Raw genomic sequence first — 72,089 nt, 5'->3', positions numbered from 1 at the left:
CCATCACAAGACTAAAATCCTGTAAGCCAGAATGGAAAACAACTTTCAAACAACTATTAACATTATCACATGTTAACGTCTACCCAGTTTAACCCGAAGAATGCCTGGAAAGAGGAATGGTCCAAGGTATCTTCGTGTGATCTGACCATTAGTTATCCCTCTACCAAACCACCTGATTTTAACCCGACTCATTTCTCCTGGACAAAACTGAACAGAATGAAATGTTTACATTGGAACAATTAAGAATTTCCTCTGCCATGTATTAGTGGAAATGGAAAGATTCCTCTTATTGTGGCCTGTAGTGCTGATATGCAACTAGTAACATATTTTGCAAGATTTTCCCCAACGTGCATTCTCTCGTTCTCTAGGAAAAACTGCATCAAGCAATGTCAGAGGCGATAATCTGGATAGCTGAATTGGACATCCAGTTAAAGGACTACTGGTGTAGTCCATAGAAGTTTTGCATATAATCAAGTGGTCTATGTGTATATGTTTACTTGTATTTTGTAATTTGGTGTAATTTATTTATATTGTATAAGAAGCCAAATAAATAATAATGGAAAGTTTACCATTGTAGCTTCTATCACATCAGCTTGTCAGAAATTAATAGCACTTAAGAGGTCGTTTATTTTAATTTGAAATATTAATCATGGATTAATTTATTAATTTCCATTAATTTTCCATGCTGCAGCCTTAATCTCCTCAATTCCATGTGTAAATTGATTAGAAATTAAAGGATCATTTTCCAGATTTCAACTACTTACCTGTTCCCATGATAATCATAATCATCCCTAACTGTATATTTATATGAATGGATGGATGAAAGGAAAGAAGGTAAATAGAAAGTTAAATATTAATTATGGATTAATTTATTAATTTCCATTAATTTTCCACGTTGCAGCCTTAATCTCCTTAATTCCCATTTTCAATACTACAGAAAGAAAAAAGAGGAGGAGGAGGAGGAGGAAGACTATTTACAATTTGTAAAACAAGAAAGTAATTACCAGTGCCAGTGCCCATGAGGCACAATGAACTGTAGACAATTACAATGGACATGATTGTCTGTCATGGCATTAAGAATAGTACATGAAGTGGACAGTATCACTTGTGATGACAAAAAAAAAGAAAAAGAGCATCAGAAACTGTTTTCACAGAGGGATGGAAAGAGACTATTGCTATATGTTCCTGCCCTCAAAAATAATCAATGCCCTGGACTTACAGACTGCAAGGTGAACAAACAAGTCAGTCCTAGAGGAGATCAACCCTGATTGTTCTTTAGAAGGCCAGATCCTGGAAGCGTTGCTGCAAGACTGTGTGGAAAATAGCAGGCTCCGATGAGCACAGCGAAAAGCCAGCGAGACAAACCGCGCTGTTAGGGAATCTTCGGATCGAAACCATGTTGGAGGGACAGTGAAGAAGAAATTGAGTCTCGGACGACCAAGAAGAACCAGCAAGTTCCTCAGTAGGTCAGAGAAAAGCTCTCTGAATGGACAGTGGGGGTGACTGCCATATTCAATGACTGTTTTAAAGCGGGGGCACCGGACCAAGTTTTTTGAGCAGGAGCAGTGTCATAACAGAGTGTTGGAACCAAGTGAGTGAATGGCTAACTCACACCTGAAAAGAAACTTTAAATTTGGATTTTAAAAGGATCCTGGAACTGAATTAGCGGCTAATTGGCAATTTGGGAAATTCTATGAAGGAAGAAAGATAAAGTGGAAGCACAAGCCTCAGAAGATTTATATTTTTATATTTGGATTTGAAGATACTAAAAACAATAAAAATAAAGAACCTGGGGGTAAATTTCCTTTTTTTGTTATTATTTTTCTTTTTTGTGGATTATAGGTGGTTTTGAACAGTTGTTGATAACTAGCAGGTTGGAGTGTATTGCAGAGAGAGGCCATCTGTTGGCGAAAAGAGAATACTACAGTACTTAGAGATGGAAAAGGGAAAGTGCAGCTTCGAACCTGACCTTGGTTACAGAATAGATACCGTGGAGTGTTGAGAATTTTAAGAAGTGCTTGTTTTCACAACAGTGTTTGGCTTTGACCGTCTACAACTGCGGAAGAAAATGCTAGACTGGAGTAAAATTAAAATTGGACTTTGGAATTTGGAAAATAAGGAAAAAGAAAAGAAAAAGGGACCTACATGGACTTAAATCTTTAATTACATGATATAAACTTAAAACTTCAAAAAAATTGTTAAATTAGTTAAATTGGCACTATGGCACTATGGATGTATGAAGAATTATTTGAGATGCTAAAAAATTTGCATAAAACTGTAAATGGTAAGAACAAATCAGAAACGCAGACAGAGCACATAGACCAGAAAGAAGGTTGCAAATAGGAACAGGGGTAAAAGAAGCCTCAAGTGGAGAACAAGAAGAGAGCATGAAAGAAAAAGGGATTCAAAATCAAAAACAGCTAGATGATTTCACTAGGATTTACAGTGGCATAAAAGAAACAAATAGAGAGAATATCCTCCAAAAAAGAAACAATTAAAAGCAAAGAAATTCAAAATAAAAACCATCTAGATGTTTCAACTGGAATTTATAGTGGCACAAAAAAAAGGAATTCCACCCCCACCCCCCCGCCCAAAAAAAAAGAAAAATAGCAAACAAAGGGAAAGTGGGAAAAGGTGAAGGAAAACCCTGGGGAAATTATTAGAATAATAAAACCACAATTGAGAGAAAGGACTTGGAAGAAAGGAGATAAGAATTATAAAAAGAAGAAAAAGAAGAAGATAGGAGAATGGGAGAAAAGAAGAAAACAAGAAAGAAGCTTTTGAGAGGTTTAGAGAAAATGGGTAGAGGAAAAGGGAAGGAAAGAATGATGTATTAGTAGATTAAAGAGAATTGCATTCATACTGTTAATGATATGTAGTTGATTAAGTTATAAGGGAATTATAACAATATTATTAATTGTGGATAATTAATTAAGCTAAATATTTTTATGAAAAAATTGAATTAGAAGATGTATGTACCGTATTTTTCAGAGTATAAGACGTACAGGAGTATAAGGCACACCCAGGTTTTGAAAAGGCATTTTTTTTAAAAGTAGGTAGGTAAAGTGATAGGGAGGGAGAGAAAGAGAGACAAATACAGTAGTAGGTAGGGAGAGAGAGTGTGTGTGTAAATAGGTAGGTAGGAGGAGGGATAGAGAGAGAAAAATGGATAAAGAGAGAGAAATACAGTAGATAGGTAGGGAGAGAGAGTACGTAGTTTAGTAGGTAGCGGGATAGAGAAAAAAATAGAGATAAAGAAATACAGTAGGTAAGTAGGGGGAGAGAGAGAGAGTAAGTAGGTAGATAGGTAGATGTTTCCAAGTGTATTTATCCATGTGCTGGAGAAGGAAATAGCTGACATCCTGTAGCACCTAAAACTTTGTTTCTGCTGGGCCAGCATTTGATCAATGTAATTCTCATCAACCACTCTAACTAAACAGCTTTCCGAAAGATGGAGGAGTTTTTGCATTCTGCAAACCTCCCCAGAATGGCTCATTTTTTGCAAAAACAGGCACATTTTTTTTAAAAAAAGGCATGAATAGCCTTGGGGGGAGAACAAGCAAAAAAACGGCTCGTTTTTGCAAAAATTGGCTGTTTTTTGTCAAATAAATTGCATGTGTAGTCTAATGGAGGCTTATAGAGTGCTGCTGGAGGCTGGGGGAGGGGAAAACAGCCCAATTTTTGCTCATTTCAGCCTTCCCAGCCTCCAGGAGTTGTCTGAAAGCCTTCATAAGGCTATGCACAGCCATTTTGATGAAGGGGCACCTGATTTTCAGCCTCTTTTTAGAGGAAAAAAGGTACGTCTTATACTCCGAAAAATATAATAGTTTAGAGAAAAGGATAATTTGGTTTAATTTTCAAGGGCTAATTGGTAATATGGTTTATGTTATAAGAAGAAAATAAGTTTTACGATGGAAAATAACGAGAGAGAATAATAGAGTTGAAAGCGGCAACAAAATCATGACATAAAAGGGACTATTAAATGTGAAACAACTTGAAAATTTTAAATTAGTTAATTGGGAAAAGGAAATGGTATTAAAGCAGTTAATGATATATTATATTAAGAGAATTGTAACATTATCAAGTTTAGATAACTAATTACGCTTATTGTATAATAGGGTGGAAAGTGAAAATAGAATTAGGATGTAAAGGGATTATGCATATGAGAGGATTATTGTGATATAATGTAAAAATTCTTTTTTAAAATGTTAAATTAGTTAAATTGAGATCATGGATGTACAATGAATTATGCTAAAAATGTGTGTGAAACCTTAAATGGCAAGGAAAAAAAAAAGAGGGACAACTCAGACCAGGGAATAGGAGAGAAGAGAGTAATAGAGGGTTTAACAGAAGAATAAGAATAAGGCGGAAAAGGAAACAGAAAATGGAAAACAGCTACAGGTTTTCATTGGAGTAAAATAAATTAATAGATGAAACAGGGAATGATAACTTGGATTAACTTTGAAGGGGCAATGAATGATATTGTAGATGTATTAAAAAGGAAATAAGGGTAAAATGGAAAATATGGAATGAGAACAATAGAGCAGAAATTGGAACATAATTATGATGTAAATTTGATTATGTATGTACCTGGGAAGATGTAAAAAGAAAAAACACCGGACAACACTTTGTTCATAAATATGTGTAGGTAACATTTTTAAAAAAAAACAAAAAAACTCAATATTCTGTATATAAAAAAAGAAAGTCAGATCCTGAAGATGAAGCTCAAATACTGTACTTTGGTCACCTAATGAGAAGGAAGGACTCACTGGAGAGTAGCCTAATGCTAGGAACGATTGACGGCAAAAGAAGAATGAGATGACAGAGAATGAGGTGGCTGGATAGAATCACCAAAGCAATAGAATGAGCTTAAATGGACTTTGGGGGATGATAGAGGACAGGAAGGCCTGGAGGAACATTGTCCATGGGATCGTGATGGATTGGATACAACTTCTCAACTAACAACAACAACAATCAATGGATACAAACAAATCTTAAAACTGAATACATGCTATAGTTACAGGTAGAACCCTATAGACGTTTGAAGGAAAAAAAATAAAAAAAATTTTACAAGTGAAAGCAATTTATGCATGAAACAATGTATCAGGAGACACTCATCATGCCAATTCAAAGAAATACAATATATATTTTATAATGTAAAAATGCTTTTGAATCACCAGAGGGCAGACTTCCACTGCTTGATCAATTTAAAATATTTTAAAACAAAAGTATCCCTTCTTAAAGTTTAAGGATAAGTTTCTTCAGACAATCATGCTCTGCTTTTATTACACTTAAATATAGATTTTTTTTAAAAAGAATATAACTTTTTTTTAAAAAAGACTATAGATTTTTAAAAAAAAATAAAAGTGCGATATTCAAAAGTAGGTACAGAGGTTCAGAGATTTTTGAAATGGGCTTTAGGGCTTGAAAAGGTTAATAATCAGATGAAATTCCTTTAAATTTGTAACATTCTAAAAACAAAAGGCAATGTAAAACAGAAGTTATTGCCAATTGATTGATTGATACAGGTAAGCTCACCTATTCCCCTTTGTGAATTCTAAAGGGAAAGGGAAAGATTCCCCTCACACAAATGTGCTAGTCGTTCCTGACTCATCTCTGTTTCAAAGTCAAAGAGCCAGCGCTGTCCGAAGACATCTCTGTGGCCATGTGGCCAGCATGACTAAATGCCAAAGGCCCACGGAACGCTATTACCTTCCCACCAAAGGTGGTCCCTATTTCCCTTCTTGCATTTTTACATGCTTTCGAACTGCTAGGTTGGCAGAAGCTGGAGCAAGTAACAGGAGCTCACTCCATACACGGCACTAGGGATTCGAACCGCGAACTGCTGACCTTCTGATCGACACGCTCAGTCTTAACCACTGAGCCACCACATCCCTTTATAAATTCTAAGAATCACAAAATAGATGCTGATAAAGCTATAAATGGCTCCCAAAGTACTTATTTAACACCCTTGACGTAAGTAAGAATTGATACCATATAGACAGCTTCCATAAAGAAGTTTGGAATATAACAATATCTATTTGGTTTTCTCATGACCAAAAGCATATTTTAGTGGCTAGGATAGCTAGTTAAGAACTAATCAAATTAGTATTTCAATTTTTTATTTTTTTTGCAGTGCCATGTATTCCCTATAAATAAAATCTATTGGCATATTTAGGGATGGATGGATTTTTTTTTGACTCATTAAAAATATGGTGACACTATTTAGTCAAGGGAATTAAACAGTCTCTCCTAAACAGATAAATTTAAATGCACATGTTTAATGAAAATTGAACCATAAATCTGTGTGTATGCTTTTATGCATTCAGGGTGGATAAACAATGGCTGTTAAGCCACACTTTTATTACTTCTAAAGCTCTCCAAATTCATTCCAACAAAATCTAGTGGCAAATTACTGAATAATTGCTTACTTTAAAGCAAAACAAAATAAAACAAATTAGGGTAAGAAAATATTACAAAATTGCCAACTCCAACACTTCCTCCAATGGCATCATCTATTTCTAATCCCACCATTGGCCTCTCTACCACAGGAAAACAAAATAAATTAAAGTTTGCCTTCAGCTTTGTTTTAATGTCTATATAATATCCAAGGAAGGTATATACTTGAGGCTGACAAAAGCACTTAGCCTTGAGTCCTATATTGGGGACAACATTCCAAGTAATAGATAAAGCCAGAAATATAAAAAGGCTGATGCCAGAACAACTAATTTCCATTTTATTTAATAAAAATGTTTTTTAAAGATAATTTTATTGTTTATTCCTTATTTAATCATTCCTTCCTTTTTATAGTTTCATTACGTGGAACTGAAGACATGTGCCTTCTCTGTTGCGGAATTTTTCCTATATAGCAGAATGCTCATCAAGATTAACTGTAGGAGTAACTAAATAAAACTGATAAGGGGGAAAAATAGTATTTCTCAACTTTAACATCATTATTTCAGTTAGCTTAACAATAATACAAAGTTCATCACTGGCTTCATGTATGTTTGTTTGTTTTTTCACAACATAACATATCATTCAGCCTTAGGATGTTGAAATACGGACCAGGGTCCAGTACTGTTCAGTCTTTCAAGACCAGCCAAAATGAGCTAGATTCTGATGTGTGTTGTGATGTAAAAGACTGTTTTCTCTAATTATTCCAGTTTTGGCAACACAGAACTTCCCAGTGAGATGCACAGATTAAGAGACTGTGCAGTTTCAAGATGGATGTAGAAGGAAGAGAAATGTTCAGGATAACCACACCCTAGAATCCTTCAAAATATGTCTAGTAAGTTAGAAGATTATAGCTTAAGTTTGGCAAGAATCTGAACATTTAAGTGTGAACAAGTAAACTAAACTCGATTGGAATTTGCAATGTCTCTCTGGGTTGGATCTGACAGGAATTTTAGATAGAAATCACCAAGCTTATTATTTGTAGTGTCTCGTGCACATAGCTACTTCTATCAGAAGAATAATTTGAGGTCCCAACTTGAGCCAGGATTGTTAAAAACAAATTAAATGAAGTCCAGACAGCTATGAGGAAAGGAGGTGTATTTATTCCCAAAAGCAAAGAAGTTTGGCTCTTAGTCCATCGTAGATTAATGTTTAAGAGAAGGTGGAGTCAGTATAAGCACTAAATATATTTTGATATAAAACTTCCCACAATTCTCCCTTTATGTGAAACAAGAGCAGTTAATTCACATTTTGTCATCATGGAAACTGTATTTTGATTTATTTGCATTCTTATGAAGGAGATCTATTTTGGGCTAGTAGCAACTGTCACCTAGATTTTCTTATGAACGGTGCTTGGTTGGGAAAGTGGGAACTGATCCTTATATGGAAGCAAATAAAATACAGAAGAACTACACAATGGGGTTAGAAAATAATGGTGTAATATTGGCTAGCATGCTTCAAAATAGCAATCCTCTGTTCTGTGGTGTCAGAAATTCTTTAGGAATAAAATAATTTGAAGAGTACATACAATTATCCCAACAGGTTACAACTCCCTCAATCTGCCACACCCAGTTTTCCCTGTAGTTTCAGGCTTCACTTGAGGTGTTGTTTGCACATAACATGATACATGGTACATCAATAAATGTACATATTAAAGGATACCAATATTTACAAACGATGACCACACATTTTCCCATCATCCCTCTGTTCCATTAATTACTATATCAGTCCTATTATAAATTCAAACAATTATGTTATGTTCAATGATGACAATCTGGTAAGTGAAATGCAAGCTGGTCTTGTCAGCATGCAAGGGTCAGTAAAAAGATGTGCAGTTAAAAAGTCAGGCAGACAGTTTGGTTGGTGAAGACTAACCAAGTCCAATGCTATTTAGTTTTCAGTAGCTTGGAGAACTCCTCCTGAAGTGACAGCAGTTTCTCTTGATAGGTTCCTATTGAAGTCCACTAAATCAAAAGCCATTATTGTGGGGGAGCAAGGGTTCTATTAAGAGTCACCAGGGATGTGCAGTCAGGGGAGGCAGGGGAGACAGGGCCTCACCACTGTCATCATGAAAAGAAAAGGAAAATTAAAAGGAAAAAGGCTGAGGTAGTTGCTGCCAGAATCACTGTGGATGACTCTGCTTAGTGCTTAACTGTTTAAAAAAGCCTCTTAAAAAAGTGCCCTCTGCAGGAGGAGGCGAGAGAACCACGTGCCTCATTTAATCTATCTTTATGATCACTGAGCAGAGTTAAGCAAGGGTTAAAAGCTGAAAAATTCCTTATGTAGATGAGGCACGTGGTTCTCTCACCTCCTCCTGTAGACGGCACATTTTTTAGAGGCCCTTTTTTTAAACAGTTAAGCAGGGTCATCTATTGGAGGCTCTGGCAGCAGCTAATCCAGCCTGACCTCAGCAGCTCTTGCCTTTTTCTTTTACATTTTTTTACATTTTCATCATGGCAGACAGAGCAGAGTGAAATCCTCTGTGATTGTAAAACAGCTAGAAAAGGTATGTGGGTTGGAGGGAGAGGGAGGAGTTCAAAATTAATGTAATTTGTAAGTAATTTTTTATTGTAAGTAATTTGTGTGTGTGTGTGCGTGTTTGTTTCTTCACTTCACTCAAACAAACTCTCTCTCAATTTGAGAGAGAGTTTGTTTGAGAAGAGAGGGGCAGTCTTGTTTGAGAAGAGAGGGGCAGCCCGCCAGCAGAGGCAGGTCTTTACCCGCCTCTGCTGGCGGGCTGGCGCTTTCTTTCTTTTGCACACTGTGCCCCCTCCCTTTTCTCCTCTCCCCCCACAGGGAGCCCCATCCTGCTCCCCTCCTCCTTTCCTCCTCCTCCTTTCCCCTTTCTTCGCCGGCTGCAACTGAGCGAGGAGGCACTGCGGGGCCAGGCCCCTCGCACCCGCCTCCAGCCCACTGGAGCTCGCCGTGCCAGGGGAGGAATGAGGACCCCATTGTCCTGTGGAGCCTGCCGCCACTTGAGCGGGGAGGAGGAGGAGAAGAGCAGTGAGGTCTTGTGCCGGCCAGCGGGCCAGGCAGGGAGTAGGTCTGGAGGGGGGTGGGTGGGCTGGCTGGCTGGCTGGCTGGGGAGGAGGGATCATGGCCGCTCAGGTGGACCCCGCCACCGCCACCAGCAGCTTGGGTGTCCCAGCTCTATCCGAGCTGTAGAAAGTGGAGGATTGTTCATCGGAGGAAGAAGCGGGTAAGGCGGCAGCGATAAGCAGCGTCCCCGCCACTGTGTCCGACAGAGGCGTCTCGCGTCTATGTCCACCATAGATGTGAGACACTTCTGTCGGACACAGTGGCGGGGATGGATGAGGCGGGAGGTGAGGCAGTGAGTGCAGCAGCAGCAAGAAGCAGTGTCCCTCGCCACTGTGTCCGACAGAGGCATCTCACAAGAAGCCTCTGTTGGACACAGAGGCGGGGCCACTGCTTCTCACCGCCGCTGCGTCCAACAGAGGCGTCTTATGAGATGCCTCTGTCAGACACAGCGGCGAGGACGCTGCTTCTCATGGCTGCCGCGCTCCGCTGCCTCGTTTCCCGCCTCCTCCGACGAACAATCCTCCGCTTTCTTCAGCTCGGACAGATCCGGGTCACTCGAGCTGCTGGCGGCGGCGGCGGGGGCCACCTGATCAGCCATGATCCCCCTCCCTAGCCAGCCAGCCTACCCACCCCTGCCCGATCTACTCCCCCATCTCACGTCTATGGCGGACACAGCGCCGGGGCATACGAATGCCCTGCCACTGTGTCTGACATAGGGCGGCTTTTGCCCGCTTGCCTCACCAACCATAAACCTCACCACACGTCACTGACACTCACCTACTTCTATGCCCAGTAGTCATTTTTCAGGTCTGTTTCTATAGCTTATCTCCACCAGCAGGTTCTTGTTTCCACATGATGGAAATCTCTCTTTTGAGGCAAGGTTCTCTTGCTAGGCATAGATTGGGTGAGGGTCAACAAATCACTGATTGGAGTTCAGGAGTGGCTTTCACTCCTTTAATGCCGCATGGCTATACAGGAGACAGATTAGTTGTTAAAAATATTTTATAAATGATGAGTGCTATATAATCTTTCATATTCTTAATAATCACTCAGAATGAGCTCTTGCAAAGCTGAGAGGATATGAGAATGTATTTATTTATTTCTGTACAGGTAGTTCTCGACTTACAACCACAATTGAGCCCAAAATTTAGGTTGTTAAATGAGCCATTTATTAAGTGAATTTTGCTCCATTTTACAACCTTTCTTACACCAGTTGTTAAGTGAATCACTGCAGTTGTTAAGTTAGTAACCCGGCTGTTAAGTGAATCTGGTTTCCCCATTGACTTTGCTTGTCAGAAGGTCGCAAAAGGAGATGACATGACCTTGGGACATAGCAATGGTCGTAACTATGAACCAGTTGCCAAGCATCTGAATTTTGATTGAATGACCATGGGCATTCTGGAAAGATTGTAACTGTGAAAGACTATCATGTCATTTTTTCAGTGCCGGTGTTAATTTTGAATGATCACTTATCGTAACTGTTGTGAGAAAAGAACTACCTGTATTACTTCCAGAGCCAAGAGTTAGAAGCATTTTCAACTCTTGGCTTCAGATAGACAATTCCTGTCCATTAAGTGTTATCAATATTGTTTTTCTTTCCCCTTTTACCCTTATCAGATGCCATGGTAAGGGCCAAGGATGAAACCCAGTAAATGTGCTCTCATGACCATTTAGAAGCTTTAGAAGGTAAAACACATAGGTAAAAAGTAAAAAGTCACACACCTTTAGATTTTTTTCTTGCATAAAGCCAACAATGCTGGAATGTTTCTATGCAAGGAGATGATGGGATTACTGATAGAGGCTGAAATGCACATTTGTTTTGGAAGCAGCACAGCAGATTAGGCAACAGCATCTGGGAAAGCAAAAATTTGCCTTTTTTCTATGGCTGAGAGAGAATGACATGTCCAAAGTCATCCATATTTTGATATAAACTTCCCACACTTTCCTTGCACCACCTTTCTATGTTTTTCTCCCATACCCCTGCCAACAAAAGCTGTATGTACGCATTGACCCAGCACAAAATGTATTTGCATTGCTTCGATAAGGAGCTTTACATTACAGAAATGATACAATTCTCCTCAATAAGACATTTGCCAGTAGTTGAAAAGACTTCTCAGAAGAGGCAGAAATCAGAAATATTTGGGATTCATGCACCTGCTGGAAAGTATCAGAAGAAGAAACTGGACGTCTACTTGTCAGGAAATTTGACAGCTCTAATTGGGAATCACAGATTTTATGTATGACAGTTTAGTATCTTTCAAGTGAACCCTACAGAAATCTGAAGTAGCATTTTTTACTTCAGCTGACGTTTCTGAACAAAAAGTAATACTGACGAATTTCTCCATTTGTTTTCCTCGCTAAAGCTAGCCCTATCTCAGTCAGCATTAGCTGCACTAGCACCACTAACACTGCAGAGATACGGCAAGCTTTAGATTTCTTTTCCTTGCTACAGCTAGCTTTAGCTTGGCCAGAATTATTATTTTTTTGCTCAGAAAATGATGGCTGTTTGTGGGATTGTGTCATGTGGCCCAGCAACTCCAACCTCTTGAGCTGTAGATATCTATCAAGTGAATGATAGGTGATGGGGTTGGAGAATATGTTAATAGGTATATGATGGAGCACTAGAGTTTTCCTAGTTAGTACATTTTATTTTAATTAATTCTAATCTTTTTACTTAACTGATTAGTATATTGTACAAGTACAAAAATATTCCTAGCCATAGGATTATAATCTAAACATGATAAACACTAATAAAAAAACAGGTTGACTTTTGCCAATCTTTAACATTTATCTATAAGGATATATATATTCAAATGAAAACAAAATATTTTTGCCTTGCCCATTTTATGGGTGCTTCGTGAAAAGTGCAGAAATCTAGATTGGTAACATTAGCATATATCATCATATGTTCAGAAACACATGTTTTTATTCTTCCAAAATGCAATCTCTTCTCAAAAGCGAGATGAACATTGTTAACACCAAAGAGACTTGCAATTCTTAAATATATTAGTGTAGAGAAAGAAAATCTTCTGCCATGTTCAAGGACTTGTATTTTTGGTTCTGAATATTTATGTTGTTATAGATCATCCTTTTTAGAATATTGTAACAACTGAAGCTGTAAGGCAGTGGATCCCAAACTTGGCAACTTTAAGACTTGTGGACTTCAACTCCCAGAATTCTCCCAGAATTACCAGCATCAGCCCTTACAATCTTAAAGTTGCAAAGTTTGGGAACCACTGCTGTAAGGGCTGATGCTGGTAATAAGATGACATTGTCTCCTCTGATCTGGAGACTTAACAGGTGGAGAAACCCTACTGGCAAAATATTAACTTCAGGATTCAAGAACCAATTTGCCACCTCAGGCAATTGCACCAGCATTCATTAACAACAGGTGAAGAATGAGTCATCTGATAGGCTACCCAGTTCAAAAATATGCCAAGAACTTCAAACAGTTAATTAGAGATGGTCTGCTGAGCTCCTCCAGAAACAACACCATAATTGAAACACATCTATAGCAATCCAATATTAGACCAACCATTGGTGACCAATTTCTTCACTGGAAATAACTGTAGCAAACACAGCTCCACATTTTCATATTCTTGAACCTTGTTTGAACTTTGGCTCTTTGATACTGGAACAGCTGATGGTCTATAATGCTTGACACCATGGACTACTCTGGATTTCTTTTCTTGTGTTTCAACTCAACTCACTACCTAGAACCAGTGACAAATAAGCTCCAACAAATCAGTTCAGTATATATGCTTGGTCTGAAATAGGACAACAGAAACCCATGGTAGAGTGCTACTCTGAAAACTGGCATACACTTTCTAACCATCAAAACCAAAAAACAAGTATTTTAGAAGCCTAAAGTTTATACTGTAGAGCATAAACAGATGATATCTCTTCGTTGCACTTTAGTGCATATAGTGAGATATTCGGTTTAGGTTTTGATCTCGACTGCAAGAAAGATTAGCTGTACTTGAATTGAGGGTGCATTGCCAAGTATGCATTTCCTCCTAACTCGTCCCACTTATGACTGCAAGACTAACTTTGTTGCTTGTATCCTTATGATTGATATTGATTTGATTGTTTCCTGATTGCTTATTTGTACCCCATGACTATCATTAAGTGTTGTACTTTATGATTCTTGACGAATGTATCTTTGTCTTGTCTCCAAGGTCCCTTCCAACCCTGTTATTCTATTCTATTCATAGCCTGAACTATTTTAAAAGAATTCACTGAAACATTCTAACTCCCATCTTTCTACAGAGTGTTTTTGCCTGGCTTTTTTTTTTTTTTGAAAAAAGATGACAAGAGATTAAAGTTGCTATACTGATAATGTTTTGCTGACATAAAAGACCAGGACATTAAAACAGCAGGTTGGAATGCGGTCTACATTGGCTCAATTAACTCACTATTTGTTTTTCTTTAGAAATTTTTGGAACGGCCAAGAAAGGGAAGGGCCGGAAAAGTGAAATAAAATGCTATGTACATGTTATAGTTGGATGATAGAGATACCTATTATATGAGATCCTGGCTCAAAGGATGTTCTTAAAATTGGAATAATAACATTATGCACTGATCAGTGTGCTTCATCTAATTTAAAAGAAATAGTGTTCATGAGAAACAGAGTATCGCATGATACTTATATTTTACTGCACAAAGTTTTACTTTGTTCAACAATTGAAGCATTCAAAACTCATTTATAGACACTTGAGGCACATCCAATTTATACAATTATATGTTTAAAATCCTGTAATTGGTTTCTGCTTATGCTCATAAGGGGAAATAAAACTAAGTATCTAAATCAGAACTGAATGTCCTATTTAGAGGGCATGAAGGGTAGTTTTTGTTTGAAATTGTTAAGCATTTTCTTTTTAAAAGGATTAAAACACTACATGTGACACTACATATTTTATATGTTCCAATGCTTCATTAAAAAAAAATTCAGAAAGGCATCTCAGAGATTCAAAATGGATTAGAAGAAAAGCAGAGGGAATACCTTAATGTGATGTCTTGCAACATTTTCTCCCATTTTCAGTGATTGAATATTTCCTATTGACTTTCACGAATGTAGAAATCACTTTTGTCTCCTGTGCATTTGATCCCTCATGTTTCTTCAACTTAGCACCATTCAGGCATGTAGTTGAATTGGGGATTATGTAACATTTAATTCATATTCCGTCATCCTGATGCTTTAGAGCTACAAACATCTTTCCTTCCATTCCTTGAACCTGTTTCCCCACTCTTGAGCACAAAAGAATTTGTTTAATCTAGTAAAGAAATAAGGAAAGACTTTCAAACTCCTCCCAATCTAAGAACTAAAAAACTGGCCCCTAAGCATTTTGCATCTTTGCTGCATCTATCCTGGTCCTTGTCTCACTCCCAAACATATAACCATCAAAAATCTGCCCATTTCTTCTGTAATCCAGTATAACCGGATGGCATCAGATTGGACAAAACTGTCAAAACCCAACAGTGAATTTTATAATACTTGGATTTCCTTTATTTAAGCCCATTTGGGTGTTCAGCAACCATAAATGTGTATTATGGTTAAGGCACCAGCCAAAAAAACCAAGAGACTTAACTTCTACTCCCTCCTTAGCCATAAATGGTGGCTGGATGACTGATGCAAGGGAAGGATATGAATGCTATTGTGTTCTATGCATAAAATGTGGGATAGCATATACTTAGACGATTTTCCAAGTGCAAGGAACTGTTCTATTCTAGTTATTTAATTGTTTGGTATTGAATCAAATTTTGCTTAATTGTAACCACTAACAAAATAAGATACTTAGGAGTTATTGATGTATTATTTAGTGTGACACTACTTTCCTAAAGATTGCAGAAAAGATAATATCTCACTGAAAGCTGTGCTAGTGTGAAATATTGCCACTGACTATACTATAGCTATATCCAGCAATCCCAAAAGATTATTATTGAGATTCAGAGCAAGTGAAACAAGATCACGTGAAGTGCTAGTATTGCTTTATAATCCTTTTTAAGACCTCACTTGGAATACTGCATCCAGTTTTGGTCACTGCATCCAGTTTTGGTCACATTTTTTGTTGACCAAAAAATGTTGAGACTCTAGAAAGAGTGCAGAGAAGAGCAAGAAAAAGAACTTGGACACGAAAACATATGAAGAATGCTTGCAGGAACTGTCTAGTGTCTAACAAAAAGGACCAGCTGTGTGTGTGGGATGAGAACAATCTTGCTATATCTAAGGGGATATTACAAAGAAGGGGTCAACCAGAGGTGAAATTCATCTGGTTCTGACAGGTTCTGGAGACCCAGCAGCAGAAAGTTTGGGTAGTTTGGAGAACCAGCAAATACCACCTCTGACTGGTCCCAGAGTGGGGAGGGAATGGGGATTTTGCAAAATCCTTCCCCGAAGTGGAGTGGGAATGGAGATTTTGCAGTATCCTTCCCTGAAGTGGGAAGGGAATGTGGATTTTGTAGTATCCTTCCCTGGAGTGGGGAGGGAATGTGGATTTTGCAATATCCTTCCCTGGAGTGGAGTGGGAATGGAGATTTTGCAGTATCCTTCCCCTGCCTCATCCACCAAGCCATGTCCACAGATACAGTAGTAAAAAAAAATTTTTTTTGAATTTCACCACTGGGGTCAACCTATTCTCCAAAGCATGAATGTAGGGGAAGTAACAGTTGGAAACTTATTTAAGAAAGATCCAACTGAGAACTATTAAGTTTCCTGACAGTGTGAAGGCTTGCCTCCAGAAGTTGTGGTGGTCCATCACTAGAGGTTTTTAAGAAGATATTAGAGAGTGATTTGTCTGGAATGTACAGTGCCTCCTGCTTGAGCACGGATTGGACTAGAAGCCCTCCAAGATCCCTTCCAACTGTTATTGTTGTTCTGTTCAATTGATCAGGAAAAGTGCACTTTTTCCTCGACTGCCTGTGCTTTTACACCACATGGAGTATAATTCTTAGCCCAAATGTTAATGTCGCAATTTTCCAGCTTCCCCTTGATGAAACGTACGTGTCATCTGCTAACTGCCAGAGCTGCCTTTGGTTTAAAGGAAGGGGCGGGACAAGCGAGGGGAATGTTTTATAGCGCTTCTTTCCCAAGTAAGACAGCGTCGTGCTGCCTCCCAGTTTTTGGAAGTTGTAGTTTCCTCAGAACATGATCCTTAACTGCCAAGCCAGGGAGATGTTACTGAACGAAACAAAATGCATGTATCTAAAATGCATGTATTTGTGGGACAGTTGCCGTGCTTGGTCTTCAGTGCGGACGGCGGCAGTCGTGCATTACTAAGCTCCCGTAATTGGTGTTTTACAACAAGGCTCAAATAGAAAATCCAGCGACCTAGAGGCCACAAGTGGAAGAGAATTGCATTGCTGTGTCGTTGCTCAAGGTCGGGGACAGAAACGTTACCCTGCTAAAGTGAAAAAATAGAGAAGCGTTGCGCTGCAGCCTCTTCTTAAGTTTGGAGAAATCCATTTCTACTTCTGGCGACTGCCTGGGCATATTATCTATTTATGCTGGTAACAGAAGACATGGGCTTTGCCATTGCCATTTTTCAGGGTTGTTTTTTTTCATTAGTGCTATCGTAGTTGTGGGTTTTCCTCATATTCACCCGTCCGAGTAAGAACCAGGCTCGACAGTATTTAGCCACCGAGTGGGCAGTCGGTAAATTTAAACCAATAAAACAAAATATTTAACTTATACCGAGATCCGTTAAGTGCTTCCCCCAGATAAAGCAAGCCTCTTTGAAGCCTTTACCACAGGGATCCCCAAACCTGGCTTGTGCTTTGACTTTAAGACTTGTGGACTTCAACTCCCAGAATTCTCCAGCCAGCTATGCAAATCTTAAAAGTTGCCAAGTTTGAAGACCTCTGCTCTACCGCTTCGTGTGAAGCTCAATTCAACGTAAGGCAAGCGGGGGCTCGTCCTCTCTCTGAATGGGCCTCTAGTTTAGAGCGATCATTTATCCTTTTCCTAAATGAAAATTACTTCCTTGCCCAGGAGATGGCGCTCACGGGGGTTCTCCAGGCGGCGGCTGCACCTTTAAGCAATCACAGAGGAAGGAAGTGTCCAACACTATCTCCTGCCCTTCCTCTTCTCCCCCCTCCCGACCGCCGGAGAAAAGAATGAGAGAGAATGAGCTGGAAAGATACCGCGATCCATTTATTTGCTGGAGGGTAGGTGGAATTGAGGCGTCAAAGGGCACTTTGCCCTTTACCGTGCGGGCACTTAAGCCTTCTGGCCGGCTGTGATGCTGGAGAGAGAAAGGTGGAGGGCTTCCCTGGTTCGCCCAGGCTGGTCAACGGTTAAAGGGGGCGATATGGAAAACTCCTGCTGGGGTTGGAAGGTCTGCGAGAGAGACGTCTCCGGATTTTGCAGAAAGACCTTGGGTGGGAGCAGGCCTCCTGCTGCAGCTTTCGTAGAAATGGCTTCCCAAGAGTTAGAAGCATCTCCGGAGTGATTAGTGTGGGGCCTGCCCGTGGAGGCAGCCCAGATAATCGCAGGAGGCCTTTAGTATGTAGACGAATGTAAAGCTAGAATGGGGAAGAAAGGAATTGTTTGCGTATTGGACGGTAGAATTTAAAGCCAGAAAAATAAGGGTATGTAAGGAATTATCTTCTGGCTCTGACTAATGAAATTGGCTCTCTGCAAGAGTTGGGTTTTTGAGGGAGAGGATGTTTCTTCCCCCCCCCCCTGCTTTGTTGCTTCTTTTTTTCTGTTTCTTTTAATTGGAAGGCAGGAATCTCTTTTTGGAAATTGTGAATGGTTCAGTATCAATTCTGTATCGTTTTTATTTCAGTAATATTCTTAAAACCATAAATAAAATAGGAATTCTTATATAATGGTATTCAGGTGAATAATTTTTCAGTTGAACTAAAGGAATTTTGTGTGATTTCAAACTAAAAATGCAAGATCCAAGTGTCACCAAGAGGTTTGATGCTATATACCCTTGACATTATAGGGAGATTCCATTTATGGCATATCACTGCTTATTCATGAACAAATTCAAACTGAATAATATATACATAGCATAGCATAGCAATTTTGGGTGAGGTGGACACATGCACTAAGCCATGGATTGTTGAACAAATCAGTATTTATGTTGCCTTGAATTCCTGAGTGAAAGGTAGGTCATAAATCAAACAAATAGTTATGTGCGTGTACATGGATTGACTCAGAAAACAATATTGAGTTAATCCATTTTATAGTTAATCCATTTTTAGCTGAATACAGGAAACTTAAAACCACAGATTTTATAGATTTTTATGCAGCTTGATTCTTAATTGAAACAAATATGTTTAGACAAACTATGAAAACGGGATCATGTCAGTTTTTATTAATTGAATTCTTATAAAAAGATAAAGTTCCCATCACACATATGTGCTAGTCGTTCCCAACTCTTATACATATCTACATTTTTGTACTTGTTTATGACATTGCATACAAATAGGTAAGGGGTGTATTTGGTTATGTAGTGGTTATTCATCTTGGTTCACTTACCACAGATCTTGCCAAAATACAGTTTACCAGTTACACTGTGCTACTGAAAGAAGTGTTTTGTTCATTCATGGAGGATTATGGGCTGCTAAGGCTTAAAGCAATAAACAGCCAACATCTTAATATATTGTGAAAGGTTGAAATCAAGATAAATTAAGAACTGAATTTTGCAACATTGTTTTCAAGCCCTTTAAGATCAAATGATACATGATTTCAGGTGCTCCTCAGTATGTTTTACACATGTCCATTTAGCATGATCAACGCTTGGGATGTTTCCACTCTGTGGAAAATATTGATCCTAGCATTTTAGGAATAGCAGGTAAACCATCTGCATAAATCATTTAATGGCATTGGATTATTATATATCTTTACATATATGTTGCTACAAATATAATACAAACATGCCTCAACAGTCTTTTATAATAAATTCCCCATTTGGAGATGAGGACAAATGTAATCTTGCTGCAGAATTACCTGACCTATATTTATTCCTTTTACACAAGTTGGACTTTTTCCATATTTAGAGAAATGCACTTCAAATAACCAAGAAAAAGTATTAAGTCACAAGAAGTGGTTGTTGCTGCAATACAGGAAAGAGAAAGCTTTTCAGATATTTTCAATTGCAGCCTTATCTAGGTGTGCTAAGAATGCAAAGTTCTGTTGATTCATTGAGACTTTGATAATGTTTTAACACTATCCCATTTGTATCTTACACTGAAATAGTATTCAGAGTTTCTTTCTTTAAAAAGTGACAGATACCATCCATTTAACTTCTCAAGGTAGCATAAACTTTGAAAGGGAAGGTATTAGTAGTAATGCAGTTCAGTAAATTGTCAAGATGTAACTGAGAAAGTTGCAGAAAGTAGCAAACTATCATCAAATCAAGATTTTTTAATAAGGCTATTTTTATTTAAAAAAACATAGTACATAGATTTTAACTTCCTTAATAGCCAATAATATCACGTGAGTAGTTGTCATCCAGCACATCTGAAAATGCTGAACTGGAGAGATCTACTTACACAGCAGTAAAATCCCATTGGGTTTCTCTTTTCACTCCCAACAGTTCACAAAAAACTCACTATTAACAGAATAGACCCTCATGTCAAATCTATTAAGTCCCTTGGGTTTCTTACTGCTTAGGCAATCGTTTCTAAAGAATGTCTAATCCTCTTGATGGGTAGAGGGAGAGAATCTTGTAATAAACTAGAAATGTATTGTAGAACTATTGTAAGGAAAGTTTAGAAAGATCCTGCAGACAAAATACATAAACAAACTGATAATTAGTTGCAGTCTGAGATATTGAGTTCCATAGGGATGAGGAAGGATAAACACTGTGGAAAGGAGATATTTGTAAAGCTGAGAATCCTCTCTCTTCTTGTATTCTTCCAAAACTAATAATATTTATGGGAGTACAACAAGGACTAGAATTGTGAACATACATGGGAGAGATATTGATTCCATTTTATGTACTAAACTCTTTAAAAACCTAAAACAATATCCAACTATAGCTGAAACCATTGGATATTGTTTGAGCCCATCACTACCTGTTTGAACAATCTATACAATATATCCAACAATCTTTGCCTAATAGATCCAAGAAATTAGGTGAACTAAATAAATATCATGTTAACTTTAGGAAAACAGGTTGCACAAAACTCAGCTTCTGCCTACCATTCTTAACAACTTTTTTTTTTTAAAAAAAATAGACGGATATGAATCTCACGAGGGAAATGAATAGCTCCCATGTCATTTTTCCTTCTGACAGGAAAGGGGGGTAGGTAGACTCGTCTGTGAGTTCTCACCCGCGAGAAACAAACAAAGGGGGGGAGGAGTCTCTACACTCCTCTGCTCCTTGCAAGCAGGTGCATCTGTAGCCCACTCTAACACGTATTTACTCGGAAGTGGAACTCAAGGACTTCAGGGGCCTTGGTCCTAAGAAAGGAGAAAGAGACGGGAAAGCAATGCGCTTCCCAGACAAACTAGATCGTGCAGCGTCTCTTGCTCATCCTGTCTTCGCTATCCTGGCGTAATTAACTTTGGAGGTTTTGTTTTGTTGTTTAAGTTTTGTTTTGTTTTGGGGAGGGGATGCTCGTGCTTTTCGTCGCTATACAGTTCAGTACGTAGTCACGTGCACAAAGCCAGCATAACTTCAGCCGGTGATGTCACGGTCCCTCGTGAGCCAATGGCCGTGTCTGTTTATATTGGGCTTCGCTTCGCCTTGGAAGCGAGAGGCTAGGCGGCTGCGCTTTTGCCTGCTGGTTGGTGCTGCTCTTGTCTCTCCTGCTGGGATCGGAGTTTCTCTTAAGGCGTCTCCGAGGAAGCAGCGTTTAGGGCTTCCTGGCTTGTGCTCATCGCCGGGAAGCGGAGTGGGAGAAGCCTCTCCGGTCGGTCTTCCTTATATCTTAACCGGGATAAGAATGAGAATATGAACCAGAGAGACATTTGCGTTCATCTCTTTGCTGGAGGGTAGGTGAAATATTATGATAACCTCCCTTCCTTTCTGTCTTAAAATTTATTGGCTGTCTGCTCCGTAGACAAAATTTCTGTATAATATCTGGCGTACGACATTTAATTGGTGGAGCGTGTAGAAGAGTGTTATGCGTAGGACAGACAGACATTTTTTTCTCAAAATAGAATGGAAGTTCTGGGAATGATTTGAATTAAGAGTAAAAGAAATTTCTGACTGACTTTGAACCATTTTTTAGTCACCGTGCACTAATGCAGATAATACGGATTTTTACTAGTATTTCACGGGGAGATTTAAACGTGTGTGTGATACGTTCTGTAACATTCGTGTTGTGTGTTGCAGGGAAAAAAGTTAAAACTTCAGTCTGTTTGCAGAGGTTATGATCTTGAACTGGCTAGTATCTCCCTAATGCATTCTTTATTTTTCTTTATCAATTATTGTCGGGGGCTGCAGTATGTTGTTCTAACTTGAAAACAGCTACTAGGAAGTCATTTGAATGTATAAAAATACTTTTCTGGATAATATCAATTTCTTGAAATATACAGTTGATCAGAAATCCACTGCAGTTTAATAGGTGCATTTTCTTTCTGGAGTATCTTCAAGCTGATTGAGAGATAACTGATTCTAACACTGCTCTTGTGTATAGACCTTGGGTAAATAAGAAATAGATCATATACTCCAACAATTTTGGATTGTAATCTTATATGCATTTATCAGATATACACCCCATTCAGTCTAGCTGAAAGACCAAGTACTAGAGGGTAGTTTTATGTATGTATATGAAAAAATGAGACTAATGAAAAATTCTGATCATATACACTTGTTTTTGTTTTTCAAAGAAGGGCTTTGCAGATTTGGAGCAGTATTGAGCAGTTCAAGGAAACTCTTAAATGACATTGTTAACATATAGAGAAACAAGTGCTACTGACTTCAGTGAGACTACAGCTTCACTGATGATATTCCACTCATGAAATTAAATTTCCCCATTCTTCTGCAGCTTTCAAAATATTTTCAGGTCCGTGTTACATGACACATGAATTCATGATTTTGTCGAGCTGATTTTCTGAACCCTGGTGTATTTAACCAAATTTTCCAGGTTAAAAGAATGAACTGATCTATAAACTTAACAAATGTCTGGTATGTTTGTACACAACTTACAAAGCTAATATATTGCTGGCTAGTTTACTGTTCACTGTGTTGCAAAAACAGTGAAAATATGCCCTGAAATGTTGAGATGCCCAGAATATATTTTAGTTGGTCATGAGAAACGCGAAGATAAAGGAAGTGGTTTTCTTACACAAATAGGTTTACATTTGAGCAGGATTAAATTCCATGCCAAATCTATAAATATAACTTTCCCTGAAATAATTTTGTGATGCCTCGTGTTGTAATAAAATTGCTAGATTTATATAGGGATTCCTGGCATAATAGAAACATCCAGACAACTGAAAGAAAATTGGGAAGAGTTAGATTTCTATGCTGCTATTTAGTGATAAAATGGATTTTTAAAGTCCTGATATTTTAGTATTACCAGAAAAGTCTTAAAGCATAAAAATATTCTTTGGTGCAACTGATTAATGTAGCTGAACTTTTCTAGAATACTTGGTTTAGAATATCTATAGGATGCTTTTGTTTGTTTAGAGGATGATATTGTGGCGAAGAATATCAAAGCTATGATATTGTGGAATTAGTTTTCTGTGAGTCCCTCAAAAATTTGAAATGTGCTGCTAGTTGCTAAATTACCAAAATCCACATGCTATTTAATAGAGGCCTCTGAATTTCAACCTTTTGTTTCAACTTACTGTAATGTAAAATCAAACCTACATGTTAAATTTATTCTTTCATCCAGGTTTACCAATTAGTTTTCCATTTTTGAATGGTCTCTGGTTTTGTATTTGTATATTTGGGAGCGGTCTACATGGGCAGTCAATAATTCTTTTAAGAATGTGATTGTTTCATTCTGTCATGGGGGGCAAGGACATGTAAGTTATGAAGCATGTATTGCAACATGACTGTAATATTTATGCATAATATCATTATGCAAGTATAAAACAGCTTGTATTATAACATAACACTCATTTTGATATCATATGGGCTCCCATACTTACATTATTTTCCCCGGATTTTTATCCCTCTTAATTCAGTAGAGTTTTTATTGGGGAGACAGATTGTAACGATATATCATTTAGGTATATGATATCTCAAAACTTGCAATTTTCCTTTTTATTCTGGGTTGTTTCCCATGGTAAGACTTTTTTTTTCTGCTTCCAACTTCTCAGAAAGTTGGTCAAAGTTCATACTGTGCAGAAGGTATGTTACAGACCTTGACTGCCTTGTTATTAGAGTAGTTGAAGGCTTCTGCCTAATCTCTCAGTCAGCAAAACACAAAAAATATGTGTGTGATCATGTGCACAGCAGGGTGAAAGTAGTTTAGAGTTATCAGTCTGAAGTATTTTTATTACTAGCTGCCAGCAAAAGCTTTTTTGCTTTTCTCTAGTTTTATTTTGCTGTAAGATAAAGAAGTCAAAATATGCCACTTTTACTGCTTTACGAAACTATCCTAACAAAAATATATATGAAAATATCATATTATAAAGAAAGGAATTACCAAAACAAAAAAGGTATAATAACATTAATAGTATATATTTACAACAGAAGTTAATTAAGCAAGAATGATTCCCATATATCTTTGAGGGGGATTACGGCCCATGTGCCAGAGGTGGCATGCAGAGCCTTCCGTGCGCACAAGTGCCATTGCCAGCTACTCTTCTGGTTTCCAGTGCGCCAGACAGCTGGTCTTCGCAGGTGCCAGAGCACTGGAAAACGGCCCAAAACAGCCAAAATATGGCCAGAAAATGGCTGGAAAAATGACCAAAAAACAGGCATGTGCACACTAACCAGCTGATTTTGGGGTTTCCAACACGCATACATGCACACACATTACGATTTGGGCACTTGGTGCTAAGAAGTTTTGTCATCACTGCCATATATGCAGTATTGCAAATCTATATAAATTTTCACTTTGGCTTCTATGTGGACATCTGTAGTTCAACTTATCATCTAAAGTTAATGAATTTTGAAAACAAATCAATTTGATTTCAAATTCATCCTCCTATTGTATGTTAAAAAATAAATATGTGCATTGTACATTATGTTTGTTTTGAAAGGTTCCTCTACTAAACTGACTGAATGGGGATTTGAAATTGGGTGTCTCTAGTCCTAATGGGAATTTTGACCAGTTTCACCAGCCAGTCTATGCCAGAATTACAAGATTGGGTTTCAAATACACCTTAAAAAAATAAAAATAATAATATTCAAATTTGTTTATTTACAATTTAAACTTTTTTTCCATTTAAAAAATTCTCATTTCGAAAAACCATGGTAAAAAATAGAACTTAATATAAATGCAGTTGTCTTCTACTTTGCTGTAATTAACATACATACATACATACATACATACATACATACATACACGAATGATACACTAGTACTAGTGCTTATTGATTCAAATGCAGAGGTACATCAGAACCAAAAGCCTAAATGATTCCTTTTAAAAGAAAAGTTGTATTTTATTCAATATATTTTCAATGGGATCTTTATTTTCTAGTTTTAGAAACCAATTGTGCAATTTGGCTTCTTTAAATTTATTTGATATTACTCCTGCTATATATTTTCAAAGGTTCTGATACAGTAAATCTACATATTGTAGATGTATGAGTACTTAAAAAAATGATACTTATTGTATTTGCTCATTTAGAAGAAGTGATATTTTGTTAGTGGAATTAATTGTTTATAAATGCAGAAAAAGCATAAATTCTTTCTATAATGAAAGAGTTATTATATAAATTTAGTATATAATCTTTGTTTAATGATGTATTTGTAAAAAAAAAACAACCAGTCATACAGTACTTGTGATAAACACATGAGGTTATGTATTGAAATCCCCAGTTTCCATTTATGAGAAAATGAAGTTTTTTATATATATATTCCTGTTTCTCTTGCTGTGTTTCTAGAAATAGTTTAGTAAATAAACTTTTTTTTTAGAAAAAAAGAAAGCAGGTTGAACATTGATTTAAAAACCCACATTTGTCAATTTTTGTACCTGGCAGCTTGACTAAAATAACATGTTGTGTTTTCCTTAAGAACTCTGTTGATATACTATTTAGTCACTTAGACTGAGTTTTATTTAGAAATAACACACAAATGGTAATTCAGTTCTATACTGGGCATTAGAGTTTATATATATATTTTTCCATCTAATATGCTCCCATGGAGCAGCTTGCTTCCAGAAATCTGAATAGCATTCCCTCTGAAGACAAAATTGTTTCAAAATTTTTGATGGATCTGAGGTTGGTGTGGAATATAAGTTTGCATGAAATGTAATAGAATTGTTCACATGGTTTTATATTGTTCTATAATCTTCTTTAGAGTTTTGGAAGTTGGTAGGATAGAAATGATGTAAAACAAAGAAGTAACATTTTTTATAAATATAGCATCTAAATTAATAGTTCTTTAGAAGAGGCTGAGAAAATATGGTATGTTTCAGCATGACCTAGATTCCTAATGAACATTAACTAGTCTTTTTAGTGAAAATTATATTAAGAAAGCAAGATATAAAATTTATTTTTTGTGAAAGGAATAAATTTCTCAGTGGGATCATTTTTCTTTGCAGATGTGGAGGCACAGTAGCTGCCATCTTGACATGTCCATTAGAAGTTCTGAAAACACGATTGCAATCATCATCTATTACCCTCTACATTTCTGAAGTTCAGCTGAATACTGTGAATGGTGCAAGTGTTAATCGAGTTTCTCCACGGGCTTTCCATTGCTTTAAGTGAGCACCTATTTCTTCCTACTTCTGTGTATAATAAGTATTTATGTTAAATAAGGAATACTTAGTAGAGAACAAGTTAGGTGACCTGTTTTATAGAGTATGGACATGGAATTTCACTTTGAATAACATCAGATTAGTTCTTACTATTAACAGAAATTCATTTTAAGTATCTTACAAGAATAAATTCTAAAAGGCAAAATTAAAATAAAATGAACTCCTTCAAGTGAAGTTCAGCTGTCCATATAATCATCTTTATCTTGGTACCTAGTTTGCAAAGTAGAGTTTCACAAGTTTTTGGTAGTATGGTTGATATTCACTTGTTAAAATCTTGTGTAGAATGATTTCTTCAATCTTTAGAGTTACTTCTGTTTTATTCATTTACATGGTATATGTCAAAGCCAGGAGCTAAAGACCTTGGAAAGCTAGCCAGCACAACTCTTTATTTAAATCCTTTATTTAGGATAAGTGACCCAACTGAACCAGAATGTGTGCTGCCAGCCAAAAACAATGTCTATCTTGATCATGCTGAATGAATACTAAAAGGAAAGTTTTCTGATTACTATGCTATAATGTATTTATGGATAAATCAGAAGTTGCCACCTTAGTTTCCTTCACATTTCTATTTTGAATATTAAAAGTGGTATATGCTAAATAGCCTGGCTTTTGTGGATATCAGCAATTAGTTTAATAACTAGAAACAATCTGTGATATGTCTAAAATGTTCTTTTTCCTCAACTACATGTTTTATTTCTGCTGCTGAAACATGCTATTATTTTGGCTTGTTCCTAAACTCATTTGGTACACATTTTAGCTGCAGCCAATATGTCTCAACCTGGACATTTTTGCAATAGCTTTGTTAAGTATTCAGAAAACACTATCTCTGTTCTTTGAGTCCTGATTTTCCACCCTGAGTAGGGAGATTTAAAAGTATTTTGAAGGGATCTTTCACATTGGTGGAATGGTGAGTAAAAGTAGCTAAGGATTTCTTTCTGTTTGTATTCAAATGCACATAATGCAGTCTCCTTCAGAAATTTTCCTCACAATTTTAAAAAGCCAATGACTTAATGAGTGGGAATTTTGGGAAGTGGGGTTGGGTTTGCATGTATATCAATGCTACCAGTCAGTCATTACCTCAGTCTACTAAATGAGTAGTCTACTAACAAAACTAATAATGATTTACCATTTAATGCAGTGAAGTCTGCAATTCATAAATGATTGCCAACCTTCTGTAACTAGCAAAGATAGTTCAGTTAAGTTATAATGGGCATCATTTTGAAGTTTCTTAGAATTCCTCAAACTCTGCAGTTTGAATTTTTTTCCCAAAATTGAGAGCTAAATTATATTTAATTTGACAGAAATGCATGAGGAGCATATATGCATCAACTATAGTTAAATTAACAGTAGAAAATTAATATTATTGTTGATTTTTCTTGTCATGTGTACTGACACCTGATGGCTAAGATTGCAAAATCATACCACAACTCTAAATAATTAAAGGTATATGATCATTCAGGAATGCAGTTGCACAACATATTTCGGAGCTCTGAATTTTGTTCAGGTGGATTAAAAGCATTGTGGAAACCAAATTTGTTTATAAGCAATTTGTATAAGAGATACTTGATATTTTGACATTACAATTAGAGAGAAATTGGGAGGATCATTTACTTCCAATATTGTTATCAAGAATTAATACTTACATTTGAAACTACTATAATTTATTGCATAATGCTAATGGGCTGTTTGGTTTAAACAGTTCCAAGTGAGGTTTTTTTTTAAAAAAAAATACTGTTTGCAGTTTGCTCAATCTTTATGTCATCGACCTGTATTTCTATTTGTACAAGAAATACATTCTGATAATACAAGATACTATTGATAAATATGCTGCAGTATATAGCATGTTGATATTAGATAATGCTAATTTTTAGAGTTTCCTAAACTAGCTCTGAAAATATTCAGAAAATACAGTATTTTTTAACAGTTGAAACTAAATAACACTAAAGTGTTACATGGCACTGTATGGGTCACCAATAATAAGTGCACAAAGATTAAAAGATGCTCTTTACAAAGCCCACTGATACAAGTGAAGTGCCTATCCTTGAAGCATTTGACCAATTGTCTTCTGAAAATCTAAGTGAAGCTTTTCCAGGAGATTTCCTAGTTAGCAAGATAATTGATGATAAAAGTAGAATATTTCTTCTGTGGCATTTTCTGAAAAACTTCGACCACATTGCTTATATTATATGTGTGCTTGTCTGCGGTTAATGAGTAAAACAGCATGTCATTACAGAGACAAAATTAAAACTGGAGAATACATGTTTTAGCTACTACGGTATACTTGATATTTCAGTTTCAGACTTGCAGCTGATTTTTATCTAACTGGAGCTTGGCCACACTTAGAACATGGAATTCTAAGGCTCATATTTCTGAATATTACAGAAAATTGAGGTAAATATGTAGTTGCTAGAGACAAGCAAGGCTAGTTTTGTAACATCACAGCTTCTGCTTGTATCACTGCCATTCTGAAGTAACATATTCCACAAAGGAACCTCAACATTTGTATAACAGATATTCTGTAGACTGGAGTAACTGGAATCTCTCCATCTGACCTTAAATCTACTTTATAGTATCATATATGTGCTTCTTTTACAGGATGATCTTACAAAATGAGGGTCCCCGGTCATTTTTCAGAGGACTAGGTCCTAACTTGGTAGGCGTGGCTCCATCCAGGTAAACTGAAAAAAAAAATGTTTATTTGGATTATTTCATCTGATAATAGAAATTTATAATGCTTTTCATTACTTTGAAGTCACATATTCTATTTTGGGAAGCTACTTCTCTATCCTTATTATCTCTAATCAGTAACTGTTATTGAACTTTCAATATAAGTATGATTCTCCTTTTAATATTTATAGTCACCTTCTGAATCCTGGCAAAAATGCTAACCATGTAAATTTGAATCATAATTGGAAACCATATAAACAACAATATCTGCTATTGTATTTTTTTCTAATTTGGGAATTGAAATTTTCTGTAAACAAATGTAATTCAGTCTTGCAACTATAAAACTGATATAGATATATATACTGCATTTGTGCTTATAAATAAATACAGTACACACACATATATATACACACACACACACATATACATACATACATAATACATATATATATATATATATGTTATATTATATGTATGTATGTATGTATGTATGTATGTATGTATGTAAAATTTGATCCATGTAATCAGAATATCAGTTCCCTGTAATTCACATTGTGCAAAATAAGGTCAAACTTATAGAATGATAATATAGGATTTGTTTAGATATTATGTTCATTATCGTTCTATAAAAGGTGAATGTGTGAAATGAACTATGAAAAAAAAACAGTTTATAATGGCAGAGGAGAAAGTATGCCAAGAAACAACAATTCTGTGAATGAGTCATATGGCTGCGGGCCCAGTTTTGGATGCATAGTAGGGTATGCTAAAATGAATTCTCCTCTGAGTTAACTTCAATCATTGTTTGCAGGAAATAAGAGACTCGAATCATCCAGGCAGGTCCAATTTGTAACTTATCCACTTGTCTCAAAGCTTTTAGACACCAAGAGTTGATTCAATATGATTCCTTTTAGATGCTTGCAATGGAGATAAATAATATTATTTTAGTCTTGTTAGGGATATGGTTGTACTTAAGGTTCTTATAATCCTATGAAGGACAGCTTAGTTTTGTTGTATCATAAACCTCCATCACATTAATAAAAATTATATACACTTGACAGATTTAAGTTTACTATGTCTTTTCATTGTGTGTAGATTTCAGTAGAGGATTCAAGTTGTGATTTTGACTATTATCTCTGAGTGAATTTTAAAAGAAATGTAAACCTAACCCAGGAGAAAAGCAGATGGCTTATTAATTAAATTTTCTTATAAACTGATACGGTAGTTTATATAATCAATTATTTACTGCATTTGAGAAAAAGTAGGTAAAATAATCCTTTATATAATCCTTTATGCAAACATAAGGAATACAAAAAAACCTGAATAGAATATCAAAAATGGAAATCATAAGGTTGGAGAGAAATGGGAATTAGCCTGAAAAATATATTATCTAGTTTGTATGATTCTCTCACCTATGAGTAAAAATACAATTGTGGACTTTCTCCCAATTTTTGTACTATGCTTGTCCATTTGCTTATGTATTCTTGGGGTTATGAATACATTCTAATCCTTTTCAAGTCATCAACTTTGGACAAATACACTTATGTTTTGTTTAAACATTGCTGAGTAGCTTTAACAGCACTTCTCTATTTGACTAGAACATAATGAGGCCTGTTTTATAACGTATGTAGTATACAACACTGATTTCAAATGCCCCGTTGCTAACTACATCACGTAAAACAACTACTTTATCACATTTTGTGAAAGGCAACATATTTGCAAAGCTAATGGCATTAACTTAATGTTCTGATGTGTGAATCAATTTATTCAGGTCATAATGCCTGTCTATAGCATTTCCAAACCACCATTACAAAGATGTTATGGCAAAATAATAATCTGGTTTATTCTTGATTATTAAGTTCATTTTAAAAGTCTATCTGTTAAAATAGTGTCATTAAATATTCGATGTTGTTACAGTAATATACCTAACTACTGGACATAGTGGAATACTAATCCTTAGCATTCCAGTTTTAATAACTCAGTAGTATAACCATGTACTTCCTTTTTTAAATATTGAAAGCTTAGAGTAACATTTCTCAAATTTAAACATTCAGAAAATGTAAGGACCATTCAGTTACACATTGCTTACAGTTTGTCTTCATTGAAATTCATATTATAAAATAATTATTACAGCCCCACAGATATGTGCTTTCCCATATCATTGATTTCAGAAGCCTTTTAAAATTAAGCAGGTTATGTTTCATGAATTATTTTATTATAATGTCATAAATCAATATAATTTGCTAAATAATACTATTTAATAGAAATATCAATTAAGTCAAGGGATATCTGCTCAATAAATTCTCATTTTTTGTTGCTTAAATCTCTTATTACTCTTTTCTTTTTTAATTGCTTTTATCAGACATAGCTAAACAGATGTAAACCTCCAGAATGTTAACTACACTGGACACCTCTTAATTACTTGAATTTGAGTGTTCATGAACATTTATATTATCACTTGGCTGCATTGATGAACCAATTTTCTGTCACTGATATATTCTCACAAGCCAGCTGACGGGAGATAGCACTGCAGGAGGCAGGAGTAGAAGTGGGAAGCAAGCTGTCAGTGCATGTGAAGTGGTGGAAATGAGGTGGTGAGTCTCGCGAGTTCACTCACACAAGCTGAGATGGTGAGCAGGAAACTGCACCTCAGCACACTTCAGCACACTTCAGCACACTTCAGCACACTTCAGCACACTTCACCCAAGAAACCTCAGCACACTTCACCCAAGAAACAATATGGAACATAGTTTCTTACTGCAACATAACTGTTAATATTGATCTAAAACAGAGCTATGTTGTGGTTAACAGTTTTTGTTCTACTTTTAGAGCACTATATTTTGCAACTTACTCCAAGTCCAAAGAAATTATGAATAACATATTTGAGCCAGATTCTACTCAAGTACATATGACCTCAGCTGGAGTAGCAGGTAAGGATTTTGAATTCTTGCTTTAATCTATTGAAAAGCTTTTAATGGAATGTCTACAATAATAAATGAACCCTAAATAAGTAATAGAAATAGACAGTTATAATATAATGAAAATAGTGACTAAAATACTGTATATGAGAATCTACTAATTGTGTATGAATGCTTGCTACAAGCATTAATAGAAGATTGGGTTAGAAAGCATATTATTTTCTTCATAAGTCCAAGTTGGTGAATCAAGTTTGTAGGACTGTTCAATGATTTGGAGTAAGGGAAAAGGTGATTTGTAGCATGCAGGAGCATTACATTTCCGTTAACTCTTTAAAGAAACTGTACTATTTCCTGGGTTTACAAAACAGTGGCAGCATAATTGCCTGGAAATATACATATGCTTTTAAGAGATGCCAACAGATACATGTGCTCGCTTAAGTATGCTCCAGTGCACCATCTCCTTTTGAATCTTGATCAGTGAATAGTCCTGCTAAGCAAATTTTATGTGGAATAAAGGAGCTTCTCTTTTTTTTTTCTTGATTGACAGATTTTCTATTGCAAACCTATTCATCTGATAAGTCACCTGCAATATCTGCCTTGTACACCAGCTTGTATCAGATAATTCCTCAAAGCTCATTGCCTTCATAAGAAGGCAGCAAGAAATCAAGCATTTTTTTTCCTTTTGGCAGCGAGGAGGGGTAGGTTGGGGAGGTAGGATATGAGAATGAGTTTCTTAGGAAACAAAGGAAATAAAAAAATATACTCCAACATTATTTACATGTTTATTAATAATAGAATTCATGGAGTTGCAATTCTGTCACAGTTATCGGTTGGTGAGTCCCATGATCTCTGAGGCATGTGATGAGAAAATGTAAGATTGTGCTATTTTAGAATAAATGTTTCAATTTATGGCTTGTGCAATATGTTCTACATAAGAATCCTGGCATGTTTGGGAGACAAAAATGCCCATATAATTAATAAGCATAGTCAACCTTCTGTCATATTATTTTGGAGAATAGAAGTATAAATTTTAAGTAGTTATTTGTATACAGTTTTTTTAAAGAAATCCATGGAAATGGGAGGGAAGGGGCAACAGTGCAATTGAGGATTCGTTTAAAATTGTACATTGATTTAGAGACTGTTACCTGTCTTCTTTTTTTCCCAGAAGTTAAAAAGAAATTAAATTTCTCTTGACAAAGAACAGAGCAGAAGATGAAAATGGATTAGTAATCTTTTTTTTTTACAGAAAATGACCTGTGTATTACACATTAATATTTCTTTGCAATCAGATTAGATTATCTGGTTGTCGTAATGGTTGTAAATATGTATATTTGCCCAGAATATGTAGAAAACTGATTTGTTGGCAAATTTCATATCTACATGCAAATCCAGTTAGCCTATCCAGTAGTATTTTTAATATTATGATTTGAATTATTTATATAAAAATTCTGTTTTAGATCTATTTCTTTACTTAGTTTTTCATAGCTGTCACTTTGAGACAAATATGCTTTGTTCTATGTTTAATATAAAAAGCTACCTCTTTTGAATTTCTGTGATTCTGTTGTTATTACATGAAATTATCTTGTTCATGTGCTTACAAAAAGCTACCTCTTTTGAATTTCTGTGATTCTGTTGTTATTACATGAAATTATCTTGTTCATGTGCTTACAAAAAATTGACTGGAAATAACATTCAGCTTTGCAGTTATATACCTAAACTACATGGTTGGTAAAAAAGAGTCCCCTGTGCATATTGGCTTTGAAGGTAGCTACTTTCCCTTTGAACTAGCATAGTTTTAGGATGCTAGAAATCGCATAGATTGCATTTGAAATATTCTTAAATACATATAAAACTACTGACATATAATTTTGGCTGTATTGTCTCATAACTAATACAAACAGCATATGGGGAAAATGCTAACCTTGTCATTTTTGCTTTTTAAAATGCTTACTTATTGTATTAAGTTAAACAATTAACAATTCTGCCTGCAAGATACATTTTAGTTTACAGCTACTAGTACAATTAAGAATATGTGGAAGCCTTAAGGAACAAATACCATATTAGACTTTCTGCATACAAATATATTTTAAAATCTTTCACAGAGTATGAATTCTTTCTTAACTTTCTCATTCATTACATTTTTGGTAATTTTTAATTGTTTTTAAAAGAAATGTTGTTTAATGTATTAAATCATACAGGTAATAATTTTTACAAAAGCTAAATAAATTTATTAAAGCCTAAATATTACCTCTTATTTGGCTAGTACATCTTAATATTTTGTTATCCAGTAAGAAAAATTGTCATGGATATCAAATGTATTCTTGGTGAGCAAAATAGACTAATGTACATTCACTATTCAGGCAAGCGTTACAAAGAAAAATCTTGAATATTTATTCTGATCCCATTACAGAAACTAGATGAAGCACTGTAATATTGCTAAATATGACTCTTGTTGTTTTTACGTTGTTCTATGTAAGCAGCCCAACTATAACACTGCCAGATACAGATATATGCTAAGTACAGATGACATTCTGCCATTCTAGTACAGCTGTACCCCATGTTCTGTGGATGGGTAACAGGAACAGCATTATCACTTGAATACCTATTCCACTAAAAGTTTTTATATTCCTGATCAATACAATGCCTTTGCTAATTTGTTGGATATGGTATTACAAATGTGTGATGCAAATTATTTTAAAAAAAACACTGGCTTATGTTTTCCAGGTAGTATTGGCCATAAATACAAAATGTATACAAAGCTTTTGTTTTCTGAGAAGATATTCCTTTTACACCAATTCTAATAGGAAATAGAAAAATATTACATCATGAAGAACTGTCTAGTTTTGTAATTTATTGACTTTTCCCACTAATCATCTTCTTGATGTATTTTATATAGCAACAGCAGAATTTACAGTTTTCAATTTAAAAAATTCTTTCACAATAAATCTGTTTTCTGATATAAACATCTGTTTAAACATTTGTTTTGAAAAGCGATAAATATATGGACTGTGATTTTTCTCGTACACGCACACACTCCTCTTTGTTAAAGCTTTTAATAAAGCTCAAACCCAGCTTGATCTGTAGTAGCAAAGTTCAGGGATGACTTCATATTCAGAGTGATATCTCACCATTATATTAGTTCTGATGACAAGGTTAGCATTTTAAATTATTTTTAAAACAAAGCCAAAGCAATATTTTGTGTTTCTTTAAAGTTCATAGGTAAGTATTTTATGATATAAAATGGTTAAATTGCTGCAGATGACAAAAATTTCAGTACTCAGTGCATTTTACACAACCTTTTTTTAAAATATTTGTGACCTGTATTTTTTATTTTTTACTGTTCTAAACTTTTAAAAATTAGATCTCACCTTTTATTAAGTCACAAACCCTTCCAATGGGATTCAGTTTTGTCACATGTTTCTGATGAGGTCACTGCTTGTTGTTATGATACAGAAAAGCCTGTGTCTATTTTAGGCATTTACTGTACATTTCTCCCGTGAAAGAGTGAGATCGTGTCATCTCATGTTCCCCATCCGCAGGTCACTTCCTGCAGAAATATGGACTAACTTAAACCTCGTGAGTACTGAACTGAGCATCTCTTGCAGCCTGTAGCGTAAGAACCAGAGCTTGGGTTTGTAACCACTCTTAAAGAAACAGCTTAAGGGGAATCTATATTTATAAATTCCAGTTGCATATATTGTTCACTCAGCTGTTTCTTTTGTTCAGTTTGGGGAGAGGTAGAAAAATCTTTTAATCAACTGCTATAAAATTAACCTAATTTGTTTAGTAAACTCTCTTTTTTAATAATATGCAGAATTCACACAGAAATTTCTCTTTAAATTTCAAAGTAGTTATTCACAACTGCACCTAATAACATTGCAGTTAATTGAATTCAGAGCATTTTTTTCCCTTTTAAAAACAATTTAGCATTACTTGTGTTCATATTGATTTATCAATTCAGTTTGTCTCACAAAGAAAGTCAGCACAAATTATTCCTGGGATCTTGTTTTAAGTGAAACATGGGGTATTTTTCCTATAAAAACCTTCTGATGTGTGTACTTGCTGTTTGCCGTGTCAGAGTTTTCAGCCAATAGCTTTCAGAATTAAATAAGTTCACAGTACAGTCCTATGCATATCTGCTCAGAAGTAAGATTTATCTGGGAGCCTTTTTCCTAGGATTTATAGGATTTTAGTCTCAAGCCATAAATTAAAACTGTATTTTTTTATTTTATTTTAAAATGATTTAAAATCACTTTCTGCACACAAAGCATTTTGTTTGGAGTACAAACACACTATGTAAAAAAGAGTGCACCTTATAAATATTAAAAATACACAAGTAGAGAGCATAATTTCAGATATCTTTTTATTGTGAAAAAAGGTTTCAGCTTAAAGTATATTATGCTGTTTTATATTGTATTTTCCAAGATAGTAGTAATTATTGTAAAATTAGAATCTAATGTTTAAACATAATAGCAAGAAAATAATTTTGTTTGTTGTGTAGAAATATCTATGTCAGTTTAGAGCTCAAATGGGAATAAAAAATGCAGTGGAGCTTCAAACTTTTTAAAGGAAAGACTCATGAAAGAGGTAAAATAATAAACTTTTTAAAAAGTATAACATTGGGAGAATGAGTATGTTACTAAGATAACTTTATAAATATGAAAATAATTAAAATGCTTGTACTCAAATCAACCATGAAATTAAAATTTTTGGATGGTTTCTTTTAAAATAGATTAATTTCAAAATTAATAAAATTAAATTTTATTTATACTTTTTAAGGCTATAATTTTAGAAATAATATTAACACCATTGAATGGAACTTCCTTCTGAATAGACATATATAGGATTGTGCTGTTGTTTAAGTATAATTTTGTATGCTGTGAGCAACTGTAGAAATTATCTAGAAGCTCTACATGACATTAGCAAATCAAGTTTCTACATTCTCTGGTTAGGAATGTGCGGAAAATCTTTAAAAAAGATAACCTGACTACTGACTGTAAGATCCTTATATCCATTTTATTTAGGAAGAAATTAGGATTTCTGATAGCAAGAATAGTGCATTTCTTTCCAATAGAATAATAACAATTGGGTGGTCAGAATCTAGTAAAATTTATTTTCCTTTCTGTGTCACCTTATAAATGTTGCATTTTATATTAATCTTTTAACTGAACAGCTATTAAAAACTGCCCTTTCAGCCTTCTGCTTTCCGTGTTTTCGATTCTGCAGTGGGTGAGATAAACTTTTATCTAGTAGTGTCAGCAATATCATCTTATTGGAACTTTGAATAGTTATCTTGCCTGCTTAATAAGTCACAGTATATAAATATTCACATTCCTTTAACTAATAATTTGTTTTTCTGTGTATGAGAATTTCTGTGGCCCACTTTGATTGTTAAGTAATTGTCGCTCTTCTATTTTAATCAAATATTTCAAGTATTTATATAGAAGAAGGTGTCTGTTGTTTAGTTAGTCTATTTTTATGATCTGCTTTGAATTTTCAATATGTAAAGTAAATTCACAGAGAATAATTTATTGATGTGGTTTAATATTATTTGCAATTTACTTTTATGGATTATATTTAGATTTAGCTAGCCTTGTTTCAAACTGAAGGACAGGTGCAAAATGAAATGTATATGAATAGAATGGTACAAGCTGAGTTTTATATGTACCTATGGTTAATAATTTTTGAATAACAAATGTATTTTTGAAATCATACAGAGTATTATTGGCCTTGTGGACTTTTAGTAATAAAATGTTGTTAGATAATTATTTCTGAATTTTTACAATAGTACAAGTCAGTTTACATCTTCTTGCTGTGTATGTTGTAGTTTAGCATATTGTTGCCATGATGTTAGAAAAAATAATTTATTTTTTTAACTGTTTGTTTAGGTTTTACTGCAATCACAGTAACTAATCCAATTTGGTTAGTAAAGACACGATTACAACTTGATGCAAGGTAAAATCTCCAATAATCTCTTGAAAATATAAATAGATCGGAATGTATAAAATTGGTCAAAAGTTACATTGTAAAAAGTTTATGTAATGAACCAATAAAGTTCTATCATTAACTACTGTCCTACATCTGTTTTAAAATGAATCTGTTGACTTGCTTCCAATTGATACATTTATCTTTTTTTACTTCAGTATTTTAAGAAACACACATACATACATATATTGCATGTACCTGAAAACATTTGTTTTCGGTATCTACTTTAGATTTCAGAGAGATTCTACTAGTATGTACTCTGTACAGTATTTATACCTGAAGCTGTAAAATGTAACTGGGTATCATCATGCCTTTGCTACATGGACTGGAAATATTTGTAAGAGTTAAGATATTTTTAAATCTTTAACTTTTTTTTTAGATCTTGAAATGCTGTTTTAGGGAATTCTCAGTTCTTATTTTTTTATTTTGTGGTTCTATGGAACATGAATTAGAAAGAAACTTGAAGCAAATTGTTGATTGGCAATGACTTGGAGCATAGAGCCTATCAATAATATATGTTATAGTGGCATCTTTACAGTCTAAATGGCATAAAAAAAGCATAGAGAAAAGTAATCTTAAGTCTGCAATTTAAAGAAGGCTCAGAAGTAGGAACTTTTCTGCTTATGTCTTCCTGCCTTAGACATAAAGCAGTTCAGTGACTTTAGATCTCTATGTCCTAGTTCCAAAAATTTTGCTGCAAAAACTTTAAGGGCTACTCCAGGCAACCACTAGAAGCCAAGACTGACTTGAAGACACCAAACTAAAAAGTTGACTTTAAAGGAGGGTTTTTAAATGAAAGAATCTTGATCCAAAATGGATCAGTCATACAGCCTTAGCTTGTAATACTGGCAATTTGATGAATAAGGGACATATTTAAAGAAGCTTTCTTACATATTTATTTGAGCACCCAGACATATAGAACTAAGATTGAAATGCTAGTCTTGATTAATATCATATGTGTGTCTATTAGAGAATATAAAAAACTATGCGACCATGACTGAACTTTGGGCCCTTGGCAACAAAGCTGCAGTTACAACTGTTTGCAGTGTCCAGTGGTCATCTAGAGTTTTACAAAAGTTTTGCCAACAATTAGTGTTTACCGTTTTTTGCAAAATCATACCCATAGCGAACCTTTGGTTTGAAATAGATTGACTACAGAATTCACTTAACATCTGCTGCAGAAAAGTCATAAAATCAGATCAGTCATATGACCAACCCAACATCATGCCGCCCGGAGTCCTTCGGGATTGGGCGGCCTATAAATTTATTAAATACTTAAATACTTAAATATGATGTTGTAGGCTCCATTATGGTCATTAGATAAGGACTACCAGTAAACAATAATTCTGTGCTTTGAGAGACATTGAGGCATATAGTTCGAGTTGAAATTTAATCAGGATTAATATAGTCAAATAATTTGCATGTAGGTGAAAGGCTGTATCTTCTTTGATCATTGATAATGTATAAATGATTGCATGAAACAATATGCAAATATGAGAATTTTACAAGCTTTCGGCCACTTTGCTGAATGGAGTATGTCATGCTGATTCTTGGTAGAATGTTATAAACTATTCAGATTTCAAAGTATTTTTTATTTTTGTTTTGTTTTCCGTTTTAGGAATCGTGGAGAAAGACAGATGAATGCTTTTGAATGTGTACGCAAAGTTTATCGGTCAGATGGAATTAAAGGTTTTTACCGAGGGATGTCTGCCTCTTACGCAGGCATATCAGAGACTGTTATTCATTTTGTTATTTATGAGAATATTAAACAAAAAATCTTGGAATGTAATTCTACTCCTGGGATGGATAAGGAGGATGAGCCTGTCAAAAAAGCATCTGATTTTGTTAGTATGATGGCAGCTGCAGCCACTTCAAAAACCTGTGCTACATCTATTGCCTATCCACATGGTAAGGATTATTTGCTTAGAAAGATGGTGAATAAAATAAGAGTCCATATATCACAGTCCGTATATTGCAACAAAACATTTATTTGTTATTTGGGTTAAATGATGGCCATATTCATTTTCTTTAAGAAAATGCAGTTTTCAGAAAACTGATGAAAATGCTAGCTGAACATAATTACTACTGACATAGTCACCACTTACATTATAATAATTAATTAATTTAATTAATAATTAATTAAAATAATAATTAATATCTTTACCTCGTTCTGAAAAAAACAGTGCAAGTAACAGGTTTTATTTCTTGGAAGACCATTTCAAAGAGAGGTAGCCAAAATGAAAATGGTCTCTGTCTTTTAGTCATCTGTCATTTGAGAAGACATTTGAAGGAGGACCTCAAGGGATGATCAGGTAACCTGGTCAGAATAGTTAAAGCTATTTCTTGACATACTCTTGATTTATTTTAACTGCAAGTCATTCAAGGTTTTTAACATCACTACTAGACTATGGAACTTGACCCAGAATCTGATGAAAATATGCTGATCCCTTAGAAAAGTATTGCAATTGGATGAAGGGAAGAAGTATTACATTCCTGTCAACCAATAAGAAAGGTGGTAAATGGCTTTACTTATTTTGGACATACTGGACCAATTTACAGTCTATTGGCTATTACTTTATATGTTTTGCTCCTTGAGAGATAGTAGTATGGACTAATTTAAAGCATACTCATGTCCATGAAGCTAAAGGTTATTGAATGTGGGTTGAATCAAACAGATGAAATTTGTTTCCCTGGTCTTTGCATTGTGATTGCTTATGAATATTGCCTAGAAATTGAGATTTTTATATAAAACACAGTATCAAATATGAGACATTCTCCTTTTTCTTTAATGCAGAGGTTGTACGAACAAGACTACGAGAAGAAGGAACAAAGTACCGATCCTTTTTCCAGACGCTGTCATTACTTATGCAAGAAGAAGGCTATAGTTCTTTCTATCGTGGCCTAGCCACACACTTGATAAGACAAATACCAAACACGGCTATAATGATGACTACCTATGAAGTGGTAGTCTACTTGCTCAATAGACAGCAGCACTACTATCTGACTATGGGGAAGTGAAAGACCAAAAGATTGCAATGGACCATAAACATTCTGAATGATAGCAGCTATACATATATATATCATCCAGGTATATCACCCGTATATCAACTATATAGAGATATGGACAAAGTGGAAGAATGTTGATAGGCACTCATTCACACTTCTGCGGGCTTGTCATATGGTATCTCTTGCAAGTTATTCTTAAGGACTGCATTTAACATGTCATACTTCAGTTCCTCTTACCATGTTAACTTTTTTAACTTCTATGCAGCAAGCAGCCAGGGCTTGGTGTGAGCAAGAAGAGTGTAACATGTTTTAGCGCATGGTGTAAATCCATTACTGGTTGCAGAGTTATGTTCTCCTACAGCAGTTTGAAGTCTATGTCAGCGTAAAGCAGATTCATGCTCATAACTGAAAGTCCATTTTACAATTGAAATAAAACGAAAGGTGAAGATTTACAGTAAGCTTCCCATTTTACTACCTCAATGGGTCTCAGAAGGAAATGTAAATTTCTACATTCTTCTAAAAACATGGTGATCTTCATTTTTTTTATACATGGGGGCAGGGCAGGTAGAACAAAATTATAATTTTAACATCTAACCCTGGGGTTCAGTGTGCCATAGGTGCATATTTTAATAACCCAATTAAGTTTTTGCTGTACAAATAGAAGAATGTTAATACATTTACTTTTGTTCCCCTGTATGCATCTACTGATGAATCCCAGTTAAGACTTAAAAGTATTTCTAGATTGTGTTATTTTGAACCAAGAATCAACCAACCCTTGAAGAGTGGCAAATAACTTAGTAATTCAGCATTATTTCAGACTTCAGCAAACTTAATTCTTGTAAGAATTACTTCACCTGAGCTGAAATCTGCATCAGCTGAATGCCAAACTTCACGATACTTCAAGAACATATCAAAATCAAATGCTAATAGAATTAACTAAACAAATAATACTCTGTGTTCAAGCATTCCCTTGTATTTTTTATTATTTGCTTAATTTCTGGTGCATTGTGCAGAAATTGAAAAGTTAATGTTTCTTTTTTTCCCCTCAGAAAGCATAGTTCTTAAAATTTATTTCAACATTTGCACAATATCATTTGCTATAATTTAAGAGTTTAACACATAGTAACTATGTTGTCTTTAACAAACACTATTTACAGTATTACAAGTAACCTATTTTAGTGTTATATATAAATTAATTATATAATACAAAAACCCTACATTCATTTTTTTTTAACTACAGCCCTGCAGTTCCAAACAAATTTTCTGCCTATGAATTACTGTTTTCTAATTGAATATTTTTTTTATTTGCAAATTTAGCTAGAGATACCAGAAAACAAGCTTGTGAATTCATTTGCGGGTATTTAGTTCAAAGACAATATTCTAAAAATCTCTATCATTAGTGCATTTATTTTTTTTATTAAAGAAAATTAAATAATTGTAATGGTGCAATCCTACTCTTGCCTATTCAGGAGTTACAAAGAATGTAGAAAGATTTATTTCTAAGTCAGTTGTTTCTAAATACAATTATAGCTTAAAGTTTATTTATGGCAACTGGCTTAAATCATGGTTTGTTCCCTTTGCTATTGTATATATTTTGTTACTGTATAATACAGAAAAGTGAAAGATGGGGGCAAGAGGAAGACTTAAAATTTATTTCTATAAACTTCAAAAATAATTTTATTGCAGGCTAATGTACAATAATGCAGGGATATTGAGAATATAGCCAACTGTCAAAATAGTTTCTCCCTGGTTATTCTGTAGCAGATACGTTTCCTATAGACTTGCAATATTTAGTTTGATGGTTGTATTAAAATGTACCTCTTGTTACAAATCATTCTGCTGGGTCTTTTTAGCAGGAAATAATTTTCTTTAATGAGTCTGATCTTGCTATACATGTAGTCCTTGACTTACGACCACATTTGGGGCTGAAATTTTGATTGCTAACCAATGTAGCTATTAAGCAAATCTGACTTCTCCCATTGACTTACTTGTTAGAAGCTTGCTAGGGAGTTGAAAATCATGATCACATGACTGTAGGATGCTGCCTCTGTTGTAAATGTTCAAATTGTAATCAGGTGATTTGCAGGGATGATGTGATGTAACTTCAAGGACATACTATAAGTCATTTTTTTCAGCACTGTTGGAACTTCAAACTATCATTAAATGAATGGTCATAAGTTGAGGACTAGCTGTATTAATTTAATAAATATGACAGATACACTTAATAGTTGAAGATGAATGAAGAAAACTATCACTAAACGAACAGATTCCCCAACAAATTTTCATCTGAACAAATTTCTTGCTTGTAAATATTAGTGACAAAAATGTTATTGGTAGTAAACAATAGGCAACAAATACTTGCTGTCTTAAATGATAAACTTGAGTAATATAACTTGGTTATGAAGAAATTTCTAGAAACACTGATTTCATATATTTCTATTTCTACACTCAGGTAGATTCAAATAACCCAGTCCCTTCTCCCTCCCCCTCTGGTCCCTTCCCCTTGTACAATCCCCTTTAACATCATATGATAGCATTCCAACAACAATCGTCCAAAGATAATGAATCAGAGAACTTTGGGGCAAGCTTAAAATGTAGGTAAAATCATGATTCTAATCTGATACAAGTCTTTAAAAATGTAATTTCAAAATTATAAGCTATTCTAGCATATCAGCTTTATGACTCCACATTTCTATTGTTCATTATAAAGTAGATCCCACTCATTACATCATCATGCAGCATTCTGGTAATGCAGTTGCTTAAGGCACACATGACTTTGCTCGATGAATAAAGCCTCTTTTAGCTAACACATATTTGAGCATAATTGAAAACATTGTTATATAAACTTTTGGTAAGATTTTTATAATCCACCTTCAGAAAAATGCATTTGATTATGATAGGTATATTAAGAATTAGGGTGATGAATGAACAAATTAATTGTAAGCATTTTTACTGTCACTGCCATTTTATATATGCTATGATATAAGTGCTGGAATATCTAGGTTCAAAGGAGAAATAGTTATGTATGTGTGTGTGTTGTGTTATGTGTGTGTTTTGGCCTGCATGTTGTGCTTGTCAGCAATTCTTTACACAACTTCCTTGTTTCCTTACTACTTAAGGCAGTGACTACAGAATCCCAGAAAAAAATGTTTAATTTAAGAAGGTAGTGAGAGTTGTAATATTTTTGTTTTTACATCTCTACTCTTAGTAGTCTTTTATTAGCAGGTTACTTGTTAAACATGAATTTGTACGAAACTTATTTAGTTTAGTGTTTCTCAACTTCTACAGTTTTAAGGCGTGTGGACTTCAACTCCCAGAATTCCAAAGCTCAACATGCTGGTTGCAGAATTCTGAGCAGTGAAGTCCTTACATCTTAAAAGTTGCTGATATTGAGAAACACTCCCTTCACCCAAGTTTAATCTTGATAACCTTCAGCAAAGTTGCCTTAATGAGCTCTCCTAACTTCATCTCGAATTCAGATTAAGAACCTCAAGCGAGATTAAAAGAAGCAGAAATCTCATGGAATACTTGCAGAAAGCTCCCTAAAGGGTATTCTCCTGCCAAAGGAATGTTGATACCCAGCCCCCACTCTTGCGTTGAAATAAAAAACAAAAAAAAAATCAACAAAAACATTAGTGTATTACCCCACATCTTTTTGATAATTTGAAGAAAAGACTATACATTTTCCAGGTACTAGTCTTTTATGGCTTTTTGATCTTTGCATCCAACTTTGAATTTATAAGATGGAACTAATAGAATTACCCATTTTGTTCTAGCCATATAAAATTTGGTTAAATAATTACATAATATGAAGATGATATAATCCTCAATTGTGTGGTTATATTCCTGAATATCTTTTTGAATGAAAGAATGAATTTAAAACTTTTTAAAAAAAATTATGATTTTTCCATGTGCGCAATATACTTTGGAACTTGGTAGCATTCATCTGAATAATGACAAGACATACCCAAACAGTAAAATAAGAAATCAGAAGGTGTCTCGTAGCTTTAGCTGACAAGTGTATTAAAAGGCATACATTTTTGTGAGCTATAAATGAGCTTGTTCTACTAGATGTCTGATTTTTGGCTGTGGTAGATACTGTAAATACAACTCTCTTAATAGAATGTAACCAGAAGGTGGCACTACAGTAATGCCAGTGCCAGAAGTGTATCTGTGTATGTGTACTCTCATATCTATAACTAGCACAGAAAGAAGCCATAGTAGATTCTGTCATAAAACTTGCACTTCCCAGATTTTTATTACTCTGCGTAAAATGCCATTAAATCAAGGAATAACTTGTAGGTTTCTCATATAATGTTATTTTTTAATTGTAAGCAATGTTTCCTTAAGCATACATAAATCTTTTGACTCAAATTTGACACCCTTAAAAGATAAAACAGCTAATGTGACATTTTCAGTAGGCTGGTTATCAATCTAAAATTTTATGTGAAATGGTTATTATTCCCCCATACAAAAAAAAAAGTTTGAGATTGCATGTGAGGTACAAAGTGAACTGCTGTACTCATACTTAGCAGGTTTCCAGTGCTTTCCTTTCATCTCAGAAAACATAAAATGCACTTATTAAAAGTTAATTTATCACTGAAATGTAGTTTTATGCCTACCTAATACTGTAATTTTAAAACTGATGTAAGATATTGTGACCTCTCATTTTTAACTCTTTTAAGTCTGTATGATATAACTGCAGCCTGTAATCTGGAAAATATTTTGTTTTCATCAGGTTTTATAAATTGTACAATCTAGCAGAATAATGACGATGTGTGCCTATATATGTTTGCTACTTTAGAATTCAAATATTTATCTTTTGATAAATACCTGAAGTCCAATTTCAGGTTTTTTTTTATTTTATGTACAGAAAGCTTGCATACCCTCTATATGTGAAAGTGGTTTTTCTAGAGCTCTTGTTGTTTACAAAGTCAGACATTCTACCACTCTTACAAACTTTTGTTTTTAATTCTTTCATACCATATTTTTGGCTGTCAAATACGTGCTTTGAATACTTTTTGTATTTATGCCGCAATGGCAACATTTTGTTTGGACTGCTCAAAACTTCAAAATAAAATAGAGTTTATTCAAACCAAATAGACTTCATTAACTTTTTTAAAACACAAAGAAAAGGGTGTTTCAAGTCGGGGGGAAATGTGATTGTTTAAATTATCAGAGTGGGACAAAAACATTGGCTTTGGAATAAAGTTCAGAACATACAAGAGAAGACTATAAAAAATAATATGCTTTTGGGTAGTATATTTTACCATTATATTTTTTTCTTCAGGTCTTGTTTTTTATGAATAAATATCTTCTAAGCCAGTATTTCTCAATCTTAGCTACGTTAAGATATGTGGACATCAACTCCCAAAATTCCTCAGATAATTGTTGAAGCTCCCACATATTAAAGGTGATGCAGTTGAGTTACACCACGCTTGATAACAAACAATATTTTAGGATTTCAAGATTTCAGCTATAGGTGGAAGGATAACAGTTGCATTCCAGATTTACCCATTATAAAAAGGATGGCAATCATAACACATGAATTTATCTCAACATCATAGATAACTATCACCACAACTAGGGTACCAGAAAAGATACCACTGTGGGACTATCATCTATACTAGATATATGGCAATCACTAATATTATGTATAGAATGTATAACAGGTTTTCCAAGATCAAGGCAAGATCTAAAAGATCAGTAGTAGTTCACAGTACACAGAAGATGCCAGGATTAATTTATTCCACAAAGAAAACGGAAATATCCTAGTCTGAAATTGCAGAGAGCTCTGCCAACCAGTGTAAACAATATTGAGCTACAAAGGCCAATGGTCTGACTCAGCATAAGGCAGGCTCCCATGTTCCACATTAGAACAACGTATCCTTTTCCTGACAAGTGAGGTGAGATATTGCTGAAAATCAAGTGTTGCAAGAGTACATTACAAAAACTGCTTCTGTAGCATATAAGAAACAAGAACATATGCAAGAAAAACAAGGTTCAGTGATGCTTGTTAGGTGTTACCTTATGGGTTTGCCTTTTCTTCTGCTTTACAATTGCTGCAAATATCCAATTAAATTAATTGGATTTTAAACAATTTTCTAATTTTGAAGGAATGTATCAAGTACTACATGTACTTACCATTCTAGGTAGCAGTGATAGTTTATCTGAAATACTATTAATTTGGTAGTCTGGGGAGCATTTCACTTCCTGCTTTCTGATATTGTACATGATAATCTGGAGAGTTCTAGAAATAGAATAGAATTGGATAATTATTTTACATTATTTTCCTGTAGCACCTTACATAATCAGAGGGGACAACTGTATTCTGTTTCCATAGAATATAGGAACTTAAATCACTGGATCATTATTTTCCATTCCCATGTTAAAATTAAATATTTTTATAAATACCTAATATATATTGCTGCCAAAAATTGCAAGTAAGTTTGAATTCATTCCATGGAGAAAGTCATGATTTTAGACCACCTATAGTATAACTAAATGGCTGTCATTTTTGGCCGCTTGGTTATCATAATAGATCATTTATGTTGGAAATAATTTAAACCATATTCTCCAATTTTGAAGCATATCTAGTGTCTGCCTTACTAGAAATCCCTTAAGCAATTTGGGAGTAATTCAATCCCTGAAAAGGTTTGGAAGTAGTTCTACTAGGAAATAAATCCCTTACAATATTTTATTATACATATTTTATAGGCCTGGAAAAGAGAAATATGGGAGAATGATAAATTTGTGGTTTAAGCCAATACCTGTGAAAACTGCTGCATAAAATTGTCATGAAAATTTACTTCCCTGGGAAAAAAGCGTACACAACTGCCTATCCAGATAGTGAAAGTTAAAAATAGGAATAATTATATTGTACTTGAATTATATTATACTATCCATCAGTGTAATTCCTTTCAAAAAGCCATGAAAATGCAAGCAGTGTTTAGTTAAAAATGGTATCACTTACAAACAGAACAAGGAAAAATCAACTAAGTTCAAAAATGGAGAGAGAGAGATGATGGATCGCAGAAAATGAGAATGTGGCAAATAGTACCATTGCAATATACAAATGAAATTAGAAAAATTAGAATATCGTGCAAAAGTTCATTTATTTCAGTAATTCAACTTAAAAGGTGAAACTAATATATGAGATAGACACATTACATGCAAAGCAAGATAGTTCAAGCTGTGATTTATCATAATTATGACAATTATGGCTTACAGCTCATGAAAACCCCAAATCCACAATCTCAGAAAATTAGAACATTACATCAATCAATAAAACAAGGATTGTACATAGAACAATATCGGACCTCTGAAAAGTATAAGCATGCATATGTACTTGGTTTGGGCCCCTTTTGCAGTAATTCCTGCTTCAATGCGGGTGGCATGGAAGCTATCAGCCTGTGGCACCGTGGAAGTTTTATGGAAGACCAAGATGCTTCAATAGCGGCCTTCAGCTCTTCTGCGTTGTTCTGTCTCATGTATCTCATCTTTCTCTTGGCAATGCCCCATAGATTCTCTATACGGTTCAGGTCAGGCGAGTTTGCTGGCCAATCAAGCACAGTAATCCCATAGTCATTGAACCAGAATTTAGTGCTTTTGGCAGTGTGGGCGGATGAAAATAAAGTCAACATCCCCATAAAACTCATCTGTGAAAGGAAGCATGAAGTTCTCCAAAATCTCCTGGTAGACATCTGCGTTGACCCTGGACTTAATGAAGCACAGTGGACAAACATCAGCAGATGACATTGCTCCCCAAATCATCACAGACTGTGGAAACTTCACACTGGACTTCAAGCAGTGTGTGCCTCTCCATTCTTCCTCCATACTCTGGGTCCTTGGTTTCCAAATGAGATGCAAAAGTTGCTCTCATCAGAAAAGAGGACTTTGGACCACTGAGCAATAGACCAGGTCTGTTTTTCTTTAGCCCAGGTAAGACGCTTCTGACGTTTGTTGTTCAGGAGCAGCTTGACAAGAGGAATACAACATTTGGCATCCATGTCCAGGATCTGTCTGTGTGTGGTGACTCTTGATGCACTGACTCCAGCCTCAGTCCACTCCTTGTGAAAGTCCCCAACACTTTTGAATGGCCTTTTCCTGACAATCCTCTCCAGGCTGCGGTCATCCCTGCTGCTTCTGCACCTTTTTCTTCCACATTTTTCTCTTCCACATAACTTTCTATTAATGTACTTTGATACAGCACTTTGGGAACATCCAACTTATTTTGCAATTACCTGTTGAGGCTTTCCCTCCTTATGGAGAGTGTCAATTATGGTTTTCTGCACAACTGTCAGATCAACAGTCTTTCCCATGATTGTGATTCCTACTGAACCAGACTGAGAGACCATTTAAAGGAACACTTTGCAGGTGTTATGGCTTAATTAGCTGATTAGAGTGGGACAATTTGAGCCTAGAATATTGCACCTTTTCACAATATTCTAATTTTCTGAGATTGTGGATTTGGGGTTTTCATGAGCTGTAAGCCATAATCATCAGAATTATGACAAATCACGGCTTGAACTATGTTGCTTTGCATGTAATGAGTCTATCTCATATATTAGTTTCACCTTTTAAGTTGCATTACTGAAATAAATGAAATAAATTTTTGCATGATATTCTAATTTTTCGAGTTTCACCTTTATACTGAAGCTATAAATATGAAATGTATAAAAACTGAACAATATTGCTATTCTACAATGCTAAGATGCAAACAGGTTATGGGAATGGTGAGTGTAGGAAAGTTCTTGTCACCTAAAGTAGAGAAGAGATGCATAAAATACTGACTTTAAGCCTTCAAAGCTTCTAACAGCTTTCTCCAGGCTATTAAGTGAATTGGGGATCTTCTGTATACAATATATTTACTAGCTGCCATGCACAGCTTTGTACCATTTTCATCTTGCCTTAACTAGCTTTTCCTGATAGTTTTCCCCCCTAATTTTGGTTCATTTGCTTTTAAAAGTTCAAATAGTTCCTCTTATTTTCTGCTCTTAAAAGCTTTATTCCACTAATTCAAGGATGAGAGGCTTCCAGGAATTAATTCCTTCCTTCCTTCCTTCCTTCCTTCCTTCCTTCCTTCCTTCCTTCCTTCCTTCCTTCCTTCTGAGATTCTGGCTGCCACTTGTTATGGTCAGGCAAGAATGAAGTGCATTTTGTAACATCTAGAACCACCATTATGAAGTTACAGGAATAATAGTCAACTGTATATAATTTGCTTGTATAAATTTCAATAAAAATCAATTTCAGTCTTCGGCATCTTGGTTGAGAACTCTTACTGAAACACTGTAGGATCATAAATATTTTTTTCAGAAAGGAAGAATATTTTTCTGATTTTTTTTCCCAGAAAAAAATGTGCCTTAAGAAAAAGGGCACTGAACTGTGTTAAAAAGCTGCTATGTCCTACTATAGTCCTGGTTACTTTCCAAATACAACAGAGTCAAGGATATGATTTCTATGGTCCTTTTCATGCATACGTACATTCAACAGGTTTAGCACAACCACTAGTTTGGCATTCATTGTGAATATTTTATTGATACTACTGTAATTCATTTTGGCTGGTTTATATGTATTGTTTACTAATGTTAGTGTCTAGCATCTGAATTGTTACTTTAATTAAACTGTTGATATATTTTGTTTGAGAATTATCTAACTGATGTGATTACTTTGAATATCCAGTTCTTAGAATTTTGCAAATGTGCTACATGGCCTGAAATCAATGTATATCTCAAGGGAAGTGTATCAAATTCTATATTAACAAACATTTTATGTTGTTTAAACAGAACCACCCAGTTATTAACCTAATTTATTTACACAATTTATAAAAAAGGCAGCAATAAATGTTTTAATGTTAAAAACCTCATTAAAAGCTGCATAGAAGTTCAAGTATAGCAAAACAAAACAGTAAGGTGCTTTTTCAAGAGCCAACTTTCTGGTTCAGAAAGTTCAGTTGACTCTTGAAAAAACACCTTTGCGATAATCATGACCTGGATGACTGAGAATCTCCATAGACAAGACAGTGATTTGTGATCTAAATAATAATACTGGCCTTCTTGTCTATTCATTTAGAATAGGGCTGTCAAACTCCAAGCCCCTGGGCCAGATGCGTCACGAACTGGCCATGCCCATGCCCAGTTTAGTGAAAGGAGGGTGTTGTATACTGAAAGAAAGTCCTCGCAGTTACGAATGACAGCTCGGTAGCAGCCAGGCGCGTCTTAGCCAATCAGACGCGCCTGTCAGTTGCCGAGCTGCTGGTATATAAAAGGCAGGCTCTTCCAACTGTCAACTGATTCTTCAACTGGCAGCCGAACATACCAGTCTACCTGGAACTGCTTCGCTGCTTCTTCTCCACAGACTACTGGTCTAATCTTTGTTACAATTGTTTCTACCGTGCTCACAGCCGGTCTTCCTTAGATACTTTGTTAATAGTTACTGTTATATTAAATTGGTTACAGCGTTACCGAACCAGAGCCTCTGTCTTCATTCTTAAGTTACAATAGAGGGGAAGTCCCGATTTGTCACGTGATGCCACCATAACGACAGAAGTTTGACACCTCTGATTTAGAAGATGCACCTCCAGTTTCCTAAATGTTCTGAGAAGCTCAAAATTGTGAGGACAATAGTTTTCTCTATGCAGATAGTCCTCGACATATATTCATTAGTGATTGAAGTTACAATGTCCCTGAAAAAGTGACTTAGAACTGATCATTGCACGTCACTGTTGCAGCATCCCGTTGCTCACATGATAAAAAAAATCAGGTGATTGGCAACCAGCATGTATTTAAAAAGGGTTACAATGCCCAGGTGAATGTTTTCTGAAATCCTAGAAAATTCTACCAGTACTGGATGGAACAATTGTTTGAACAACCCTTGATGGCAACTTTCTACATCTTCTAGGCTATGATAATTATGTTGCATTTTGCACACTACTCACAATATATGTAATGACTTACAATTACTGTATAATAGCAATGTAATTTGTAACAATCAAAATTGCTTTTTCACTAACTCAAAAGAGTATGTGTGCATGTGTGTGTGTGTTATAATTTGGTATTAAATGTGATAAAATATTTTTTGTGATTAATATACATAATATGCTTACATTCTATATTTTTAGATTTGAGTTTGTAAATTACATATAGTTGGTTTGTAACATGACACAAATATGAATGAGAGGCCCTTTTCCTCAGCCTAGGACACATCGCAGATTTACTCTTGTGGGGAAAAAATTAGACAAAACTCCCTATCCATTCATAGCAGCTTAAGCTCATAGGGAAAAATGTGGGCTTTAAATCCAATCAATAAAAAATATTGAATAGTGTAGAGAGTTGTTTTAATGATAGTTATGGTATTTTTCTCTTTTGTGACAACAATAAATTCTAAGTAGCTTTTAATCCTGGGGGAATCAGAACTGTCAAGCTTTTCACAACAAAATACAAGATTCTTACAAAGTCATGTTTAATCAGATTTAGGGAAAGGGAAAGACATTTGGTTTATGTTGACAACTGGTTATATTCATTTTAGTACCCAATTTTATCTCTAAGTTTCCAGGACAGGAATTAATTCTCTGATAATAGTGAAATTGGAAAAGATAGATAGCCCATAGATAAATTCTGAGATTGTTTCATAGTAGGACTAAGTCCAATTATAACACTATTTCATATTTCTGATCAATTTTCCAACCTAGTTTAAAAGACTTGATCAATCTGATTCCCTTAAAATACTTCTGGCTTCTGTTTTCCTATTCCAGTAAAAAAAAAATGGAAGAGTTATTTTAAGAAGACCAGATTGGAAAAGATTCAGTGAGGCCTGAGAGTTTTCAAATCCATTTTCAGTTCATTCTTAGATATTGTTTTTTTTACTATTACATTTATATACTATTTGATGCAAATTTACATGAGCTTCCAAACTCCCCATGGATGGGAACCAGCTAAAATGACTTGCTATGAATGGATTGTTTATTGAGGATATGAAGCAGTTTACATAAGTGTTACTTCTGTTAAAGTTTTCACCGATTTCTGTTATTGAGAGATGCAGTTGATACAATTAGGTAAAGGTAAAGGTTCCCCTTGCACATATGTGCTACTCGTTCCCAACTCTGAGTGGCGGTGCTCATCTCCATTTCAAAGCTGAGGAGCCAGTGTTGTCCGAAGATGTCTCCGTAGTCATGTGGCCAGCATGAGTAAATGCTGCAGGTGCATGGAATACTGTTATCTTCCCACCAAAGGTGGTCCTTATTTTTCTACTTGCATTTTAACATGCTTTCGAACTGCTAGGTTGGGACAAATAATGAGAGGTCACGCCATTACATGGCGCTATGGATTCAAACAGCTGAACTGCCAAACATTCTGATTGACAAGCTTAGTGCCTTAGCCACTGAGCCACTGCGTCCCTTTGACAATTAGTCCTAGGCATTTCCTTCTTTAATATTGAGCCCGATGAGCCTTTTCTTTCTGTGACATTTATTTATTTAGAATATGGTATCCTTCTCTGACAAACCAGAAGTGATGAAAGAAAGCTAGAATGTAGGTAGGAGCTGAAAATACAAAATAATACATGAAAATTCACCAGTTATAAGAGGAGCTTCATAGTATAAGAGCAATCTAGGTTCTTGGTAACTAGCCCAGATTTCTGACCATTGTAACATCCCACAGTTACATGATTGTGAATTGCAAACCTCTATGCTGCTTCCCAGAAGCAAAGACATTGGAAATACATCAGGAAGTCAAAAGTCATGACCACGTAGGTTACTAATGCTTACTAATAGTAACTGGGGACTGCTGCAGCTGTCATTGCTAAGTGGCATAGTCACATGAAGTCATGCTTTATAACCGCATCTGAGGAAACTGATCCCAATTACCATAGTTAAACAGCTAACTGTATTTTTTTTAAAAAAATAGGTGTACTGTGTGTTTGGGGTTCAGCATTTCAGCATTTCAGCATTCCTTTCTGATCAAAATCCACTTCTTTGGGCTTTACAGAAGAAGGCTCCTTTAGAAGGACTGAATCTGCTCGGCAGCACAAGATGAAATAGCCCTTGAAAAAAGGAGAGGAGGCAGGCCCTCTACTAGACATACTAGATAATTGGAACAGAGGCACCTGCCTGCAATGAAATGAAAGAGAGCAGACAGGCCATTCAGCCTCACTTGCACAATCAATGGTTGAAAAACATTACTTTTCATCCAAGGCAGGAAAAGATAAATAAAATGTGCATTTTTGTCCTTCAGAAATGATAGTTGCATTGCCCTTGTACTGGAGCAAAGAGTCTTTGCGAGATGAATTTTTAGAAAGTGAAACGTATTTTGCTTGAAAATATCTCTACATGTTCAAAAAGAATATAGAAGGAAGCTGAGATATTACAAATATTTAGGAAACTAGAGGGGATTAGAATAGTTTATTAATTGATTTGTCTTACGACCTTATTAATAAAATGTAAGAAAAAATAAAATACAGTCTGGGATTAAATAGATAAAATGAAATACAGAGATAAAATACAAGGACCAGCAGTCAAATAAATGCATCTCATTTAATCTTATGCAACAAAATTTCATTTTAATGTATGCTGCTTAGTGTATATTCAAAGTGGCAATAAAGTTAGTCTAAGTCTAGGGTACTTAATTTGTTCCATGTATAAGGATCAGGGCAGTGGTGGGATTCAAAAAAATTTACTACAATTTCTGTGGCATGGCTTGGTGATTGTGGCATGACTTGGTGGGCATGGCTTAGTGGGCATGGTAGAGAAAGGATACTGCAAAATCTCCATTTCCTCCCGATCAGCTAGGATTCGGGAGGCAGAGAATAGATGGGGGCGGGGCCAGTCAGAGTTGGTATTTACCGGTTCTCCGATCTACTCAAAATTTCCACTACCAGTTCTCCAGCAACTGGTCAGAATCTGCTGAATACCACCTCTAGATCAGGATACCTGGATAATTGTAGCTAAATAATTTATATAATCTTTGGTATTTACTTTGGTCCGTGCATCTTTTTAAATGATTTACCACAATTCTGTGTTGGTAAAAGCCATTCCTAAATAAGTAAAACAATTCACTTGTTCAATAGGTTCCTAATTATCTGCTAGTTATATTTCACACTTTCACATACTTAAATACCATCACTTTATATTTTTTTTGTTTTAAAAAAGGACGCAGTAGATACTTAGCTTTTTCAATAGTATGTTAGGGAATAATATCACCCGTGCCTTCATATTTTAATGTTTTATGAATGGCAATAGTAGTTATGAATTGCTATTGGTAGTAATTCTGAGTAAGTGACTATAGTACAGCATAGAACAAAGTGATTGTTTAACCCTTGTATATTGTGTAAACCATAATTAATTAAATTTGCACAATTTATTAACATCATCTGGTAAAATACATACAACCCATAATAAACAGTGCAACTTATTTTGGTTTAGACCTATATAACCATGATAGCACACTGCTTTTAATTTTAGATACCATTCTAGCAGTGTTCGTGAACACAAATATATTTCTGCAGTTCTCTTCCTTCATATATACAAAGTTGCCTTAGCCTGTTATTTTCTGAAAATCTAAAAGATCTACACTAGAGCTTCCCCACTGGATATAGATACTTAAGAGAAAGAAAATACGATTGTGCGTAGTAATATCATTGAAACAAAAATCACAAACTTTTAGTAGGTGATTTATTTTCTATATATTTTTCAGAGAACTAAAACTTTGCCTCCCTCTCATAAATACATATGTATGTCAGTATAGACAGTTCCAAAGTGATAGATTAGTATGCCAGATTCCCACCAGTCTTAATTCAAGAAGCTAAAGAGAAATAATTTTTGTACTACTTTGTACTTTACCTTCTGTCTATCTTTTACTGTAAATCTTACCATGCCTCCTTATACTTCAAAGGAATAAAGCAAATTTGAAGCCCCAGAGATCACTAGTGTCAGATTTTATTGGAGGCTGACTAATGATGGAGATGCTGGACTCAAATAACAGCGGATATATGGATGGAAAATGTTTTACTTTGTTTTACCCAGAATTAGAGAATAAGAGCTTTGTCACTAAGACTGGAAATCCACCTGACTGACCCAGTCCTAGAAGAACAAGCAGCAGTTGTAGAAGAGCATGGAGACAGCCTTGAAGAAGGTACATGGAAGCATTAGAAAAACGTGAATTCAGTTGGAAAAACATGAATGTGTGAGGAAGGAACTCAAAATTAGTCCATCTTGACTCTCATGGGATTAGAGGGAGGGAAATAAAAGTCTGTCAGGATTTAGATTCTGTTGTTACAGCCTATATCAGTAAAGTACATTTATATTATTTTGATGATTATTTCCTCATCATTTTTATCTCAAATGAATAAAGTTAAGTTAGCAAGGAATGTGTGAAAGTGTTTATTAATGTAAATGTTAATTACTAGTTCATAATCATCCCAGCAGTTATATGAGGATGGAAAGAACCACACTGTTAAGTTCCATAGTTGACAGATCTTGCTCTAGTCATAGGTTTTTGAACCAGAGCTGATGACAGCTTGGAGGCCCAGCAGACAATCATAGGGAGAGCTTGAATTGATGGAGCCAAAGAAGGAGAGGACATAGCAACCTCAAGTGATAATGCACTGTGGTTCAAAGAGAAAATACTACTTTACTGCAGGAACAGCTAAGCATGACTTAAATCTTCCTCAAGAATAGAGTAGAAATGAGATGAAAATTCATCATGGGAACATGACAGAAAAGAGATGCTGCTAGAACATATATCTGCTATTGTTGGGTACAGACTACCTGAATTATACACAGAATGTGAATTATGAGCTAAATATAATAGGATGTAGAGTATAAGGTTTCTGGCATTACCAATATTTCTTCAATGAGAACTTGAAAAAGTTGAAGCAGAGAAAACGCAATACAAACTAAAATGCAAATGGAAGGCATCATGTAGCAACTGCATACATTATTGAAGGCTTGAGACAATTAGCCCAATATTTATAATGGTTTGTAAAATGTAGAACCTTGCATTTAATGTGCTTTTCTTAGACTAAAAAAGAAAGAAAGAAAAAATCTACCGCAAGGCTGAATGCCACTCATATCTATAGCCCACTCTGTAGTGATAATCAGTCTCAATTTTTTGAACATTATATTTCACAAAACAATTCTTATCAAAGAACCTCAATTCCATCTTGGTGGGGAAAAAGCCCCTTCTTCCACCAAAAGACATTGAAGTGAAACCTTGTTTTAACAAACTACTTCAGGATGTTCTTTACTTATGAATATCTGTTAAATGGGAGAGTATGTTATTTGTGTCAATTACCATCATGTCAGTTCAGTAATGACTTAATTTGCATCATTTGCAAATTAGTATGCAAGGATATGTTTCACAGAATTGATTTGCTCTGTGTAAAATCCATTGCAGTAAAGCTGATGAACCGAGTTCCGCTGCACATTTATACATAGTCTATTACTATTCTTTAATTTGAATTTCTTCTGGAAGTTACAGGTGACAGCTTAAATATTCCCATCCATTTTGATGATTCTGTTATTAAAAGTAAGATTTAAGGACATAAACTTAGTTACCTAGATACTTTAAAAGTTTGATTGTCTTTTGCATACCCATTGGAGAAAAAAAAAACCTTTCTCTTGGAACATTGAGGAAGCTGGGGCAATCACTGGAAGAATAAAAGAAGAAAAACACATAGAGAAAGAAAGAAAGATTGCTTGAAGGATATAAGCAAGATGGAAACTGGAAACAACCAATGTTCCGAAGGGATGGACCAGTGGTGGGTTCCTACCAGTTCAGACAGGTTCGGCTGAACCAGTAGTACTGTAATTACTGACAGTGAAACAGCTAATGGTTTAAAACAGTTGTCTTGGATGTTTCATTTTTTCTGTATCTGAAACTATTTAATAATATTCACCACTGGAGTAAGTCTTCATCATTTTATAAAATAAAAGACCCAGTTTATGGATAAGCTTGCTTTTGTTATCAAAGTTTAATTAATTTATTCTGGGATTTGGAGAAATCTGTGAAACCAAGCAGTTCATTTACATTTTATCTCTCTATTATTTGTGCATTGCTATAGCTATGTTTTATTTGGCCTTCTCATAGTTTGGCTTTCACTGGAATTTCTAATAAGAATATGTTTTTAAAATTCTTGAATATACGGTACTATATTAATCCAATGTTCTAATTCAGAGTCAGCAAAACATTATTAGTCCAGACAAAGGAGGAAAACATTAGTCTTATACTTACACAAACAGAAATGGCTATGTTTTACTACCATTGGTTTGCTACCTGTACCATTTATTACCTGTAATGATTCAGTAAATATAAAGTGAGATAGTCTCTTGCAGTCGGCTAACAGGTCCCAGCTAGCCGAATGTGATATTCAAATATGTTCACAAGAGATATAAGCTGTGGTACTTTTCATGCTAATGGACCATGCATGACTCATTTCTAGTGTGCCATGAGCTTTTTCCACTAGCAAAATTATTACTTGAAGATCACTAAACCCTGTTGAACTAACTTCCAAATAATGTAAGTAGTGCAATTATGTCTGTAACACAATACACAAGTGCATAGTAAGGAGACAGAGGGCTGGAATTCACTGATATAATATTCATAAATTGGGAAATCATGGAGTTGCAAACACTGTAATATCAGAATGTTCATTATTTATAACAATGATTATCTGAATAGTATACGGCATATATTTGTAACTCATATTGAAGTTAAGACCACTTTCTTTATTCAGGTTATTGTTTCTTTCCTTTTAGTACATAGCATGCTGCGCACAGCAATATTTATAAACAGGGTTTCCATATTTCTTTCAAAAGTGATTTATAGACAAAAACAAAAGAGTAAAATTTATAAAAACTCTATTAAATGTGTTATCTGCAATGCTTTGTTGTAGAGGTTTAGAATCTACTTTCTTGAACCTCAGTGTTTCTGGCCCTGGTTTTCAGCATATGTATCAAGAGTATATCCATTAGGATTTGGACTCAAACCCTGGAAGTGTCCCTCAATCACTGTGTTATAGTGGTTAAGGTGATGGACTAGGAACAGGAAAACCCAGCTTCTAATTAATCCCTAGCCATGGAAACTTGATTTGAGACTAATCTCTCATAGAATCATAGGGCTGGAAGGGACCTTGGAGAGCTAGTTCAACTCCTGCCCAGGGCTCCCACAGAGTCCCTATTCCAGAGGTTGAGTTCACAAATGTGAGTGTGCATGCTTGCTTCATTTGCACGTGCCGTGCATGTGCACCGCCTTCTATGCATGTGCAGTGCTCGCACATTATGTTGGGGCAGGTGAGCAAGCCTCTTGTAGCTGCCACTACTGGTTCACCCGAACCAGAGAGAAAATTCTTCTTATTTTCAGGTTGGGTCTCCATCTGACAACCTTCCATTCCGTTGCGTCTTGTCCTATCCTCAGTACTATGGAGAATAAATTGATGTCCTTTTCTCTATGACAACCCTTCAAGTATTGTCTCCCTGGGCCTTCTCTTCAATAACCTAAACTTGCCTACCGTTTAGACTTCAGACCGCTTAGCATTTAGTGTAGGTTGCCTTGTATGCCCTCGTTTCTAAGACTTCAGCATCTTTTTTTGTATCATGGTGACTAGAACTGGATGCAATATTCCAGGTGTGGCCTCACCAGTGCAGTATACAGCATTACTACCACTTCTTGTAATCATGAATATCCCTCTGTTTTTTACTTAACCAAACCTGTTGTGAATAATAGGAGGAGGGAGAACTATTTATGATGCCTTGAGCTCCTATAAAAAAGATGTGATGCACATGTAATAAAACTAACAAACAAGACCCTGGAAGCACTATAAATATTGGAAATGCTATGCAAAGATCTTTTGTGCCATGGTGACAATGGAGAATAATGAATTTGATCACCATGGCTGGAGCTGCATTTATCAGCACTGTCACTTGCTCATTCTGTATTTGCTGCCTGAAGGTATCTCTGATTTTTCACTACCACTGTCCCTGTTAAGCTAGGTCACAGAAGGCAGGCAGGAAAAGTTGCCAAAAAAGCCAACACAGTTCTAGGCTACATAAACAGAGGGATAGAATCAAGATGACGTGAAGTGTTAATACCACTTTATAATGCCTTGGTAAGGCCACACTTGGAATACTGCATTCAGTTTTGGTCACCGTGATGTAGAAAAGATGTGAAGACTCTAGAAAGAGTGCAGAGAAGAGCAACAAAGATGATTAGGGGACTGGAGACTAAAACATATGAAGAACGGTTGCAGGAACTGGGTATGTCTAGTTTAATGAAAAGAAGCGTGGCACGACAAAACCGTGCTCGTCAAAATAGCGGTGATTAAACCGCGTCGCAAAAGCCGCGATGACATCACCGCGCGTCATCACCACCGCGACAACAGAGCGGCGACAGAAGGGCGATACATCCTTCGTTCTTCGCCTCTGTACCTCCAAAGGTAGCCCGGGCTGACAGCGGCAGTGGGCACGGGGCAAAGCGGGCTGCCCAGCAGCAGCAGCCCATGGGAAGGGTCCAGCTCAGCTGCGGGGGGCAGCAGGAAGCCCGCGGGGCCCCAAGCGGGGCCGGCAGCAGCAGGCGGGGCGCGGGCTCCGCCGATGCCGCCCGCACTGCCTCTTCCTCCGGGGGAGGCGCCGGCGCCGGCGGAGGATGCAGCAGCGGCGGCGGCTGAGGCTCTCCCGGGGCCGGCGAGATGTTGAAGAAGAAGAGGGTGGCCTGCCTCCGCCGCGCGTCGCCGCCCCGCTTGCGAGCCCCTAGGTTTAGGGTTAGGTTTAGGGTTAGGTTTAGGGTTAGGTTTAGGGTTAGGTTTAGGGTTAGGTTTAGGGTTAGGTTTAGGGTTAGGGTTAGGGTTAGGTTTAGGGTTAGGTTTAGGGTTAGGTTAGAGTTAGGGTTAGGTTTAGGGTTAGGTTTAGGGTTAGGTTTAGGGTTAGGGTTAGGGTTAGGGTTAGGGTTAGGTTTAGGTTTAGGTTTAGGGTTAGGTTTAGGTTTAGGGTTAGATTTAGGGTTAGGGTTAGGGTTAGGTTTAGGGTGCTTCGGTAAGCGCGGATTTTCCCTCCGTGGTTATGTCATCGCGGTAGGGTCGTTTTTTTCTTAGCGCTTCGGACGTCGCGGATTTGCTTCCGCACTTATGTCGGCACGGATAAGGGCTTCACGATTTTGTGGTGGAACCGAAAAGAAGGACTAGGGGGGACATGATAGCAGTCTTCCAATATCTCAGGAGTGGCCACAAAGAAGAGGGAGTCAAACTATTCTCCAAGGCACTTGAGAGTAGAACAAGAAGCAATGGGTGGAAACTAACCAACTTAGAAGCAACTTAGAACTGAGGAGAAATTTCCTGACAGTTAGAACAATTAATCAGTGGAACAGCTTGCCTCCAGAAGTTGTGAATGCCCCATCACTGGAAGTCTTTAAGAAGTTGTTGGAGAGCCATTTGTCTGAAACTGTATAGGGTTTCTTGCCTAGGTAGGGGGTTGGACTAAAATACCTCCAAGGTCCCTTCCAACTCTGCTATTGTATTGTATTGAAATAATTGGGCACTAGGTATTAACTCTGACTGGATTGGATGACTTTAGCAAGTTAGTTATGATTTAGGCATGGAGCATATGGAGGAGAAAAGTTAGATGTGTTACCTAGATGGCATTTTCTCTTGGTTTCTATCAATACTAAAAGTATTTTATTTAGTTTAAGAAGGAGTCTTTTTGCACTTCTTAATAACCTCTTAAATAATAAAAACTGATTAAAACTATAATAAGCACAATAAAAATAAAAAGGCAGTATAATGAAACCAAAATTGTTAGATTTTTGTACTCTTTGGAGCACATTCTTTTTCTAGATTTATGCTTACAATTATGCTACAGAAATTATAACATTATACTGACTGGGGAAAAAAAACCCAAGCCAAAATGCTAGTTAATAGCAAAGCGCGGTTATTAAGTAAGTTATTAAGCATCTCGATTATAGTATAGTTTATATAAGCATTTTAGTATACAATTTGTTTTACTTCATAGTAATTGCATTCACTTTCATATCTTTTCTCTTTCTATCATTTCTCTATTTTTCTAAGCTAAAATAAAACAAAACAAAGATAAATGCTGCAGAAACTCTTTTTAGGAACTGTTCTATTCTAAAATTGTTTTTTCAAAATTGGCTGACAAAGATCTAAAATATTTCAGTCTGATAATGTGTCTCAACATGGTGAAAGAATAGGAGATGAGTACAAATCATGTCTTCCTTTTCTCCTATGACTCAAAAGGCAATGGAATGTATTCCATATTTCTGGATATACACTTTCACAGGCAAGTGTCTATGTAGTTTACTTTGCATTCATGACATTTTTTGTGTGGCTACACAGTAGCAGGGAAGCTGGAAAGTACATTCCTTTACATATAATCTTAACACAAAAGCTATGCTACATTTGTAGAATTAAAACTGAAAGTAACAAGATGCAACTTGCAATATTCGATTTCCAGTATATATACATACTTTATTTGTCATTGTACATTTACACATACAACGAAATTCACACCCAGAGACCAGTTGCAACACCCATAACAATCCCCAAAACACACCCCCACCCACCCACCAAAAAAACCCCTTCTGCCCCTGAACCACCCAAACATCCACATAACAGACCAAGTAGCGTTGTCCAATAGCTCACTGATGGTGACCCTTTAGTTCATTGTTGAGTGCAATTATAGATCTGGGATAAAAACTATTCAGAAGACGTGTGGTCCTACTTTGAATTGTTCTGCATCTTCTGCCAGAAGGCAACAGTCTAAAGAGATTGTGAGCGGGATGGGAAGAGTCTCTGAGGATGTTATGCAACTTCCTCAAACAGCGAGTTGTGAAATCATCCAGGGCTGGTAGCTGGAGCCCAATGATATTCTGGGCAGTTTTAATAATTCTCTGTAGAGCTTTTTTGTCTGCTGCAGAGCTGCTCCCATACCACGCAAGAATGCCGTATGTCAGGACACTCTCAATGGTGCTGCGATAGTAGGACAGAAGTAGATGCTGAGATAGATTTATCTTCCTTAGCATTCTCAGGAAGTACAACCTCTTCTGGGCCTTCTTCACAAGCATGTTAGCATTCATGGTCCATGAGAGGTTCTCTGAGATATAAATGCCCAGAAATTTAAAGCTACCAACCCTCTCCACCTCCTCGCCATTTATGTACAATAGTAAATGTACATCTCTCTTCTTCCTGAAGTCAATTATAAGTTCTTTAGTTTTTTTGGTGTTAAGTGTAAGATTATTTTCTTTACACCACAATGTCAGCCCTTGTACTTCCTTTCTATAAGCAGACTCATTGTTCTTATCAATGAGCCCCACCACTGTTGTGTCATCCGCAAATTAAATAATTGTGTTGATGTTGTACAATGGGGTACAGTCATGTGTGTACAACGAATAGAGGAAGGGGCTTAGCACACAACCCTCGGGGGCTCCTGGGCTTAATATCAGAGTAGAAGAATGGTGAGATCCCATCCTTACTGACTGTGGCCTATCTGTCAGAAAATCCTTTATCCACAAACAAATCCTCTGATTTATACCCAAATTGGACATTTTAAGAAACAACCTTTTGGGAAGAATGGTATTGAAGGCAGAGTTATAATCCACAAATAGCAACCTTACATATGTTCCCTGTTGTTCCAAATGGTTTAATACAGTATGGATAACAATAGACATAGCATCATCAGTTGATCTATTTCTCTTATATGCGAATTGGTATGGATTCAAAGTAGATGGAAGACTAGCCTTAATATAGTTCAACACCAGTCTCTCAAACCATTTCATGACAACAGATGTTAAAGCTTTTGGTCTATAATCATTAATAGATACCACTACTGTCTGCTTAGGGAGTGTCACTATAATGGATATCTTCAGGCAGGTAGGGATAGAGCACTGCAACAGGGATAGATTGAAAATATCCATAAACACTCCAGCTAGCTCTGCAGCGCAGTCCCTAACAACTCGTCCTGTGATTTCATCAGGCCCAACTGCCTTCCGGATGTTGACATTCTGGAAAGCGTGTCTCACATCAGAGATCTGCAGTAGAAGTAGTTGTCTATCGATGGTAGGTGTTAGTAGTGTAGTATCAGTGGTAGATGTTGGAATGATGGTCGTTCCTGTTTTCACCTCAAAATGGCTGAAAAATTATCTAGCTGTTCTGCCAAAGAGACATTACTGCTAGACAAACTATTTTTATTGCTCTGCCCCGTGATTTGTCGCAGATCTTGCCATACCCCACGAGAGTCCGAATTCTCAAAAAGATATTCAATCCTCTGACTGTACACAGCTTTGGCATCCCTGATGCCCTTTTTTCAATTTAGCTCTCGCCTCGCTATACTGTAGCGCAGTGTTTTTCAACCTTGGCGACTTTAAGTCCTGTAGACTTCAACTCCCAGAATCCCCCAGCCAGGCTGGGGAATTCTGGGAGTTGAAGTCCACAGGACTTAAAGTCGCCAAGGTTGAGAAACATTGCTGTAGCGCATCACCAGAGTGGAAAGCAGCATTCCTAGCTCTTAATAAAAGACACACTTCTCTATTTATCCAGGGCTTATTGTTAGAGAATACCTGTACTTGTCTAATGGTAGTAACAACATCAATGCAGCTTTTGATATAAAACAGTACTGTTGAAGTGTAAGTATCAATATTGTCTTCCTCAAACAATTCCCAATCAGCGCTCCTAAAGCAATCTTGAAGTTTGTCCGATGCAGCCTCTGGCCACACTTGTATCTCTCTAATCAAAAGTCTAATTAGGTTGACAAGAGGTCTGTATGATGGGATCAAGAACAAAGATATATGATCTGACTGTCCCAGGTGGGGTAAAGGCATAGTCCTGTATCCATGCATGATGTTACTATATACCTGATCCAAGGTATTTTTTCCCTCTGGTGGGACAGTCTACCTACTGATAGAATTTAGGAAGAACAGTCTTTAAATTGTCTTGATTGAAATCGCCTGCAACCACCAGCACTCCATCTGGGTAGGCCTGTTGCTATTTGCTAATAGCAGTTAATAGGTGACTCATTGTTGTAGTCATATTAGCATGAGGAGGTATATATACTGCAGTTACTATTGCAATATTAAACTCACGAGGTAGTTAAAAGGGGTAGCATTTCACTGCCAAGTACTCCAGTTCAGGAGAGTAGTGAGTGTCCATTGTTTTGACATTTGTGCTCCAGTTGTTATTTATTTAAACATAAAGCTTCCCCTCCTCTGCTCTTCCCGGAGGCAATGGTTCTATCTGCTCAATAGACTGAGTGTCCTTGTAATTCAATAGCCTCCCCTGGAATAGTAGGGACAAGCCACGTCTCTGTAAAGACCATAACACAGCAGTCCTGAATGTTTTTCTGCCGAGCGATAGTAAGTTCCAGCTCCTCAATCTTATCAGAGAGAGATCTAACGTTTGAAAGAAGAAGGCTTGGCAATGTAGGCTTATGAGGATTTTTACCTAACTTTATACGTAGTCCAGCTCTACAACCTCACTTCTGCCTGCGTTTTCTTCGTTTCATCCGTTTCCTTTGCTCTCTAGCAGGAAGAGTAAGCAGCTCAGCTGGGATGTTATAACTTGAAACCACTGGTTCAAAAATTCAGCCTTCTCTGTCCTCTCCGCCAATGATTAGTAACTCTTGTCGGCTGTAAACTACTTGTGCCTGAACATGCAGAGCATTCAATAAAAAACACACAAACAATAAATTAATTAAAAAACACTGGTCTCCCCAGCATGCACTGCCATTTTACTTAGAGCTGTAAAGACACAAGCTGTAAGTTTTAAGCAAGATTCATTTAAAAAAAAAATTGTTTGCAATGGCCAAATATTCATCATGGCACTAATTCAGTGGTGGGATTCAATTTTTTTTTACTATCAGTTCTGTGGGCATGGCTTGGTGGATGGGGCATGGTTTGGTGGTTGTGGCTTGGTGGGCATGAGGAAGGATACTGTCAAATCCCCATTTCCATCCCACTCCAGGGGAAGGTTACTGCAAAATCCTCATTTCCTCCAGCTGGGACTCAGGAGGCAGAAAATAGATGGGGGTGGGGCCAGTCAGAGGTGGTGTTTACCGATTCTACAAACTACTCAAAATTTCAACTTCCGGTTCTACAGAACTGGTCAGAACCCACTGAATACTATCTCTGCACGAATTCCTTTCTTTCTTCCTTCTTTCGCTGTGGTAAAATATACTTATTCTTTGCATTCAAATATTTTGGGAGAGATTCCCAGAATCATGGTCAGTGGCTAAGTTTATACCTAATGCTATGTGAGTGAATATCTGTTGCTACTTAAGATAGCCTAGCCTTTTGACCCGCAGTAGATTATACTTTCAATGGCACTGCTGGGTTTGGTTCAAAACAGTAACTGTTTTTCAAGACGAGAAGGACCTTCTGAGGAAGCACATGTCTATTGGTGTTAATCCATTTTGTTTTTATTTGAGATGAGCAGATACTATATATCATGCAAGCAAATAGTTGCTTTCAAAGCCTTCTCTTTTTTTCAGTCCTACCTTCAAATTCAGTATCAGCTGAGCTAAATACTTAAAGTTAATTGAGAATAAAAACTGGCAGACTTAATGGATCTTCTGCCAGAGTGCATGAATAAGTTTTTCCATGCTATTTCCATTAACCTTGCAGACCAACAGAAAATCATTCACCCAGCTTTTTGGAAAGTCAGCCCTTACTGAGTTGGCAGAACTAAACAGCCTCTTTATAAAGGCTTCTAGACTGAGTTTCACATAACGTGTCTGAATATCCAAAATATCCATTTTGGGGAATTTGTGATTCAGTATATTACGGAAACTCAGCATATTTTCTAGCAGAATAGTGCCTCCTTGTGGCTTTAGTATGTCATGGGGCATTTCATAATAATCTATTATACTGTCAAACTCACGTGACATATCGGGACTTTTTCCCCTTTTGCTAAACTGGGTGTGGGTGTGGTCAGTGCATGACACATCCGGCCCACGGGTCACAAGTTTGACAGCCCTAATATATGGCAACTGTGTGACCCGAGGTATTATAGTATATTCATCTATAATACCATTCATTTAGGTATAACATGCGATGTGAACACAGTAGTTGTATTCCTTTAATCTGGGTTAAGAATTTCACATGCTATGTGTATCCAGCCCAGAGTTTATGATCTTCTGTGTGCTGGTCTTATCAAACCTAATCTATTCATAGTGCCATAAGAAACAGAGGAAAATAAAGGAAAATGTGTTTTTCTATCTCAGAATTGCATCTATTTTGGGCACGTTATGTTTAAAAAAAATGAAAAGGCAAGAAAAAAAGAAACTCTTATCATTATTCTACAGCACCAAATCTACAGCTGGAATGTTGTTTTCAAATACATCACCAAGTAATTGCATATTACTCTTTGAATGAAACAAAGTTGTCAAGGTGTGGGGAAAAATGATTGAACAAAATTTTCTTTTGGCAAAAAATAGAATTCTGTGTGATGCAAGCATAACAATACGATGCATATAATTCTATACTGTTATAAGCAATGTTGAGCATAGCGAGGTGGGTTACAATGTACATTTTAAAAAAGTGGACTTTCAATCTCACTGTTGCGGCCACATTCCTGATTTTTGTTACAGAACCTGCAGACATTCCTGATTGCAAACAAGTACACAATAAAACTGGGCAGAAATATGTACACAATAAAACCGGTTTTATCTGCCCTTTCAAACAGATCAGTGTGGTAGAAATTGGGGAGATCGAACACTTTCATTAAGTCATACCTGACCAGCAGGGTAATAAATAAATAAATATATAAATAAACATCTTATGCGGCTTCCTCAAATTTCAAGCCAGTGAACCTCACATTGGTTGAAACTGCAGATATCAATGTCCAAGAGAGAAATGGAACAACAGAAAGACATTGCACTTCGAGTCATTTTGAATTATGTGCAGAACTTGTTTAGTGACCACAATTGGGCCTGGCAACTCAATTATTTGGGATGTGGTGGTTAAGTTAAAAATGCTTGTGATCTTACTTCAGCTTTTCTTTTGTTTCATAGATGAATGTCATAGATGAATGTCAGCTGCATTTGCTGATTTGCTTCTGGGTGCAATTCAAGGTACTGGTTGTCACCTTTTAAAGTCCTTCATGGCTTGAGACCAGGTTATCTGAGTCACCTCTTGCTGGTCACCTCTACCCATTCCACTAGAGCAGGGAGGCAAGGAATGTCCTCAGGTTCTGCCAGCGGGCCTGGGGAACCTAGAACAGGATGGAGCTCATTAAATGGCTTATGTGAGATGTTGTTGCCATGGTGTGGGGCTATTTTATTATATTCTTCTATTATTTTTATTTTTATATATACTGTTTGTTTGTTTGTTTGTTTTATTGAGCTTGTATGCCACCCACTCCCGAAGGACTCCGGGCGGCTTACAATAAAACAAGGGAGGGGAATAATACACAAGACAACATATTAAAATATACAACAGTCACAATTTCCGAGGGGCTGGATATTTCAAAAGCCCCCCTGGCCTGCTGGAGCAGCCAGGACTTAACGGCTTTGCGGAAGGCCGGGAGAGTAGTGAGGGTCCGGATCTCCACAGGGAGATCGTTCCAGAGGGCTGGAGCTGCAACAGAGAAGGCTCTCCCCCGGGGAGTCGCCAGCCGATGGGATCCGGAGAAGGCCTAACCTGTGTGATCTAACCTGTGTTTTATATACATGTAAGCCACCTTGAATCGCCATGTGTAAATAGGTGGCAATATGAATTTTATATAAAAAAAATAAATGCAGGAATTGGTTGTAAAGTTTCTTTTTTATCACCATTGTAACTACAAACACTGTACAAGGTAGTCACTAAAGAAGGATTACTTTTATTTTCCTTTCTTGCATCTGGCACTCCAATACTATAGCCTTTTCTCTGCCTTTGTCCAGAAACTATCCTAACCTCTCGAATGGTTAGGAGCAAAGAAGTAGATTATATCCTTTGGAATACCATTCTTTCCTCCTCCTCCCCCTCCCCCCCTCCTCCTCCTCCTCCTCCCCCCCCCCTCCTCCTCCTTTTGTCTATCCACTGCAGGATGAAGGCCTCTTCCGCATCTTTCTGACCAATATGGTTTTAAGCTTTCTTTTGGCAATTGGGCCCACAATACTTTCTGATGTTATTGACCCATCTTGTTTTCATAGACACTTTTTATCAAGTGGAACCCATTATATGACTATGATTTCCATTTCAATTATTTTATTATCTTGATGATATTGTATACTTTCATTTATTCTCTAATCCATGTGGAGGTCTTTCTATCTTGCCTTGTAATGCCGAGCATGTATCTTTCCATGGCTTTTTACACCACTCATAGCTTTTGTATCGATTGTGAGGTTAGTGCCCATATTTCATTAATGTTAGAGCAGGTAGCACACATTGTTTCTCTTCAGACATAGGGGAAGGTTGTTATGCTTAGCTTGCTGAATGCCTGCCAACCACATTTAACACACCATTCAATTTCCTTTATTGCATCATCTTCCAATGAGCTCTATTGGCTACAATATATGTAGAGGTCTACTACATCTAGTTCTCCTCCAGATAAAAAAATGTGTCTTTCTTTAGTGAATTTAAACATAACATGGCTCTTTTTAACTATTAAACATAACTATTAAACATAACCTGTCCATAAACTGTCATAAAAACTATTTTTAACCATTAGATAACCCAAATTCCTTGTTGGACTTGAGAAAATATCTGTCTGAATAACTGTGGTTTGAGTGTTTGGATTTCTGGCAACAATTTTTTGCTGCATGTAGCAAAGAGCAGACAATTTGGGTATAGATCGAAACTCTGAATCACTTAAGATAAAATGTTCTTGTTACTTTGGCTACATCTTTAAATTGCGATAATAGACATTCTCTGGATCATGTTGAAGATTCATTATGACAGGTGGTAGATGTTGCACAATTCAGGCTAAGAGAAATGTTGATAGCTGCGGCAGTACAAAGAGTAGTTTTATAATAAAGTGACCTGGTCTGTATTACTTAGTAGTTGGGCACACCTAGAATTCTTTATAAACTAGCAACTATATTGAGTAACCTTTGTGGATCCCAATGACTAAGGGGGAATGTATGAATATTTCAAATGTAAAGGAAAAATGCATGGCTAGTCAATGTTTATTTCATGTGGCCAAGTAAAGCTCATGATGATGCTGAGACAGGCTACAATCACCTTTGAGTAAGCAGGTTCACTTGAAGACTAGATTCACATAACACAATACATAAAATATGGTTGGCTAGTTTGTGGTTCATGGAAATCATACTCTCATATCTCTTCACATCATATTTTTGCCTTAAAATTAGACTGAGTACTTTTAATTCAGGAAAGCAGATGCTAAATAATAATTTAAATCTCATGGGCAGACTCAAGCATTTCCCAATCAGTTTAAATCCCTATATTCTTTTACCAAAGATTTCTTTCTTCATGCAAAAGAGAAGGCATTTTCTGGCTTAATTTCCAGAAATATGGAGCGGAGCAATGATCATAACAATTCTGCAACACAAGGGGTAGCTATGCAACCATGGAGTCTTATATATGAGGACATTTTCAATGAGAAATTTCATTTTCCAACCAATGAAATAAAATCTGAATCACTGAAAAGTTTATTCAACAAATAATAAATACTGAAAAGGCAAGAAATCCATATGCACAATTTCAAATGCAGAAATCCATGTCAGCAGAGCTTAACAAGTTACTTAGTACCTCCTTGAATAAATCTTGAATTTTCGAAAGTTAATTACTGAAGGGATAACTGAAGAGTTACCTTAACTTCTGAGATAATGAACAAAACTTTTGTTTTTTCTCTTTAGAGAATACTACTATAGAATGCAGGCACTAAAGGAAAACAAGACGTTTTGGGAGATTGATTATTGCTTTGCCCAATCAAGCAAAAAATTAGCTGGCAGCTAGACACTGCTATCTATTGATCCTGTCATTAAATGATAAACCTGCTAAAAAGAAAGCTTAAAACTTCACATAGTATTTTAAAGCACAGAGATCGGACACAAGATACACATATACACAGAAAGGGGGATGATGATCGGATAGACAGACAGATAGACAGACAACCTAATCACTGAAAGGAAAGAATCTGACCATAAACATCAGTGATGTTTATTAGTGAGTTAGGTGGCATATAAATTTAATTTATAAATTAATCAATAGTCATCTGCTAAAGATGGAATATGATAATGGATATTTAAATATTGAAGTGCACATGTCATATTTGTAACTGCAATTAGAAAGGAAAGGGTGGCCTTTGGCATCCTGACTGCACAAGGCTGTGATTGTTGTGGGGAAATGTTTATTTTGCCAACTTCTGGGCAATAAATGGTGGAGTGAAGACAGCCCCACAAAAAGGGAAGTTAACAACTGTGATGGAATGAAGAGCTGGCAAGGAAACTGACTCTTCAATAATTTCTCTTTGGATAAAGACAGGTTCTGAGTTTGCCCACAAGTGACAAAACAGTTGTTGCTTACAAGGAAATCACAAAACCCTAATCTCTAGCGGATTTAATGGCCTATGAGCAAATAGTAATCTTAACAGAAAAACAAATATCAGAGTTGGAGGTCTTCTAGTCCAACTCATTGCTCAAGCAGGAAACCCTATACCATTTCTGACAATTGGTCATCCAATCACTTAAAAACCTCCAGCGTTGGAGCATCCATAACTTTGGAGCCAAGTCATTACACTGATCAATTGTTCTAACTGTCAGGAAATAGTTTCCACCCATTGCTTCTTGTCCTACCTTTAGGTGCTTTGGAGAATAGGTTGACCAACTGCTTCTTCTTTATGGTAATGCCTTTGATATTGGAACACTACTATCTCCTAATTCTTCTTTTTATTAAACTAGACATACCCAATTTCTGCAACCATTTTTCATATATTTTAGCCTTGAAGAAACTTCTTGAAGAATTGCTTCTTGCATTTATGCCTTTTAAAAATATTTTTAAAAATCTATTTCAAACCACTTTTCATAATAGCTGGGGAAAAGTAGACACTCGGCTCTATTTCAGACTTAACTATATATGATGTTAATGTGTAATTATTTTTAAAGGGCACATTTACAAAATCGAGTAGCAATCATTTGTAAGATCAGATAATAAGGTGGGATCATGTGAAGGAGAAATATAACTCTTTTCTACGGTGTTTTGTCTTGATGAAAATTGTCTCTTTGTAGCTATTATTTTACTGGACTTGGGT

The 72,089-nt window shown here is 36.0% G+C and overlaps 1 protein-coding gene and 1 long non-coding RNA gene across 3 annotated transcripts; one reads left to right on the top strand and one right to left on the bottom strand.

Moving 5' to 3' along the window:
- The first annotated feature begins 17,554 nt into the window (after window positions 1-17,554).
- Window positions 17,555-45,999, top strand: SLC25A36 (solute carrier family 25 member 36). Of its 2 annotated transcripts, none has more exons than XM_032225495.1 (7): window positions 17,555-17,655; window positions 26,116-26,277; window positions 28,927-29,004; window positions 31,825-31,925; window positions 37,802-37,868; window positions 39,517-39,806; window positions 40,693-45,999. In XM_032225495.1, exons 1-7 carry the CDS (start codon window positions 17,615-17,617, stop codon window positions 40,914-40,916), a joined length of 963 nt encoding a protein of 320 aa, XP_032081386.1. In that variant the 5' UTR covers window positions 17,555-17,614; the 3' UTR covers window positions 40,917-45,999. The 2 variants fall into 2 exon arrangements, with proteins under 2 accessions (XP_032081386.1, XP_032081385.1); XM_032225494.1 differs by lacking the exon at window positions 17,555-17,655 and adding an exon at window positions 21,242-21,442.
- Window positions 32,682-37,802, bottom strand: LOC116514064. Its single transcript, XR_004256070.1, has 2 exons — window positions 33,522-37,802; window positions 32,682-33,450 (listed from the first exon to the last, which is right to left on the bottom strand). It is a non-coding gene; the product is annotated as an uncharacterized LOC116514064 (long non-coding RNA).
- Window positions 46,000-72,089: the final 26,090 nt, after the last annotated feature.

This window comes from Thamnophis elegans, chromosome 10 (assembly GCF_009769535.1).
Source record: "Thamnophis elegans isolate rThaEle1 chromosome 10, rThaEle1.pri, whole genome shotgun sequence".
Lineage (NCBI taxonomy): Eukaryota > Metazoa > Chordata > Lepidosauria > Squamata > Colubridae > Thamnophis > Thamnophis elegans.
The sequence above is the reverse complement of the archived record's forward strand: the minus strand, read 5'-3'. Positions and strand labels throughout refer to the sequence as shown.

Bases quoted from the DNA above. Each gene is read 5' to 3' on its own strand.
- SLC25A36 (XM_032225495.1), top strand. From the start codon at position 17,615: ATGAGCTGGAAAGATACCGCGATCCATTTATTTGCTGGAGG. The intron at 17,656-26,115 runs GTAGGTGGAATT...TTTTCTTTGCAG, and splicing joins ATCCATTTATTTGCTGGAGG to ATGTGGAGGCACAGTAGCTG. The intron at 37,869-39,516 runs GTAAAATCTCCA...TTTCCGTTTTAG, and splicing joins CGATTACAACTTGATGCAAG to GAATCGTGGAGAAAGACAGA.